This window comes from Neomonachus schauinslandi, chromosome 7 (assembly GCF_002201575.2).
Source record: "Neomonachus schauinslandi chromosome 7, ASM220157v2, whole genome shotgun sequence".
NCBI classification, from domain to species: Eukaryota; Metazoa; Chordata; class Mammalia; order Carnivora; family Phocidae; genus Neomonachus; species Neomonachus schauinslandi.
This window is the reverse complement of record NC_058409.1, coordinates 91,289,657-91,361,745: the sequence shown is the minus strand read 5'-3', so window position 1 is coordinate 91,361,745 and position 72,089 is coordinate 91,289,657. Positions and strand designations below refer to the sequence as shown.

At 45.6% G+C, this 72,089-nt stretch overlaps 1 protein-coding gene across 2 annotated transcripts; it reads left to right on the top strand.

The window, feature by feature from the left end:
* The first annotated feature begins 31,532 nt into the window (after positions 1 to 31,532).
* Positions 31,533 to 60,644, top strand: LOC110590421 (gamma-aminobutyric acid type A receptor subunit pi). Of its 2 annotated transcripts, none has more exons than XM_021701216.1 (10): positions 31,533 to 31,691; positions 36,218 to 36,314; positions 36,774 to 36,889; positions 40,888 to 40,955; positions 41,766 to 41,983; positions 44,057 to 44,139; positions 54,845 to 54,982; positions 55,356 to 55,508; positions 55,987 to 56,174; positions 58,359 to 60,644. In XM_021701216.1, exons 2-10 carry the CDS (start codon positions 36,262 to 36,264, stop codon positions 58,659 to 58,661), a joined length of 1,320 nt encoding a protein of 439 aa, XP_021556891.1. In that variant the 5' UTR covers positions 31,533 to 31,691; positions 36,218 to 36,261; the 3' UTR covers positions 58,662 to 60,644. The 2 variants fall into 2 exon arrangements, with proteins under 2 accessions (XP_021556891.1, XP_021556897.1); XM_021701222.1 differs by lacking the exon at positions 31,533 to 31,691 and adding an exon at positions 32,575 to 32,642.
* Positions 60,645 to 72,089: the final 11,445 nt, after the last annotated feature.

Below are 72,089 nucleotides of genomic sequence, written 5' to 3'. Positions count from 1 at the left end.
TCCCTCCACATCAAAATAAAGCCCAATCTAAGTCTCAGACCTCCACAAGCTCTGCACTCCAGTCCAGGGACTGCCTGGAGACCAAAAAATCCAGATCTTGAAGATCGGGGGAAAACCCTAGGGGCAGCCAGTCCCACTGAGTGGACTTTTGAGGACCCATGAGACTGGAGGAGCTGATTGCACTCTCAGTTCTAGAATGGAACACTTGACCTATACTAAGCCAGTCATTTTTTCCCATGCCTCTGGGCACAGTGACTGGTTCAGGGGTAGCTTAAGGCCTAAGCCAATGCAAACAGCATGAATTTTAGAGTCATTACTGAAAACAATGAAACAAAGTCACTCTTCCCTGCTGGACACAAATGAATAAGCACGTAGCCCTGGGACATACAGGCAATCATTTTGTAACCTGCAGAGAAGCCAATCTATAGATGAACATCATACCACAGAAGTCAAGGCAGAGAGATGAAACAAATGGACTCCATAATTTCATTGAACTGCTGGATCAAGCTTCTCCTGAAGCTACATGTCCCACAAGTGGTTTGTGTTGCATACAGCAATAAATTAATTTTTTATTATTTAAGGCAGATGGAATTGAACTTTCTGCCACTTGCAACTTGACACATGCTAACTGATCTCCCACTATTTCATACAATAGATGGGTCAACCAAAGCCCACAGCTACATAGCTGGTTGGTAGCAGAGCTTGGACGAGAAATCTAGTCTAGTGCCATATCCACTGTACTGTTCTGCCATCTACTCTGCGACCATAATATAACAAGAATATTAAATATCATTTACTGAGCACTTATTGCATGCTAAATAGTTCATATGTATTCAATTCTCACTACCCTGAGGTTGTTTCTGTTATTAATCCCATTTACTAATGAGGAAATTGGAGCTCAGAGAGTTTAAGTAACTTGGCCATGATCCAATAGCTAGTAAGTGACAGAGCAATTTGAACCCAGGACTTTCTGACTGCTGAGCTTAATCGCTAAGCCAGAAACTGCCAGGTTCAAAGAGTATATGGAGCCAGGCGATTAAAGAAATTAGTGGCAACCCAGAGAATACATGCCCAGGGTAAAGGAGGCAATTATGCCACCGCTCTAGGGATTGCTGTCATGTCGCTGGAATGTGGACCCAGTTATCAGACCTAAAAATTCTTCCAGTAAAGTTGAAAATCTGGACTTGCATGTGAAATCCCCCAACTTTTGTAGTCTGGCAACTAGTTCCATGACAGCAGACAGACCCAACCAAACAAGTGTAGCAGATGCATTTGGCACAGGGGTGGCACAGAGCATTCCAGAATTTGCAACCTCTGCACTAAATTCTATTACCACACTTTCCCCTGGTAATATATCAGGCTAATGCCAACTGTCCTTCAACAAGGAAATGGATAAACAAACTGTGGTATATCCCTACAATGGAATACAACTCAGCAGTAAAGAAAAATAAATTCTTGACACACACAACAACATGAATGAATCCCAAAATAATTACGCTGATGAAAGAAGCTAGACCAAAAAAAAGGTACACACTGGATGTTTCCATTAATATAAAGTTCTAGAAAATGCAAACTATAGTGACAGGAAGGAGATCAGTGGTTGTCTGGGGATGGGGAGGGTCAGTGCAGAGAGAAGCGGCAAGAGAAATTACCGAGGGGGCAAGAAGAGACTTTTGAGAGTGATGGTTGTGTTTATTATCTTGATTGTGTGATGGTTTCACGAGTGTATACATGTATCAGGTATGTGTAGTTGATTTCATGTCAACTTAAAATTGTTAAAAAAAATTTGATCTGTGGTCCCAGAGCACACCACCACCTTTCATGGCCTATCTACCAATCTGGGATGCCCGACTTCCATAAGAAGTACTTTGCATTAATAAGCCTCATCATCCTACCTTCCCTGGTGTTTCTTCTGGCCAGTTCATTCCCAGCCAAGTTCCTCCAGCTACATCACATCACTCCCATTCCCACCAGGAAAGCTGCGAAATCCAGTCCCTTCTCTCCTGCTCTCCTCCCAAAGCCCAGTCAAGGCCCCTATCCAAACTAGAATGCCTGATGAGGGGCAAGGATTTTGTGGCAGGGGATTGTGAACTAAGAGTATCCAATCCTTCTATCTCTTAACCCCCAACTCCCTGTGCAGTCTAAGGGGCCAAAGCCCCTCACTGTTAATGCCAACACAGAATAGGTATATGCTTGGGGAGAGATGGAGAAAGACAGACTATCATGGATTCTATTAAGGAGAAAGTCCTTATGTGATAAATATTAGCCCACTGTGATGATTAACGTTATGTGTTAACTTAGCTAGGCCATGATACCATGGTCAAATTCCATTCTAGTTGTTGTTGTAAAGGTATTTGGTAGATGTGATTAACATTTAACTCAGTAGCCTTTGAGTAAAGCAGATAATTTCCCACTGTGTGGTGAGCCTCATCCAATCAGTTGAAGACTTTAAGAGAAAAGACTAAAGTGCCCTGGGAAGAAATTCAGCCTCCAGAGCATTCCACAATTAAATCATTTGGGATCATGAAGAAGGAACTATGAAAAGGGACTATTTGTTGAGCATCGAGGGCGTGGTGTGAAGGGAGAGGACCACCTCTCTCAATCACCTGCTACATCTCTACCTAGCACCCTCTGTGCGGCACCTCATTTAGTATGGTAACAATCATCTGGGATAAGAATATAAATAATATCCCCATTTTCCTGATGGGAAGAGGTCCACCAGGTGAAATCACATGACCAAGGTCATTAATAATTAATGATACAGAATTTATAATAATAATGATAGTGACAACATTTACTATGCTTATAATGAGCTAGACACCATTCTGAATGCCTAATATAAGTCATGTCATTTCATCTTCACAAAACCACTCCATAGGCACTTCTGACCTGGCCACTTCTGACTCTGAAGATTCCTGTGCTCTGCTGTGGGCACCCTGAGGATTTAGCAGTCCTGGAAGGCATTCATTCAGAGGTGGGACCTGGAGAGACCGACAGGCAGGACACGAGAGGACCCCAAGTCGGGGAGGGGTGTCAGGAAACGACGGTGTGTTTGCAGGATAACGGCAGGCCCGAGGACCCAGGGTGGACGGCCTTGGATGCCAGGCTAAGGAAATGGGCTTTCCCTGGAGGTGGCAGAGAGCCACAGCAGGGCTCTGAGGAGCTGTTGAGGGAAGATGAAGTGCAGGCTGGAATGGACGGAGGGGGGAGGGGTGCCTCCAGAGGCCGGAGGGGGAACAGCTCCCGGAGGGAGGGGGAGGACCCTAATAGAGTGAGCGGGCGGGTGAGTGGACCCAGGAGCTAACGACGGGGTGGGACAAGGTGAGAGACCTGGAGGACGATGCAGAGGACGTGGTGATGGGCCGGAGCTAAGGGATGGAAACGCAGGCGACACGTGGGACCCCGAGGCGCCCGCCCGCGGGGTGACTGAGCCTGGGAGGCCAGCGGGCTGGGTGCGCGCGGCGGGTGCCGCGCGTCCTGGCGCCGCTAGATGGCGTAGGCGCCCCGCCGAACGTGCCGCGGGACCCTCCGCCCGAGCCTCGCTTCGGGATGGGCGGCACGGGTGGGCCGCTGCAGGGAGGAGGACGCACCCCACTTCTCCTAACCCCCCAGCGGCCGGCTTCAGGAAGCTCCATCTGCGCGGGCACAGGGCCCCGCGCTTCCAAGGGCCCGGCGCCTGGTGTCATGCTCTGCTACCACCGCCTTGAAATTCTTCACCATGTGTGAACAGGAACATCAGCATTTTCTTCATTTGTGCACCAGGCCCTGCAAATTATGCAGCAGGTCCTACCGGGAACTTTCTGCTTTGAGCACTTTCACATCCTGACCCATTTATCCGTCCCAGGCTGCAGTGAGGTGAGGATATGGTTCCATTTTATAGACCAACAAACTGAGGCTCGGAGAGGGGATGAGACCTGTCCAGGATCACATACTGGTTGTTGATGTGCCACCTGGAGGTGGCTTCCGTGACCCCAGGTGCAGCGTCCTTTACTGCCCACACTGGAAGCTGCCCACGGCAGTCAGGGCCCCGCATAGGCCCAGACAAAGGCCTCTGCCCACTGCCCCCAGGCAGCTTCCTTCAGGCCCACCTGGTGCTCAGAGGCTGAAATAAGGCTGGGATGAAGGATGGTTCTGCAGAACTGTCCCCAGAGTCTCCATTTCTTCTGGTGATGGAGAAATCCTGGGCAGCCTGGAGGAAGAGGCAGCCCTCCCAGCCCAAGTCGTTACTCCTGGCTTCTGCCTCCTGCACAGACAGTTGCAGACATGGCCCTTGGCCACCAGAAGGACTGTGCCCATCAGCGGACTGTGCATCATGATAGGGAGGAACGGGTCTGTCTTCCCAGTGAATGAGACAGCCCAGAGCTGGAATCCTGGCTCCCCCTCTCTCCAGCTGCGTGCCCCTAAGCATGAGCCTCGCTCATCAAAAGTAAACAGGAAAAAATTCTCAGGGTTGCTGCAGAGGATTAAACACTTGAAGCGCCTGTCAAGTTGCAGGTACTCAGTAAATATTCCTTTATTTGCTGTTGGTTTCTGTCAAGGAGGCAGCTGGATTATCTGCTCTGGAATCTCCCCCTCAGGGAATGAAGTACTCTGCTGGGTAGGAGGCCAAGGGTTGGAGGACTGGAGGGCAGAGGGCGGGAGAACTGTGAGAAATGGGGTCTGACAGGCCAGGCCAGGCCAGGCACCTGAGGGGTGCTGACCAACTGTAGGTCTAGAAGGAGGCCTGCCCAGTGCCTTCCCTGCTGGTGGCGGCTTCAGGGAAGCCAGAGGGCAGAAGGTAGGAAGAAAATCACAAAATAATAATAACACTCCTACTGCCCAGGTGATCATACAACCCTAGGCTGGTTTCAGAGTCTTTTCTGGTCCTTCATGTTGCTGGATTCTCCTCCCAGCTCCCCTGAGAAACCAACAGGGCGCTCATCACCCCACTTTACAATGAGTGACTGGCCCACGGTCAAGAGGATGGTGCAAGGGCTTGACCCAGTCTCCTGGGTTTTGATTCAGGGTTCACGCTGGTACTGCAGAGTCAGGGCCACCAGGCCATGGGATGCAGGAACAAAAAAGGCAGAATGACCCTCCTCTTTTCTCCATCCCCCAGACCCACAAAGCAAGGAGTGGGTGCTGAGATTGCAGACGGGGGACTGGAGAACAAAAGATTTTCCTAAATCTAGGACGTGTGCCCTCCTGAGAGTCCAGGCTAACCCAGAACAAAAGGTTGTCCCGGAGCGTTTGGAGTCACACAGGGCTGGACTCCAACTCCACTGCTGCCATGTACTTGCTGTGTGACCTTAGGTAAGTGACTCCACCTCTCTGAGCCTCTGTTTTCTCATTTATAAAGCAAGGATGATAATAACTTACCTTACAAGACTAGCATGGTGTGGGGGAAAATGAGTGGGTTTTATAGTGGGTCAGACTGGGTTCAGATTCCAGCTCTGCTATTTATTAGCTTTGTGATCTTGGGCAAGAGTCTTCACCTCCATCAGACTCAGTTTCCTCATCTGAAAAATGAGGATGTTGAGACCTCCTGCCTAAGGTTGTTTTAGAGATTAGAGATAAAGCTGTGGACTACCAGACACTTTGCCTGGCCTCTAGTCAAGTCAATGACGTTAATCTCCCCAGGATGGAAGGAGGCCCAGGGTGGCTGCCGCAGCATTTCAGTGGGGAGGACACCCCAAGACCAGGCCTGGCGCCTGCCCCAGCATCCATCCGTTCCAAGGCCCCAGGCAGATCTGGGGCCCGCAGAGCAGTCAGCTCAGAAGCATCCTTTGGGGAGTCAGAGTTGACATGAAGAGAGAGTGGGACAGTAAGCAGGCAACATCAACAATGGAAAGACTGTGAGTCTTTCCACCCCTAGGAGACAGAATGAGAGCAGGAACACCTACAATGTGTTAGCCACTGTACCAGGCACTTTACACACGCCAGTCTCAGCTTTCCCACAGCTAGCGCGTGCTCGAGGGAGAAGGGACAGGCAGGTCTGCCGGATTGCAAAGTTTACACGACAGTACTTTCCCCTACACACCAGCAAATAATCCTGCAGCCCATGGTGTGGCCTGGTGCCACTTATTAACCGTGGGACCATGGACAAGAAACTTAACCTCTCTGTGCCTCAGTTTCCTCATCTGTAAAACGGCAGTGTGGCGGCCATGGAGACGTGCTTGCTCGGACCTCCTGCAAGAGAACTCGCCCGGCCATCTCATGGGTAAGGGCTCAGAGTCGGGCCATAGTGATAATGTGACCGTCCCGCTCCACCCCAAGGGAGAAGCCTCCGGGCATGGCTGCTGTGGGTCCATGCTGTGCTCAGCCGGTGACGGAGCATGGAGGGTGTATTAGTTCCAGCCCATTCCTACAGGACACCTAACCCTTCTAAGGAGCAACTTTTACACAGAGGCTCCCACCAGCCTTGGCGAGTGCTTCTCGGAACCGCACTGCTGTGTAAGGCTCTTGCTACCCAGCCTGTCCTGCCCACTCTCCTTTTCCACGGCGACCCTCCCCCGCCCCCCACCCTTCACAGACCTCCTGCCCTATGAGTCTCTGGCACATCTAACCGCATCTCGCCTGTGCTTCTTGAAGGACCGTAACTAGCACAAAAAGTAACGACAGTACCTGGCTCACAGAGCTGCTGTGAGGAGGGAATGCATGACCTCGGGCCAACTGCTCGGGAGTGTCACCATTACTGTGGCTTCAAATGCCGGCCGTTCACAGATCCGCCTCACGCAGCGATCTCGGTGGTGTTCCCCTACAAACCCAGAGAAAGTAACGGAATCTTAGTCAGAGACGGCGTTTCTCGTTCCTCGTCAGCCTGTGTCAGCCCGGCTACCAGAATCGCCTCCCTCAGACGCACATATTTGCAGGAAATCGGAGGGAATCTACTCAAGGAGTAGTTCACACTTTTGACCAGAGACATTGGCTCTACGGTTGAATTAACAAGTCGGACAACCCAGCCTGAGGCCGACCGTTTTCCCTCCCCGGATTTTGGGCAATGGGGATTGGTGAAGGCGATCTCTGGGGTCCCACCCAAGCATAGTGTTCCAGAGTAAGGACATCTGTCTGCCTGTGTCGCCACAGACAGAGTCCCCTCTCATCAGCCATGTCTTTCCTTGTCACCCACACTGTTCTGAGAGAGCTGGCGTCTAGGTGTGGTGAAGGCCCCAAGGCCAGTCAGGGCTGGGCCCAGCCATCGTTCTTGTCATCTGGGGAAAACAGAAAGAGGAGTGAGGGTCATATGACCGTAAAGAGAGGATGAGGCGAGCCACTTCGACTCACTGTGGCCTTGTCATTTATATAATAAGTGCTGGGAGAGCTTCCCTGTTTCCACGGAAGGTCCTCCCACCTTTTCCTCTTCTCTCCAGGATGAAGGGACGCTAAGATGGGACCAAACACAGAAGTTTTCTTTCCAGTGGCATTCCCTGACGTCAGCATTCCCCAGGGGGGCTCCCCAAGAGAAAGGCCTGGGTCTCTGCCTTCCTCTGAACCCCTGTGCTCCCCAAGCATGGATTCCCCACTCACAGGAACAGCTTGCTCCAGACAACTGCGCTGTCCACCCCCAACCACTCCTCTCTTCAAGCCTCACAGGCCTGACAGAGCAGGTAAGCAGAGAGGGTGGGAGTCTAAGAGACAAGTAGCAGATTGGAAGCTGGCTTTCCTCACTTAAGGAAGGGACATGCAGCTCACAGCCTTTAGGGAAAAGAGTCACACAACAGGAAGGCCTTACTTCCCAGGCAAAGGACAGAGAGTTAAAGCCTCGGGTCCCCTCCTGAGTCAGACAGAGGCCAAAACCAGGAGCACTGATCAGATAACCATCCCAGAAAAGGCTGAGGCAGGCCGAGGGCTCTCCCTGACATAGGGGGCCCTGAGCAAATCCACCTTTATTTTAGGATGTGTTAATGCTAAATGAAAGGGTCAAACTCTAAAATAACTAGACTCTAATAAACTGATATTTATTGCCCATCAACTGGGAACTTCACGTGCATTCTCTCGCGAAGCCTCACAACAACTCAATAAAGTAGGTATTACCCCTTTCACGAATGAGGGAGCGAAGGCTCGCTGAGGCAAAGGGGTTTGTGGGAGTTCACACAGCCACGCGTGCTGGGTGAGCCCAAGTCCGTTCTGCCTCCATGCCAGCTCCCCAAGCAAGAATAGGGTACTCACCCCCGGGGTCCATCTTGCCTGACAGCCAGATGTCTCCTGTGCCTACCCTGCCCCCCTCGTTCCCACTTGCCCCGGCCAGGCGCCGTGGGGTCATCAGCCCAACACCAAGGAGCAGGCTCGCCCATGGAGACAGGTTGCTGTTGGAAATTCCTTCTAGAGAGGTGTGGTGTGAGGAAGGCTGACAGACGGACATCTGTGGGGTCACATTCACAGACAGCCAGATCATTGCCAGGAGGAAGCCACATGCCTTACCTCCCAGCTCATCTGACTGGACTCAGACACAGCCAGATGCTGTCACAGTCGTGTCCCGAAGGCCCTGCAGGGCTGGCAGAGGCCCTTCACACCAGCTGTCACGGCACAGCCCATCTGGAAGGGCTCTTTTTGCTGAACACTTAACCCTTCTGAGGACCTTCAGGGCCAAAGGATGCCGTACCCCCATGAGAGAGATATTTAAGAGAAGAGGGTCCCCTCCACCGAGGATGAGTCAGGGCACCCTAGAGGAACCCCACTTTCCCCCACCCCCTTCTATTTCCCAGGGAGACAGAGTGGGGCGGGCAGCACTGGGAAGGGGAGAGGCCAACATTTCCCAAAGGGAGAGACCATGAGCCTCTCTGGTTTCAGGAATTAAGGAAGGAACACACCGAAACACCTATCATATCCAGCAAAGCAAGAAAAAGGGCTCCTGAATCCAACAGGCTTGAGGGAAGGCCCGGAAAATGACCCCATGTGGCTGAAGGAGGAGGCAAAAGCCGCAGGGTCCAGGCTGCCCTGGGCATGCAGCGCCCTGACCCAGCTTCTCCTGGGTTCCCAGGAAATGAACAAAAGGCTCACACAGTGATTTGGGAGGCGTCAGTTGGTAGCTGCCTCTGACTGGAGGCCATTCATGAACTCCCGCTCAGTCTCTCAGCCCCCCAGACAGCCTGGGGGTGTTGGCCGCTGACAGAGAGGCTTTTGCCCAAAGACAGGTCTGGGTTTCCCTGGAGAAAAAGAAACTTGAGTCAGCTGACTTCCTGGGGCCTTGTCTTGGTGGTCTCACCCTAATGAACAAAGCTGTTAGGTCTGAAGCATGGGGGCCACAGCCGGCTTTGCTGGAAGCTCCCCCAGAATCAGGAGCGCCTCCCCTGCTCCAGACACCACCTTTGCAAGAGAGAGCCTCCCGCTGCAGGGGCCCTGGCCCCACTGGCTGACTGGCTACCCCATGTCAACACCTTGGACCCTTTCTCGACCTGGAGGGCCTCTCCTTCCTGCCCCCCTCCTGATTAAGGCCTGGTGCACTGGATTCCTGCTCCCCCCACTCTGCCCTCCTCCACACCCTGCCACGCTAACAGGGGGCCACACTCCTGAGGGACATGTGAGTGACCTTTCTCCTTTTCCGGGGGAGCTCAGTAGAGAACCCATCACACCCATCACCTATCAGATCTGTGACCTTAGACGAGATATGAACTTCTCTGAGCTATGGGTTCCTCATCTATAAAATGGGAATAACAATATTTCTATCAAATGATTATTAGGAATATATAGCATAGGCAAATCCATAGAGGCAGAAAGCAGATTGGTGGTTGCCGGAGGCTAGGGGGAGGAATGGGGAGTGACTGCTTTCATGGATCTGGGGGTTTCTGTTTGGGGCGATGAAAATGTTCCGGAACTAGGTAGTGGTGATGGTGGCACAAACTTGTGAAGAATTTAATGCCACGGAATTGTACACTTTTAAGTGGTTACAGTGGTAAATTTTATGTGATATGTATGTATTTTACCACAGTAAAAAAGAAAAAGAAAGGTTATTATGAGGTTAGATGAAATGAAGGGTGTAGAAATGTTGGTCACAGAACCTGGTAAGGTCTTGAACATATTTTAATTTCCTTCCTTCAGATCATCACATTGATTATACACAACACACTTCCTCATGCCTACCCGGGGCTGATTGCCTTTCTCCTTAGATACCTGCTCTGAGATGCTAATAGAATGAATACACATGTTTTCCACAAAGCAAAGCCTTTATCACTGTCCGAAGAGAGGGTCACCTCCCCCACTCCTGCTGCTCACCTCTTTTATCTGTTTCACCTTGATCCGACCTCAGGACTGAGTCCTGCTAGAGGAGGGTAAAAGGCTTTGGTATCAGAGCCTCAGTACCTCCTTCTCAGTCTCCACAAAAACTATCATCCTAAAGAAATAAAGCTGATCGTTACTGGGACACAGTTTTCCAAGAGTCTGTCGTGTTTCTGTACATCTTGTGAGCAGGGACATCATCTTAGTCATGGACTTTCTTTTCAAAAGCAAGTTTGTATAGCAAATGGCCTCAGAAGAGAGATACAGTCCCGCTCAGAAGCAAAGGGCAGGTAGGCTTACTATCCACTAAAAAAGATTCAGGTTCCCCAAGCTCAGGTTTCCTCTCCTATAATGCAGCCCCCAGAGTGGGGGCGGGGAGGATACCCAGCCCTCTTTCTGTCACCCTGAGGAAAGGAGGGGTTGGCACAAAAAGGTACTGTACAGAGCAAGGCCTGGTTAGTATCTCTAATCATTATGCCTGACCTTCCTTTCTCCCCCATGAGGCTCTAAGCATCTTGAGGCCAGGCGGCATGTTTCATTTATCCTTGTGTGTCACAGAGCAGGTACTGATCAATGTGAGCTGAGTGAGTAAAGGAGTGAATGAATGAATAAGTGGAGGGATGGAGGGATGTTTCTCTTCTGTCCTGACGGTCTGACTGGACCCTGCCCCTCCCATTCCCATGGCTTCCCTGTATCCAAGATGTCATCTACAAATACTCTGTCTTGGGGCCTGGGATATGAGTGTTGGGAGGGATCCTGGATCCTTGCCCAGGTCCAGATATCTCTCAGATCAGCCCTACCCTGCCCTCCCCACCCAGCTTTGTCCTATGTTCAGCTCCATTCCCATCTCCATGACCTAGTGGTGACCTGTAGTTTTAATGTGCCCAACAAGACATAGGCTCAGGCCACCAAACCACACAATGCCGGTCACCACTGAACCGGCAAACAAAATGTTTGTTTTCAGGTTCATTCCTGTGAGTCTGAAAGGGGATTATAGCACTGGGTGTTCTGTTAGTATTTATGTAAGGAATGCATGAGCCTTCCTTTAAACTAAGTGAATTGCCTCCTTCTTATCTTGTTGAAGCAATAGAACTGAGCCATTGAACTCAAAAATATAACCGAAAGGAGAGGAACCTGAAATGTCACTGCGGACATTCCTTTTGGCTCATGGTCAGCATGGCAAACACAATCTCCAGGAAGGAAAACAATGGCATTTAATGTGACAGCCAGTCCTCAGTGACCATAAGAGCCCCTGCCTCTGTGTAGAGCTTCATCACACACTATATCCGATGTATAAGAGATGATTACAAAAGTGCACCTGCTCTCTGTGCACTTGAAATTGGAAACAGCTACTCACCTTTTCTAGAGCAAGGCAGAAAGGATAGCCAGTTGGCATCTTGCCAAGGGAAGCAGTAGCGAATAGTTACTTAATGTGAAGGCTTTGGGGCCCATTTTTCAGGGGTCTTGGATTCTTTACTCCCAGGGACACTGCATTCTACACTACATCAGCTTCCCCCACCTTAGGTCACCTGAAGAAGACTAGCCTTTTTTTTAAAGACTAGTCTTTAACTGGATATTTTCCACTCCATGCCTAATAACCAAATCGTGCATTTCTTTTCTTTTTTAATTTTATTATGTTATGTTAGTCACCATACAGTACATCATTAGTTTTTGATGTAGTGATCCATGATTCATTGTTTGCATATAAAACCCAGTGCTCCATGCAATACATGCCCTCCTTAATACCCATCACCGGGCTAACTCATCCCCCCAACCGCCTCCCCTCTGAAACCCTCAGTTTGTTTCCCGTAGTCCATCATCTCTCATGGTTCGTCTCCCCCTCCGATTTCCCCTCTTTCATTTTTCCCTTCCTTCTCCTAATGTCCTCCATGCTATTCCTTATGTTCCACATATAGGTGAAACCATATGATAATTGTCTTTCTCTGCTTGACTTATTTCACTTAGCATAATCCCCTCCAGTTCTATCCATGTCGATGCAAGTCGTGGGTATTCATCCTTTCTGATGGCTGAGTAATATTCCATTGTATATATGGACCACATCTTCTTTATCCATTCGTCTGTTGAAGGGCATCTCAGCTCCTTCCACAGTTTGGCTATTGTGGACATTGCTGCTATGAATTTGGGGTCATGTGGCCCATCTTTTCACTCTATCTGTATCTTTGGGATAAATACCCAGTAGTGCAATTGCTGGGTCATAGGGTAGCTCTATTTTTAACTTTTTGAGGAACCTCCACACTGTTTTCCAGCGTGGCTGTACCAACTTGCATTCCACCAACAGTGTAAGAGGGTTCCCCTTTCTCCGCATCCTCTCTAACATTTGTTGTTTCTTGCCTTGTCAGTTTTTGCCATTCTAACTGGTGCGAGGTGGTATCTCAAGGTGGTTTTGATTTTAATTTCCCTGATGGCTAATGATGTTGAACACTTTTTCATGTGTCTGTTAGCCATTCATATGTCTTCTTTGGAGAAGTGTCTGTTCATGTCTTCTGCCCATTTTTTGACTTGATTATTTGTTTTTCGGGTGTTGAGTTTGAGAAGTTCTTTATAGATCTTGGATACCAGCCTTTATCTGTAGTGTCATTTGCAAATATCTTCTCCCATTCCATGGTTGCCTCTTTGTTTTGTTGACTGTTTCCTTTGCTGTGCAGAAGCTTTTAATCTTAATGAAGTCCCAAAAGTTCATTTTCGCTTTTGTTTCCCTTGCTTTTGGAGACATGTCTTGAAAGAAGTTGCTGTGGCCGATGTCAAAGAGGTTACTGCCTATGTTCTCCTCTAGGATTTTGATGGTTTCCTATCTCACATTGAGGTCTTTCATCCATTTTGAGTTTATCTTTGTGAATGGTGTAAGAGAATGGTCGAGTTTCATTCTTCTGTATATAGCTGTACTATTTTCCCAGCACCATTTTTCGAAGAGACTGTCTTTTTTCCATTGGATATTTTTTCCTGCTTTGTCAAAGATTAGTTGACCATAGAGGTGAGGGTCCATATCTGGGTTCTCTATTCTGTTCCATTGATCTATGTGTCTGTTTTTGTGCCAGTACCATGCTGTCTTGGTGATCACAGCTTTGTAATAGAGCTTGAAATCAGGAAACGTGATGCCTCTAGCTTTGTTTTTCTTTTTCAACATTTCCTTGGTGATTCGGGGTCTTTTCTAAACCATGCATTTCTTTACTCATACCTCCCTACACTCCAGAAGAGAGCTGTGTCTGTCTATAAGAATGCAGACAATAAGATTAAAAGGCTCTGGGAAAATGCAGGCAGTATTTACAGAAATAAAATGGAACCAAGATTGGTTATAAACCACCAAACTGACTGCATATTTGCTCAAGGATGTTGCAGTTCAAAAAAGCTCAGCGACGCTGCCAGGCAGGCTGCTGAGCTGGGCCAAGGGGCAGAGGCCATAGTGTGGTGGCCGTGGTGTGGCGGCCTCATTCCAGGGCCTGGCTCCAGCATTCCAAGTCTGGCAACTCGACTCCACAGAGGCTCTGAGGGAACCAGCTTGTACTACCCACGCTCACAAGAGGCTCATGGACCAACTGGGATTCACTCCACTTTATGAATTTATTTTGAGAAATAGATCTACAAGAAAAACAAGAACAAGGAGAACAAGACAGGGAGGGGAGGAGGAAGCACGGGAGAGGAAGAAGAAGACGAAAATGAGGAGGAAAGGAAGGAAGGCAGAAAAGGAAGGAAGGCGGGGAAGAAACCAGGATAGGTTTGCTACATGGTCAGTGCTGGTATCTCTGTAAACAAATGCAAAAGGGAAACCAAATTATAAACAGAACATCACTTCTTGGGTTGAAATCAAAGCCAAGAGAAATAAGCTAGCAGAGTGGGAGGTGCAGGGGGTGCCCAGAACTGTGCCGAGGCCTCATGAACTATCCTTTTCCAGCATGAGACAAACCTTTCCAGTGACCTGAAAACACGTCTGGCAGATTCCAGCCTCTTTCCCTTGGCAAGTCCTGGATAAACATGGCCGAGTTCTTGTTTTGTGAGCTCTGCTTTTCAAGGTTCCAGACTGACCCTCCCCTCTGGATAACTTCCACGTTCCTACTTGAAGACCTGTTAGCCTCCTTAGTCACAACTCCGCAGTGGGACCTGTTCCATGAGACATTACCCAGATCCCCTCAATTGGAGTCTGAGCTTTTGAAACACAGTCTGTCATCCTCTTGGATAATAGATGGTCTATAGATGATGTCCTTCATTTTGTGTGAATATGATTCTGTAACTCTCAAAGGGCTACTTTAGTTCTAAATTACTGGGGGGGGGGGGGGGGGGGGGGAGCAGCCCCTCCGGCAGGTATGGACAGTTTATCTGCTCAGTCAGTAAAGATACCGTTCACAGAGCGTTATAATGTAATGTGATAAATGTGGTAATGGAGATGAATCCAACGTACTATGCTGGTACAACAGAAGACAGGTAGAGTCAGGGGAGCTTCCACAGAAGAGGAGCTGGAGCTTAGAGGGTGAGTAACTTCACCAGGTGGCTTAGGACAAACCCAAGGGGGCTGCCTGGGCTCACACACTCTCTGGGAAGCGATTATCAATGCGGGCTTCAGTGCCAGGAATTAGGTAGTGACTGGGGCCAATTCCAGGAGAGGGAGGGGGGCAGCACACACTGGACTTGGCACAGAATGGCCTGGAACGCTGACTCGGAGCCTCCACTTAGAGCAAAAACACCTCAGCCACATACACCAAAATCATCTGAGCCAGGGCGGTTTATACCAAATGTGCTCCTTCAGTGTTCATCGAATGAACCAGCAGATGGATGAGTGAACATCCCATCTATAACATGGGACTGATAATATTTAGTCCAGCTATCCCATGGAGTTATTGGGGAGGGGAATTGAGATCACAGAGATGGAAAAGCTCCATAAACTGTAAAACGCTATACCGACATGAGGGTTACTATGTGGACTGATAAGGTTGGCCAGAGACAAAAGCCATTGGAGGAAGCAGTTGGTGAAGTTGGTGACTTATCCCGACTGCAGGAGGCAGCTCTAATGGAAGCTCTTAAGAAACTCACTTCTCTCCATCAGTGTGTTACCAGGACTACCAGGACAATTATGACAGCAATCTTTTCTATCGGCAGAACATTGAACAGACAGAACTATAAGTGATAAGAAACAGCAGCAGGATTGGGTATATAAATAGGGTGGGGACAAAGACCTAAAGACCTATCCCATCTTAGCATTCCACTAGAGAGTTACTGATGACCAAGTCTCAGCCCCTATTTGAGAAAAAGGGAAACTGAGGCCCAGAGAGGGTACAGGGCTCGCCGGGACCAAATAATAATCCTAAGAGCTCACATTACTGAATGCAGCCCTATGATGGAGCGCCTACATGCATTAGGTCAGTTAATCCATACAACCCTATGAGGTAGACACTATAATTAGCTCCATTTTACAGATAAGAAAACAGACTCAAATGAGCCACGCAGCTTGTCTAGCTTCATACAGTTAGTAAGCAAGGGTTATGACTTGTGTTCCCCTGTTGCCAGGGCAACCAGAAGTCCCACAAAGATACCAGGTAAAGGTACAGAAATACATTGTTTAATGAATTTATTATTTGTTTTGGGAGGGATTTGACTAAAATGGAGAACATCACTCACTGTTGGACATAGAATGTGGGAAAATCTGTAATGATCTGTTACTTGGGAGTGAAAACATGTGCAAGGACCCTCTTAGGGCCTGGGAACTGCTTAGCCGTCGCTCAGCTCCAGCTAGGTCCTCATGAAAGGAGTTCTGTTAGAGGCGCCCTAATGCCTGAGCCGTCCTGCTCCCGATCTCTCATTAGCTGACACCAGCAATTCAAGGTTAATGCAGGCCAGGATTGGGAGCTAATTATTCCACCATTACGGACACAAATCTCTCCTGGAGAACAGCCAGAGAAGGGAGCCGGACAGAAGAGGAAGGGGGTTAGGAAGGAAAGAGACTGCCTGGTTCTCACAGATGTGAAAATAACATGGCATCAGCTGGAGTGGGTTTCCCCAACCACTGGAACCTGTTCTCCAAGAAATCTCAGTGTTGTCCCTGGGTGAGCCCCAGCTGACCACTCTGCCATGCTCCATTTACATAGCTGAGAGTTACCAGCCGTCACAGAGCCCCTACCTCCATCTGTCAGCATCAGTGGTTCCTACAAGAGTTTGTAGAAAACCCTTCAACTCCACAGTTGATTTAATTCCTAGTCTGGGTCAAGCACTTGGATGCAGGGAAGTGGGGCGGGGAGGGGGGGGAGTTTAGCACAACTATTTTTTTTTTTAAAGATTTTATTTATTTATTTGACAGAGAGAGTGAGAGAGCACAGGCAGGGGGAGCAGTAGAAGGAGAGGGAGAAGCAGGTTCCTCCCAAGCAGGAAGCCTGATGCAGGGCTCGATCCCAGGACCCTGGGATCATGACCTTAGCTGACGGCAGACGCTCAACCATCTGAGCCACCCAGGCGCCCCTAGCCACAACTATTAATAACACATAGTTCCTGACTTCAAGGAGCTTTCAATACTGTGGAAGATAAACGTGCATCCAATCAACCCTTGCACTTTGCCAGATTACAGGGGCAAAGTGCTATGGGACAGAGATTCACTCCAACTAGGAGGTTCTTGGAGAGAAGAGGCATTTGAAGTCTTAAAGGATAAGTTAGCTTTCAAGAGGGGGGACATGGGCAAGGAAGGGTATCCCAGGTGAAGGAAGGAGCAGAAGAATTGTGGAGTGGAGAAAAGGCAGAACAAGTTTAGTGTGACTGGGACACAGGGTGCATCCTATTGAAAGTGAGCTTGTAGTGCGAGTAAGGCTAGGGAAGTCATTTGGGAGAGATGACAGAGGGCCTGAAATGGCATAATATGGAATTTAGAACTTTCTACTAGAGGCAATAGGGAGCCATTAATAGCTTTTGAGGCAGAGAGTGACATGACCAGATCTGCATTTCAGAAAGAGGGCTGGGGCAGTGTGTGGTAGATGGGAGAAAAATGGAGGCATGAGGATAAAGGGGAAGTTCTTGAAAGACTCCAACAGGAAGAAGTAGGGATTTGAATTAGTGAGCGTGTTGGCAACCTCATAAAGATGACCTTGGAGGATAAGAGATGCTTTCACCCATTGAGCCAAATTCATTTAGTGTTCCTTTTGCCTGAGGACAGGTTGAGCCAGAATATTTCTGATAAATAGTTTTGCCTGGGCATTTCTGGTTTTGCCATAAAGAATCCTCTGAAGCGGCCTTCCCACTGGCCAGACAGAGCTCTTGGTTGAGAAGTGAGGAAGAGGAAATGAACAGCCACAGCCCAGGATGGGATGCTACAGAGCATGGAGAAGGGGTGGCTAGCTGCTGTGTGTGTCAGGGGAGAGCGTAGAGGGCACTGTGAGAGTATGAATGTGTGTGGGAAAGGTGGGGCAGTGGGGTATATTTGTGTATGTGAGTGGGGGTATTTGGAAGGGAATAGGGGTATGTATATATTTAGGGGAAGGAAATTATGGATATCTATGTATCTATTAAGTGTGTAGATGTACGTGTCTATGTGTGAATAGGGTGTGTGGTGTATGTACATGTGTATCTTTGTGTGTGCATATGGAAGGTGTGTGTGTACGCATCCGTGTACAGTGTGTGTGTGTGTGTGTGTGTGTAGAGGGTCAGCAAGTAGGAAGACCTCCCATAGAGGCCAGCACTGAGTCTGGCCCTGGAAGAATGAGGAGCAGTTCAGTGGGTGGGGAGAGCAGGGCAGGTGATCCAGGAAGAGAGAATGCGCTGTGGAACAACAGGGAGGCATGAATGAATGTGGTATGTTTGGGGCATGGTGGCTGCAGAGCTGAGAAGGGAAGAAGGTAAAAAGATGAGGAGTCTATTTGGTGCCACATCAGAGGGTCCTTCCTCGAGAACTTGGCACTCATTAGCATTCTAGGTGAGTGCCCCGGCCTTTGGGGGAGATGGCAGTAGCAACAGGGCATTTCTCGGGTGGCCCTGGAAGAGGACTGGCAAGGCCATGGCCAGACCATGGCCACACCTGACCTGGCTGCATGAATGTTTACAAAATGAATGCATGTTAGAGGGATTAAAAAACCACATTACGTTCTAAGCATGTGAAGTGACACATCTATCATATTCAAGGAAAGAGGGGACGGGAGCAAGCCAGAGCCTGTGGCAAAAATGGGCTGGGTTGATTCTCTAACCTCATAGGACTGGTCTTTGAGGCAGGCATCTCCAGAATTAGCTGTTCCACGTAAGCCTCACCTCTCTGCCAAATTACATCTCTGCCTTCCACCTGCCTCCACTCCCCCCACCCTAAGCCAAGTGTTTCTGACGTCTATATCCTTGAGCGTGAGAAAATTCAGCACAACCCACTACCACAGCCCAAAAGCATCTTCTTGTTCCAGGCTCTAGCTAGGGCAAATCTCCTTAGCAAAGGGGTATCCTCCTTTAATCTGGAGGACTGGGGTGTTGAGAGTTGGAGGCAGAACTTGGCAGTTGCCCATGGGGCTGAGGGAGCTCAATCAAGGGAAGGGGCAGTGGGATCCCAGAGATGAGACCACATCACACGGCCCACTTCAGCTCGGGGCTCAGCTAGGCCTGGTAGAGGGGACACAGACTTGGCAGTCAGCCACTTGCTGGCTGTGTCCTTGGGCAAGGCATTCCAGCTCTTTAGCTGTTGCCTAAGACAGGAATCCTAAAGTGCCAATCGCACTGAGTCACTGTGGTTCATTCAGCAAATCCATCTTCCTACTATGTGCCAGGCATTGGAATACATCGGGGAACAAGACAGATGAAGCCTCCTGCCTACATGGAGCTTTCATTCTGTAGCAAAGAGACCAATAGATAATAAGCAATCAACATAGTAAGTGACTGAATTCTGGAGGGTGGTGGAAAGAGCTTAAGATATGAAGAAGAGAAAGCAGCAGGGCAGGGGGGATGGAGAGCTGGGGAGGCGAACATTGTGATATGAATACGGCTGCCACGGTGGAAGAAGTTGGCAGAACTTGGCATAGACCAGGCAGGGGATGGCGTGGCTGAGCTGGAGTGGGCATCTGATGATGCCACGGGGTGGCTGTGCCCGCCGCTCAGAAGGTATGGATCGTTCAGCATGGTGATCAGGCTCCCAGCGTGGCTCAGTGTCTCAGGAACAGGAGGTGAGTCTCGCGGGCCTCATTCTGCCCCCTGGGACCTGTTCGGCGTCTCCAGCCACCCTGGAACCCTCCTGGAGACGGACCATTGTCCCAGCACATTTGCACTTGTCTGTGTTGCCCACCAGAAACACGGTGCTCCTCTACCCTAGCCCGACTGCACATTGTGTCCTCCCTGGTATCTTGAGAACCCCGTCCCCCATTCCGGGGAAGATGAACCCTCCCTGGAAACCTGGGCAAAGCAAATAAGCTTTAGAGATCATCTAATTTAAGCCCCTTCCTTTTACATGTGAGGGACAGCTGGGGAAGTGACCAGCCCAGGCCAAACCCCTCATTCAGTTCAGGCCCACATCAGTGTGTGCCAGGAACAATGCTCTGATTTCTGAGCTGAGCCCCTTGCCTTTAGTTTCTCCAACTGCAACCTTTCCCCCAAACAGCTGCCAGAGTAATCTTTCTGCAATACAAATTCGATTGTGTTGCTTCACTGTTCCCATAAAAGGAAGTCCAAACCCCTGAGCATGGCATTCCAAGATGGGCACAAGGCACCCTGCCAACTTCCCCACCGTACCCATGCCACACTGAGCTACTGTGTCAGCCCCTGTACTTCACTCAGGCTGTTCCCTCCACTTGGAATGCCCTTCCTGCCTCTGACACCTACTCACCTTTCAAGATTCAGCTGGGGTGTCACCTCTTTTATAACCTTCCCTGAACCCCACTTCTCATCTCAGATAGATCCAGCGACACTTTTCTCATGTCCCATTACCTTCACTTCTACCACTCAAACCTCCCACATCCATTTTGGCTGAACTGGATGCCATTTTAGTTTTCATTCATCAAGTATACTTTCCTAAGGTTTCATGTTACTTCATTTTGTTAAGGATTCAGGCATTTCTCAGTTCTCATGTGCTGGTGTTTCACAGAATCACAATCTTTAGACAGCACAGGGATGAAACGGTAAAAAACAGTCATGGCTGGCCTAATCCTGCCCACTGCCTCATTTTTGTAAATAGTTTTATTGGAACACAGCCACGAGCATGTGTTTATGTATTGTCTGAGACTTCTTTTGAATTACTACAGCAGAATTGAGTAGTTGCGAGAGACCACGAGGCCCACAAAGTTGAACATGTTTATTCTTTGTCTCTTTTCAGAAAGCATTTGCTGACCTGGAAGCTCATAAGGGCAAGGACCATGTTTATTTTGCACCTGGAACATAAGAGGCACCTGATTGAGACTTTTGAGTAGGTATTGAAGGATGGCTACTGAGTGATGAGCAATGCACACATTCCATAGCAACGGTGGAAGCAAAGCAGAGCGCTGGGTGTGGGTTTTCAGAAAGGAGGATTTGGAGGTACCTCTCATGGGAGGTGGGGACCATAGATTAACCCGGTGCTATCTTCCGCCTCTCTAATGAGAGAAGAGTAGTTGCCTGGCCTCAAAAAGGCATCTGGGTGGCTCAGTCAGTTAAGTGTCTGACTCTTGATTTTGGCTTAGGTCACGATCTCAGGGTCATGAGATGGATCCCTATTGGGCTCCATGCTCAGTGGGGAGTCTGCTTGAGATTCTCATTTTCCCTCTCCCTCTCCCTCTGCCCCTTCCAACCCCTCTCTTTCTCTCTCTCTCAAATAAATAAATCTTTAAAATTAAAAGGGCACTGGAATCTATGGCCTGTGTAGAAGGGAACAACTTACCCCTACTCAGGCTGGTTTGGGTTTGCAATGGACCTTGAGTGGGCCAGCTTTGAGAGCCTAGGGGTGAAGTCCCACTGCCCATGGTTAGGACCCCACTGCTGCAGTAACTCCAGCAGGAAGTCCTGAGGACCCCAGTGAGGAGTCCTCCATGGAATAGAGAAGTGATAACCCTGAGACTGTATCCTCAAGGAGGCAAGGGGGCTGTAAAGGAAAGAAATAAGGAAAGTTGATTGGAAGACCTCGAGGAACAAGTCTAATGGAACTTTATATTAAAAAAAAAAGTTAGAACGAGGGAACAGGTGTTGATTTGGTGGGGGGAATTCTAGAAATGAATTCGGTTTTCAAAATGTTTCATTAAAAGGGGCCCAATCAGGGGTGCCTGGGTGGCTTAGTGGGTTGAGCATCAGACTCTTAGTTTCAGCCCAGGTCATGATCTCAGGGTCATGGGATCAAACCCCCAGTCAGGCTCTGGGCTCAGCATGGAGTCTGCTTCTCTCCCTCTGCCCCTCCCCCATCTTGCACACACACATTCTCTCTCTCTCTCTCTGTCTCTCTATCTAATATAAATAAATACATCTTTTAAAAAATGGGGGAGGGGGCCCAATCACCGCACATGAGCAGCACTCTTGGCTCATGCTCCAGTTCATGACTCATCAACAGTCTAAAGCAGAGGTCAGCAAACCCCAGGTCGTGGGCCAACCCTGCCCAGTGCCTGTTTTCATAAATAGGTTTTCACTGGAACATCACCCATTCAGTTATGTATTACCTGTGGCTACCTCTACTCCACAGCATCAAGACTGAGCAGGTGCAGTGTGGCCGGAGAGCCTTCAACATGCACCATCTGGCCCTTTACAGAACACCTCTGCTGACTCTGATCTAGAGCCTAGCAAAGGGCCCAAACCAATAAATACGTGTTAAATGGCTGAAAGCATGCATGAATATGTGGTCTCTCATTGAGAGAGTGACCAGTCAGTCTGGTCACCAGGCTCGAGGAAAAGTAGTGAATTAAGCAAACTTTAGGTCAGAGTATTTAAATGCCTAAAGCTCAAGCTAGTAGAAGGTAAAGCAGGGCCATGTATTTAAGGTGGTGGCCAAGGGATCCCCAAAGCCAAGTGTGGTCTCTAGTCAGTGTGGTCAATGCAGATGACCCTTTAGGATCTGGGGGCCACAGTGACGTAGACAGCTCCATTGTCACCTTTGTCCTCTGGCCTGGGGTGGACTCCAGGTTGGGTTCGCCTGGTTCAGCAAACGCCTCCTAGCTAAAAATGGCTTCAGTTCTAGCCAACCAAGACCCACAGCCCATCTCAAACTGGGGATCCGAGAGGAGATCTAGGTGATCGGAAAAAAGGTCTGCGCCAGCTGGGAGGAGTTGCAGTAGGTCTACAGATGTGCAGCCCACGCCCCAGACTCACAACTGCAGATGCAGGCCTGCAGAGGAGAGTCAAGAGAGGAGACAGACAGCATGAAGAACAAGGGGACTGGGCGCCTGGGTGGCTCAGATGGTTAAGCGTCTGCCTTCGGCTCAGGTCATGATCCCAGAGTCCTGGGATCGAGTCCCGCATCGGGCTCCCTGCTCAGCGGGGAGCCTGCTTCTCCCTCTGCCTCTCTCTGTCTCTCATGAATAAATAAATAAAATCTTTAAAAAAAAAAAAAAAGAACAAGGGGACAACAGTGGAAAGGACTCCTGCAGACAGTGGGGAGAAAAAGGACACTGCTTGGGAGAAAGAGACTGGATCTAGTTCTCTTGCTAAATAAAATGTGCCAAGCTGGAAAGGGCTCACTAAGGTGACAGAGAATGAATAGAATGGATTCTTTTCCCTATTCATTAATTCATTCAATGCCTACAAAGTATCCAGTTCTATGCTGGGCATTAAGGATGGATGCACATAATTTCCCTAGGAGCTCATCATCTGGTGTGGGGGCAAGCAAGAAACAAACCGTGTACTCTGTGGTCTGTGGTGTAGGGGATTCTGGGAGAATCAATGCGGTGCTATGGTGTAGTGGTCAGCATAGAGGAAGGGGAGAAAGCCTGGTTGGGACAGGAGGGACTCGGAGGGACCTGCTGGGGTTGGCCTGATGGATACTAAGAAGAGGACAAAGGATGTTCCCGGCAGGGAACAGCATGTGCAAAGCCGGGTCAGGGAGGAGGAGAGAGAGGGAGATTTGGAGAACTGTGGACAGTTTGGGATGAATTGATAATTTCTGAGTGAAGGAGAGATGGTAGGTGAGTACCTTTATGGCCAGACCCTGAAGGCTTTTGAATGCCATGCCAAAAAGGCTTTCTTTAGAAAAAAAATCCACTGAAGGATCTTCAAGCAGGGAAGTCACCTGATGGTAGCAGAATTTCAGACGAGAATTGACAGGGAATGGGACTGGAGGAGGGAAGCCAGGCTGGGGCAGCATCCCTTCCTTTGGGCCCCCTTCTAATGCCACCTCCTCAGAGAGGCCTTCCATGACCACCCCATCTAACATAGACCCCCTACCATTCCCTGTCCCTTTCGCTTTGTAGTTCTTCATAGCACTTATCTCTACCTGATTCTGCATCTACGTGCATATGCATTTATTTATTTTGTCTCTCCTCACTAGAACGTATGGGTTCTGGAAAGCAGAAACTCTGCCTGTTATGTTCACAACTAGAAGAACATCCGACACCCGGCAGGCTCTCAGATTGTATCCTGACTCTCTGAGAAATAGAAGACTTAGCTGTGGGCCTGTTTTTATGGGAAGCAGTAGGCAGCTCAGACTTGGGGTGGCCCTGAGGGTGGCGAGGAGCTGCTCTGAAGGTCGGTGAAGTGAGCCCCACACCTGTGATATCTGTACTCCAAGGCTCCAAAGCTACCTGACAGGCTGGTGGCCCTGCAGAACTCCGCCGACGGGTACCTGCAGAGATCCCTTCTGTATCAGCTGCTCCTAGGGCCTCGGGGCTGGTAGGTTTCTGGTGCCAGGTGCCACGTCAGCATCATCCAACACAAAATGCTGCCAGGGAGGGTGCATCTGGCTCCTGAGGGCCCTGGCTCTGAAATCCCAGATAAAGAGTATTAAGCACACATCTGTGTGCCAGGCCGAGTGCAAGGTACACTACCCATGCTAATGCCACGGAGTCGGTATTATTATCCCCATTTTACAGATGAAAAGCTGATGTTCAAGATGATTAGGTGACTTCCCAAGAGCACGGAGTAGGAATTGTCAGAGCCAAGGTACTGGAACCCACTTTTGACTCCAATACTTGTGCTCCGTTCTACTTGGCCACGTAAATTGAACTTGCTAATCCCACACGAGACCCAGCGCCCTGAATTCTGATAGCCTCACCACAGAGTCTTCTCATCTCCTTATGATCAACAGACGCTCAGCCCTTCTCATCCAGAGAGACTCCTGGTGACTCCTGAGGAAGGTGCCAAGGATCCTGGGAGGGCAGGGGCAAGTTGGTGAATGAAATGGAGCTTGTTGGGGAGAAAAAACTTTTCCTGTATCCTCTTGTGAAGGTGTGGGGAGGCCTATGAATTAAACAGACAAAAGACAGATTTAACAAGAGAAAAGACAGATTTTTATTTGCATACATATGGGAGTTCACAAAGAAATGTGGCTCAAAGAGGCAGTTAGAATTGCCGCTTCTACGCCATCTTAATACGGGAAGTGTTGGGCAGAAGGACACTTGGAGAAAACCAGTGACCTCTTAGAAGTGGGGGGCAGGAAAGAGAGAGCACTTACAAGAAAACAAATGACTTTCAGGAAAGATAAATGGGCCCTGAGGAGAACAGTTGGGAGATATGACCCTTCTTGTGACAATGCCTATTTAGGTGTGAAGTGGAAACTTCTTATCTGGGGTGATAAGAATCAATGTATCCTGGTTGTTCTGGGGGAGGAGCTTTGTGACAATTTTGAGTTCTTTTATGAAGCAATGCTTTCAGGCAGATAAGAGATTTCAGGAGCTCAAATGCTTTCTGTTCAAGATAATTTTTATTCCACTGGACCTCTTCAGAACAGTGAGAGGCCCCACTGGCCTCAAAAGCAGAGGCAACATCCGAGGATCCCTGAACTCAAGGATCCTTGGAAACTGACCCATGAAACAGTTTGACAAATAAAGGTAATGTATATAGCCTGACCCTCTGGCAATGGCATACGGGCTTGGTTTGGGTTTGGTTTTGTTTTTCTGAGCACAGGGAATATGGTAAGGCATGATCTCTTACAGTAAAGTGGTGGCAGAGGTTTGGTGAGAGAGCTTGCCCTCTTCTGGCAAATCTGTCCTACAACTGCTCTCCTGGGAATGGCTTCGCAGGGCACACAGTAAGGGGCGGGGATGGTCTGCCCTCATTAAACACGGCTTCCCTGCAGTCCAGCCCACCTTTCTCCACCTGCCCGATGGCCAACAGTGCCAGTAATTGTGTTTGTGGCTTGGGAGTGAGCTCTGAGGTCTTTAATACTTTAATACAGCTTCTGGCAGTCTTCTAAAGGTGCCAGGGACTTAGCAGCTCAAAAGAAGAGGTTGAGAGAAAAAGAACAAAGCAGTCAGGGTTGGAGAGAATGAGTGAAACCTCCCTGGCTTCTGGAATTCTCAGACTGTGGGAGTCTGGCTGAACCCCAGGGGACGTGAAGGGTCAAAGTCTATGCCAGGGTTTATGTTACTGTAGACATTATAGCTTCTAAGAGTTTGAGAGGGGGAAGCTCCTGAGTAGGCATGAGGCCAGCCCTCAGCTTCTCCCCTCATCAGGACTCATTTCCCTAAACCAGGGGGCACACCCACAGGTGTCCCCCAGCCCCCATCCTACCTCCCTGGCCCTCCTGACACATGGCCAACTCCTTGCCATCCTCTGGGGATCAGCTTCAATGTCACGTCTCAAAGGGACATTCCAGGGTCAGTCTGTCTAAGTTGGCAAGCCCCCTGTTAGACCCAAGAAGGAGTACCTGGGGAGCTGATGAGAATTCAGATTTCCTAAGCCACGCTTCTTGAGATTCCGATGCAGTAGGTCAAGAGAGGGGCCCAGGAGTGTGCATTTGTACGAAGTACTCGTGCTGAAGCTGACACAGACACGTCTGGGCAGACCACACTTTGGGACCCACTGCCCTGGCTGCATGGTCTTGCCTCCACTGCAGAGACATGGCCAAGAAAGACACATTCACCACTTGCCATTTCTTTTCCTTCCTGGTCCTTTAAGCACATAAAGTCCAAAAGTTTATGCATTGGCGTTGAGGGAGTTGTGGAGAAAGGGCGAAGGGGTGAAGGTGTGTACTTATGATTATTAGAAATTAGAAGCAAATACTAAAGTTAATAATACACTGCTGTTACCCAGCGTGCAGGTGCTGTTGTTTGCAGGCATTTGGTGGCTCAGCCGACTCACCCACTACGTGGCTAAGGTGCTGAGCTTGGTATCGGGGATGCACCGATTAATAATAGCTCAGGTTGCAGCCAGCTCAGTGGTGGAGGCAGGCAGGTCAGTGATGTGTTGAGAACAGTAAAACCCAACAAGAGCAACGTGTGAGGGCAGCTCCGGGGTGGAGAAGTCGAGTTGCCCCACAGAGGAGGCAGCATCAGAACCAGGCTTGTTCAGCTGGGGCTTACTTGGCCAGGAAGAGGGACTGGTAGAGGGCCAAGATCAGCACCAGTTAGCAATGACCACAGTGTAGAATCCATTTGGGAGCAAGCAGCAAGAGACCTGTCTGGAGAGGTGGACAGCATATTCCAAGGTTGGCCTTGACCTGCTCAGGGATTACAAATGCCAGCCCACAAGTTCCATCCAGGCCACGGCAGGGTTTTCTCTTGCCTGTCCGGGGTTTACGATTTTTAAATTGGAATGTTTTTAGGCAAAGAACTCTCCTGCTTGCCGTGGTCCCCACCATGCCTTACATCCAACCCTCTTCTTACATCACCGTCAGCTGCCCAGCCCCAAAAGGCAGTTAGGGCTGCCGCTCTTTCTAGGAGAAGGGGTTCGAAAGAGAGCAGGAATCAGAGTAGGAATTGGATCCCCTCTGGGTTTTTATGAAGATCAGCCTGGTGATACGTGGTAGACAAAATATAATTGCAAACTGAAAGAATAGCCAGGATCTTCCTCACTGGCCTGGCCCAACTGTTCCCATACTTCCTTGACTCTACACCCTCAAAATACATGTATTTATGTACTTAGAAATCACAGACATGTCTCATGTCCTAATACAGTATGGGTGTAAGTAATGACTCTGAACCCAACTCCGATGTGTGGGTTTTTTCCCCACACCAGCAAGCAATCTTCCAACACCAGCTGGGTGTCATATAATTCAACTCAATTCTGACACTATCTACTCGGAGAGAGCATCAGGTCCCACAGGTTAAGGGCTCAGTCCTCAGCCCCCGCCCCCAATTCAGATGCCAATCACAACTGCAGCTTGACACCTGTGCTTCTGACCAACTGGCTGTAGATCAGAGGTTCCAAAGACCCCCTCCTGGGGTTTGATTAATTTGCTAGAACAGCTCACAGAGCTCAGAAATATTTTACTTACTCGATGCCCGGTCTGTTATAAGGGATAGAGCTCAGGAATAGGCAGATAGAAGAGAGGCACAGGGCAAGGGATGGGGAAGGGCGCAGAGCTGCCACGCCCTCTCCATGCCCACCTCTCTCCTGCCAGCCCCACGTACGTGTTCACCAACGCAGAAGTTCTCCGAACCCCGTCCTTTTAGGATTTTATGGAGGCTTCCTTACTTAAATGCGACTGATTGAGTCATTAGCCCTCCGAGGTTGATTCAACCTCCAGCCCCTCTGCCCTCCCTAGAAATAGGGGGTGGGACTGAAAGTTCCAATCACCTGGTGGTCTTCTTTGGCCACTAGCCCCCATCCTTAGGTGACCCGGGGCATTCCAAAAGTTGCTGCATTAACATAACAAAAGATATTATCTCAAGCTCCTCACCTGGAAGATCCCCAGGGTTTCAGCTCTGTGCCAGTCATAAGGACAAAGGCCAACTACAGATTTCATATTATAAATCACAATACCACAGTTAAGACCTAGACAGAAAGAAGAATTTAAATGGATGAAATGAGGATAAAATAACACTACTTTTAATGATTTTATTTTGTTAATCATACAAAAACACCTTTTCACTGAATTATTGTGAATGCTAATGTTTTTAGTGAGTGCAATGTGGTTGATATGCTTTATTATGTGTGTGCTATCTGCATATTAACATTTTGCAGTTCAATATTTAGAAGATCTGGTTTTAAGTGCAAATTATTTTGATAGTTGATTCTTACAGCTTTCAGAGCTGAAAAAAGATACCTCAGTTAAGGTGCAGGCATCCGAATGAAAAAAGTGCTTCATTGGCTGCGCTTACTAAAATATTAATGTTTCAGTCTTTCTCACCAGTTATACGAAGGCTTTTGTTTAAATTCAGCTGGTAAATTTCCATCTTCTCTGATGTCCATCAATTGTTCTTGCAAACGTATCAATTGTGTTTTTTATAGTTTTCACCAGAAGGTTTGAAAACCACTCAAACTCTTCATTTGGAAGATGTTTAATGATGTTGGGCATTAGGTAGGCCAAGTGCTGCTGGCCTCTGCATTATTAATGCTGGAAGTAGTTTCTTCTGACGGGACTCATTTTTAAGCCATGCGTCCATTTCTTCAGGGTTTATTTAGTGAAATCAAATAATAAATCCATTTAACCTGGCCCACCTGCCCTGCAGAAAGTCAAGTTACACGGAAAGCAAAGGAGTGAGTGCCAAGCCCTCCAAGTTTAGAGCCCCTGCTTCGTCTCAGACCAGTGTGGCCGGGCTATTTGGTATGTGACCTTGGTATGTGACCTCAGATGGTCTGACTGACAGAGTAGTGAGTGGTCAGTGCCCATCCCATAGTAAATACTAGAAGATACAGTTATCTTTCCCATGTTTGAAGCCCTAGAAATTCTAATATTTTCTCCCCATACTTCAGTGGGCTCATCTTGCACACGGCCTGGTGTTTGCAGGCCTTGTTTTGGAAACCCCAGTCTCCAAGGTGAGGAGATGCAGAGGAGACAAATGAGAAGGTGTCTGGGATGGGGATCAGTCAGGTGTTGATGGGGGGCAGGGAATAAGGAGATCCAGGTGGTCTAGAGTTTCCAGCGGGGACGGCAGGTTGGGGGGCTATCAAGTCTGATGGGCAGCGTCTCCTGGGAAGCCCAGGTGCAAGGTAGTCTCGTCCCACCTTGGCCTCCCAGGCCAGAGGAAGATCCAAAGGCTGGCTCTGTCCCCTGCTTCACTTGGACTCTGTTCCTCTGTTCTGCCCCACCCCCACCCCAAATCACTGAATGGACCTGTGAGGTAAGCAGCTAACTCAAAATCCTAAGACCTGGGTTCCAGTCCATACATGGTAGCTGTGTGACTCTGGGCACAGCTTTCTCATCTGGAAAATGAGAATAAAGAAACAAACCCTGCTTGCTTCCCAGGATTATAATGCAGCTCAAATAAGACAAGACACAGGCAAATGGAAAGGCTCTGAAAACTGTAGAGCACCATATACACGTATGGCGTTATTATGATTTATTAGTATCTCGTGTGCATGGTGATCGATGCACCAAGCAAGGTGTAGTCCCTCACTCCGGCCTTTGTTTTTCTGGGACACATTCTAGGAGGGTGTGTAGCCATGTGGTGTAGGAGGTGGACACCAGGATGAGTAACCCATGGGCAGTATGTCTGCATAGCTGAACATCCTGAAATACCACTGACCTCAGGCGTCCTGAGAGTAAAGGTCACACTTGGAAGCTTGGTGCAGAGACTGTCAGGGGTTCTAGAGCCAAGGAGCAAGGCCAGGACCCCTGGAGCAGGACTTGGCTTCCATAGAAACTCCTCACTTTAAAGATAGAGATGATAAATATGATAAATTAATGATAGATATACTTAGACAGATGGAGGATTGGGCAGAGAAGTACAAACATGAGAAGATACTAACATCAGGATAAAAAGAACAACTTAGTGAGCACTTACAATGTGCCAGGTAGTTTCAGATACACCCGCACGTCTGTCATTGCCGAATTCTTCAGCAACCCTACGAGAAATCATTCCCTCCATTTGTCAGAAAAGGAAACAAGTCCAAAGAGGTTAAAGTAACTTGCCAAAAGCCACCCAGCAGGCCCGTGTTCTTTCATCTAAGTCTCGCTGTGCCTGCGTCAGAGGACACCCCACGCCCACCCCCCTACCCCCAGCTCTGTATTGTCTTTGTTACTTTTGAGCCTTTGTATTCTGTGAGCACATCTTGGAAACTCTGAGAAAAGCCACAAAGCGGTTTCCATTCATTGAGAACCTGAAACCAACTCCTCAGCCATTCTTGTTTCAGCCGCCTTCAAGGTTCCCAGGTGAAAGTGAGGAGGCCTCTCAGGAGAAATCAAAGAGCTTTCTCTTCAGGTGCACAGAAATGCTTGCAAGGCGGGCCAGGCTCTGGGGCACACTAAGGAAACTGGTTTGGAGCCTGAGGCTTCTGTGGGACACCACACGCCGACGCCCACCCGCTCCATCCTACCTCCTTTTGTTCCTTGCAGCTTCATTCCTCTCTGTCCTACCTCTCCCCTGTCTCACCACCGTCTCCCCTCCAAGACTGGCGGGGGTCTGGGCAGGGGCTTGGCCATGATGTCAGGAGGGTCAGAGTTTCCTAAGGGCTTCTTGCCACAGCCTCCACTCTCTCCTAGGCCCCTCCATCAGACTCCCTGCTCCTGGCTCTCTCAGGGTGCAAAGCCAAGTCTCCAGGAAACTCCTTGTGCCTTCCCGTGGGGCTGGAGCCAGGAGTGAGTTTCGGGGCCACTGGCTATGGTGACAGGGAGAACTTAGGGGTCTGCACACACAGTTGAAGCCCTTCTGTTAGGAAGTTCGACTGGCTATGGAGGACGGATGCCCCTAAAGGGACTTCACAGGGAGTTAAAGAACCCTCTGTGTGAGGGACAGGGATGGTGAAGGAGAAGAGATGGAGAAGTCTAGCCAGATTTTTCCCCAAGTCCCTCCCACTTCTTTCTGGGCTGGCCTCCTCAGCCTCCAGCCTCCACTCCCTTGGCCCCTGTATCTCTTTTGAAAACTTCCCAGTCTGGAAAGCATGATGGCCTCAGATCTACAAGTCTCCTTTTACATTGACTAGGCTTTCTGTTGATTCCAAAGGTGCTCTTAAAATGCCCAAGGAATCAGAATTTTAGAAATGGTCAAGTTCTAGCTTCAGGATGGGAAGCTGAAGACTAGAGAGGTAAAGTGGCTTTGCCCAAGGTCTTACATGCTGCTAAGTCCTGTTCCATGACACCAGGATAGAGGTGTCCTCGACATTCAGAGCCCTGGACTCCTCTTCCAGGCATGGTGTGGGAGGGGGCGGGGGAGTCACCCACTGTATTTGACTTTCATGGGTCTTTGACCTCAAGATTCTTCTCTGGCTGTGGTCCAGGAGTTCAGTGAGACACCAACTCACAATCAAAGCCCTGGCAACCAGTAGTCATAGCAGGAGCTGGGCGATTCCCACAGACACCCAGGACCAGGTCAGAGCTCCACCCGAGGGAGGAGCTGTGAGAGGTTCTACCTACTCGTCTGCCTAGCCGGTTTTGCAGCTCTGTCTTCCCCATGAGGAGAGCCACTCCATCAGAGAGTGGCCGTGTGTCTGCATCCAGGGGGGCAGGACTGAGGATGAGGAGATGCTCAGGGACCCAGAAGACCATGTTCTGCCCAAATGCCCAGCCTGAAGGCCTGAAGGACATGCCGTAACAGAGCGTCGGCGGCATCCTGGTAAGAAAACTGCCAGCCCCTCCAGTACTTGGAGGGAAGAAAAGGAAGGAAATGCAGACACAAACCCTGCTGGGAGTGAGGGGGAGGTGGCTGGGGCTAGAATTTGCTGAGCACCTACCTTGTACCAGGTCTCACCACGGTCTGAAGAACTATTGATTACCATCCCGTTTTATAGTGGAGGAAACTAAAGCTCAGGGAGAAAGAACGCTATTTCAGAATCAGAGGCAGAGTCGAGATTAGAGCTCCTCCTGTCTAACCTAGAGCTGCAGGTGCTCCTTCCTCTCGGCACTGCCCGCCAGGGCCCCCACACCCCACAACTTCACCTGCTGTGATTTTCGTAAGGAGGTCCCCATGGCAATAATGCTTTTCCTCACCTCGACCTAACTTGGGCTCCACTCCTGCTTCCCAACAAATGATTCTGTCTATGTGGAAGTGACAGAAGCCTGGGGAACTCTGCCTGAGTGGGAAGGAGGCTAGAGCATGACATGCTTGGGGTTCACTGTCTATGTGAGGAGATTCTGGGAATGGGAGCGGAAATGTGCACATATTGGAATTACCTCTGCTTCTCAGACCCAAACCAGAAAAGGCTGCCATCTGCCACCTGGGTGACCCTGAAGTCCTGTGCCTTGACCCTGTCCTTCCTGAGGTGATGCCAAAATGAGTTCCCTCAAAAGGACATATAGTCAGTTCCTACCCTGGGTGGCTGTGTAGGGGTATAGGAAGAGCTTGAGCTTTGGGCTCTCATGGTCAGAGTGGGATCACTGAAGTTCCCATAGAAGACGTCAAAGGGAGAGGAGAATGAAAATTAATATTTATTGAGTGCTTTCTGTTCCCATTTCCAGATAGGAAAGCCCAGACCCGAAAGGTTACCTGACTCAGATGTGTCAACCCAAACCTCATGCTTTTCTACTGGTAGAGGTGGGATCTTGGCAGAGAACCCCTCAGAGTAGGGTAAGAGTTCCTAGGCTGCCCCTACTCAGGAGCCTCTCGAGACCTTCTAAGTGCCGTGTTTCCTGCAGGTGGGAAGGGCTAGGTGCAGCTGGAATCTCCAGGTCCCCTAGAGCTGTGGGGCAACCCTCAGGGCACTCCCCTCTGGTGGCTCAGTGCATGTCTCTGCTAAATGCCATTCCCAGTGTCTGTATCAGCATTGGTGGCCGGAGCCTTCATTCAGGCAGGCAGATAACACAAGTCATCACTTGATGGTTGGTTTCTCTGCCGTGCGGGGTGAAGACCTCAGTGCAGTTGCCACTTGGGACATAGTGTGGATGCAGCACTCTATCCCAGAGGTGGGTTTGGTGTAAGAGGGACCAGAGTCAAGTGGAATCCCATTCACTTTGGGAGCTGGGGCCCTCTTCCTAGATGCAATGCAAAGAACAGGGACCTGGAAGACCTGGATTCAAATCATGGCACTTAATTGCTATGTGGCTGTGGCCAAATCCCTTCACCAATCTGAGATTCTAGAAATTCACACCTACTGAGCCCAATGGTCATGAGAATTAAATGCGATTAAGCACAAAGCACAGCACCAAGGGGGCACCCAGGGGGCTCCCTCTTCTTCTCTTTTCTTCCTTATTAAAATGAGACATGCTCAACAACCTGACCAGAGAGAGCAGGGCCACGTGCGGTCATTTTTCCAGGTCTAGTGTGGGCAAAGCTTTTCAGACACGAGATTCCTTGGAGCAGATTCAGAAGCCCAGGCCCCTAACACAGGGAAACATGATTCAATAAGGCCCTAACACAGGGAAACGTGATTTGACAGGAGTCTTGGAGCTGAAGCTAGATTGTTCTCCAACTTGCCTGATAAAATTCAATTTCCTATAGGAGGAGGAAGAATTTAGAAATATCCCAAAATGAGAATGAAGCTAATTCAGGACAGACTAGGAAGAAGTCACAGATGGCCATGGGCTAGAGGGGAGAGACAGAGAATAAGTGGGTAGGAGAGTGTTGGTGGGCAAGTCTCCCTATCTTTGCCCAGCATCCTGAGGGCCCAACCTTCCTTTGTTCACCTGGCAAATGCAAACACTGTCTTCAAGAATCTAATGAACTTCTCTATGACTTCCATCCTGGCACTGTCCCACCCTTCCCCCATGGAGTTGACCACTTGCTTCCTTTGCCCACCATGTATCCCTTTGCCTCAGCCCCTGTCATAGGACAGTCACAGAGAATGCTGTCACTTCACTGCTTACACTCCTCTCCCTCCCTAGACGGGAGCTCTGGTGTTGCCTCATACATGTCTGATTCCCAGAAGGAGCTTGTGAAGCCTTTGGAAAATTGAATGAAGGGATGGGGGGGCATGGGAGCCGCTCCCTGGACCCTGTTAAACTTGATGCCGGGGACAGGGGAATGGACAGAGACTGGGAAGATGAACTGGGAAGAAGGTTGGAATATGATCACTGGCGGATTGACAATGTTGACTTATCAAAAGATGAGAAGGACAGGGCTAAGGAAGAGAAATAGGACAGAGCGCAGAGTTCCAGGAGCTTACACATGTGCAAAGATGGTCATTACTGATTTTGTAACAGTAAAAAATGTAGAAATAACTTAGTACCATACGCAGGACGTGTGTTGTATATACTGATCTGATGAAATACCTTGAGCCATTAGAAAGAATGAGGCAGATCCGTAGGAACTAAAAACCTGGCATTGAAGAAGAGTGTGTGTCATGGGGCAGGGGTTAGAAGTGATGGGGTGAGCTTGCCTGGATTCACCTGCTCTACAACCTTGGGACTGTTTCTTATCCTCTCGAAGCCTCAGGTTTTCCATTTGTAAGTTGAGGAGAACGGTAGTAATTACCTCAATGAGCTGTTGTAAGGGTTTCTGAGGTTCTCAGCAGAGTGCAAGCATGCATTAAGTATTTAAGAAATGTTGGCTATCGTTATTAAGCAAAAAAGTAAATATCAAAAAATGCATTACTATCACCCCAACTTCACTTTTTAATTTTTTTCTTCATGCAGATATACATGCATATAAATATACAATAATATATGCATAGAAGACCCAACTGTTAAGAGACAACTGATTGAGGCATCAGACTAGAGAAAAGTGAGGGAGAGGCGCTCTTTTTACACTTTATATTTTTAGGGATATTTGGGGCTCACAGCAAAATTGAGCCTCCCCACCCCACCCCATGCACAGCCTTCCCCACTATCATATCCCCCACAGAGTGGTACATTTGTTGAATTGATGAACCTACACTGACACATCATTGGGACTTACACTTTTAATTATACATTTCTATCTTGCTTTCGTTTCTACAATGAGCGTGTATTTGTTTTCTAAGTAAAATTAATATTAGTTGATTAATGGCTAAATGGCACCTTAAGCCCCAGAATAGCTAGACTCTTGAAAGTGGCCTGGTTTGGGGCGCCTGGGTGGCTCAGTCGTTAAGCGTCTGCCTTCGGCTCAGGTCGTGATCCCAGGGTCCTGGGATCGAGCCCCGCATCGGGCTCCCTGCTCAGCAGGAGGCCTGCTTCTCCCTCTCCCACTCCCCCTGCTTGTGTTTCCTCTCTCACTGTGTCTCTCTCTGTCAAATAAATAAAATCTTTAAAAAAAAAAAAAGAAGAAAGTGGCCTGGTTCACAGAGGTTGCCACAGAGGAGGGTTGACCCACCCTGAGACTGCCTGCCTCGGCACAGGGCCTGAGCCACACCCAAGAACCCCCACTCTGCTGTCACCAGCATGATAGGTCACAGGCTCACCTGCCTGGCTGCCGGCTACTCTCTCAGGAGGACCATCTGACAGGAGCTCCCAAGCCCGAGGAGACCAGGCCCCTGGGCCATGTCTCCCTGACCATCCTCACGCATACGCGTCGCTCACTCACCCAACCGGCTGAACGGCTTCAGAGCACCCAGGGAGCAGGTCTGGGAGGCTGGGAGAACGGCCAATATCACGGGTGCAAGGCTGCCAGCCCTGGGCTCAAAGTCTCCTCTGATATTCACTAGCACAGTGACCTTTCTGTGAGCCTCTGTTTCCTCATCGCAATACGGGATTAACCCACCCGCCTCACAAAGGCACGGTGACAATGGAGTGAGGAGATCTGTGAGAAAGTATCTAATGTATTCTTTGGCACATGGAAGGTTCTTAGGATATTTGTTTGTTTATTACTGGGAAGTTTTCATTTCCTGTCTACATGACCTACTTAGGTCATGACAGGCCTAGACCCTTGGATAAATGGCATTATCAGGGTGAGTGCATAGTTGGGGGTGTCCTATCTGGCAAAGTCAGGATAAGGACAGGGAAAGGACAGTCTTGGGGCTTTCCAAATGCACAGCCCAGCATGAACTGGCTGCACTTCCGGTGCTGGTGAGCCACTCTCTAAACAAGGTGTCAGCCTTTATTTGGGTTGGATTTAAAATGTGATCCTCCAAAATGAAGTCATGCAGGCAATAGGAGCTATAACCAAATGGTGTGGAAAGACACTGCTCCCCACACATTCTGAGAAAGTACTGCGGCTGATGACCCACAGGATGGAGATGGGCTTGGAGGAGGTGAGCCCTTTGGGTCACCTCTCCCACCTTGTTTCCCCAGGCGATTTCTACTTTGGTCCCTCTCTGCGTGAGCACCTCATCAACATGAAATACAGTCTCCACTTGACCTTCATGTGTCTGAGTCTCTTCACTCCAAGGTGAGTTTGCTGCCTCACAATGACCTTGGTCCGAATTGCTTTGCATATATGCATGAAGTAGGAAGAGGGGGCAGGTCCTCCTACTTGCCAATGGCAAGATAAAGCCTATCCATCCACCTCCCTCATACACCCTGACAACACAACTTCCTGCCATATATTCTATCCGGAGACCTCAAGCTTCCAAAATGGTCATAGATGGATGAGCCCCTTGTGTTTTTTCTAAAGACACTTGAAGGGTTTCCCAAATTACCTCAACATTCTGATGTATGGCAAATGGGTAACAAAATGGAGTGGGATAGGGACATATTAACTCAGCAGCTGAAAATTAGAGATTTCCCTCTAGAAAAGTCACTGCTGGTACATGGGCACAACACATACACATACGTGCAAAGTTTATGTGTATACATGCTTATTGACACCTAAATAAGCACATGCACCAATACCCATTTTCTTTTCCAGGATATGTATCCAGGGGAATCAGTTCAACATCGAGGTCAGAAGTAACAAGCTCTCCCTGCCTGGCTTTGAGAATCTCACAGCAGGATATAACAAATTTCTCAGGCCCAATTTTGGCGGTAGGTCATCCTTTTTGTCCAGGACATCAATTCAAAAGGACAAGAACAGAGGCAATATGCAGAGGAGAGTTGCAGGAGATTTTAGTTGATTCCATTTTCTGGTCTGCAACCAGTTAAGGATGAGCAATGATGGACGAGGACAGCCAGTGGTTTTCACACTGCTTTGAAGAACATGCTTTGCCTCTCAACCTGCAGGATAAACCAATCTTCTTCCCCTCTGAGGAGGTGACCAGAGCCTCTAACAACCTCTCACACACTGTCTTCCTTCTGCCCCCACTTCCAGTGTCATTATTTAAGGAACTCACCAGGACCACACCATCTAGCCTTCCAGCTTTCAGCCTGGTCACTCAAGGCTAACCCCCAATTGTGCCACCTGGATGACCTGCCTGGGCCCTTTGCCTGCTCAGAATACCTGCCTATGTCCCAGCATCCTCAGCATAGAGTCCAGAGCCCCTTGGCACACCAGGCCTTCCCAGCCCAGCCTCTGTCTGTCTGCCAGTCTTGCCAGCCCCAACTCCTCCCACTCTGCCCTGCCAGGAGTGTGCCCCAAACACTCCCTGACCCCCTTGGCTTCCCTGGTCTCCATGCCTTTGCTGAGACAGTTTATCTGCTGAGAATGGCTTCCTTCAACTTGACTCCCTGGCAAAATGCCAATTTTTCAAGTCTGAAATCAAAGGCTTCCTCCTCTGAGAAGTCAGCCCTGATTCATTGTAGGCCCCGTCCCCATTCTTCATACTTACACTTCCAAATCATAGCCATTACAAGGCAATACCATCATTGCTGTCTCAGCTTTAGCCTGTAGCCCCGTGAGGGAGTCTTGCTTTATTTACCTCACTAACCCCAGCAGCAGCTCAGCACTTGGCATGTAACAAGCTGTCAATTGGTATTTGGTGACAGAATGAGGCAAGGAGGGAGGGAATGAGACCAATCCCATACCTCCTCATAGGGTCTCAGTCTCAAATGTAAGATTGACCAAAGTGGATTCTAGCGTTTCCTTACATAGAGCAGAAAGTGGTATCTCTACTTCTTGCCAAGTACCTTAGCTTTCTAAGCCCCCTTTCTGTGAAATGGAGATATATCTTCCACCTTATAGAGGGGACTGATTGAGATGAACTGTGTGAACATGAAGCATGGCACCTGCCACATCATCAGGGTGCATGGGTCTATTTTAATCCCCTTTCCTTCCTTCCTGCTCCTCCCCTCACATGATAAAATTCTCTGGTCAAATCTAGTATTAGTGGGTTAGTCCAGGTCCTCTGAGGAGCAGACACCAGAAGGTGATTATCCATGCAAGATATTTATTGGGGCAATATCTATGACAGAACGTGGGGTGGGAAGATAGGAAAGCTGACCATGGGGGAAGGAGAGAGGGAGGACGGGAAGGTTGGGCACAGGTGTCTTCGACTATGGTGCAGTTCTATGTGTGTTTGGAAAGGCCCTCAGGGAGACCTTGAGCCCAAGTTCCCATCAGAGGAGTCTCCCATCTCCGTGCCTTCCAGGCACAGTGTGCCTAAGTATCCCCGCCACACTCAGTCATTGGTGGGGTGCAGCCTGTGGGAAGCATGGCCTCAGAGCAAGTGTGGTAAAGGATTTCAGAGCACAGCAGCTGGGCCAATTACACCCACTTCAGTTGGAGATCAGCAAGACCATTTTCATGGCCACACAATAAAGATTTGAGGTCCTTAAGTTAACAAACCTAGGAAGGCTTCAAGCTCCCCTGGTCTTCCCAGGCCCAGCTGAACACTAATGACAAGCATATGAGTCTGTACACCCTGGTTAGGTCCAATTTCTCTGCCTCCCAAACCCCAAACAATTAGGCCAGGATACTGTCCTTCTTGTTGCCTGCTCACGGGTCGACAAGAGGCAAGGTTCTTGGGCAAAGTGCCCATTCCGAACCTGGGGTGGACCCAAGGAGTGTGAAGCCCAGATCCACCTGGGCTGAAAAGGGGGCAAGGGGTGCTTTGTCAAAAAGAGGGGAAGGCACAGGCCCCAATACCTTGGCAATCTGTCTCCTAAAGGAAGCTACATGTATGTGGCAGCCTGGAGTTCCGTGGAGGGGCCATGTTCTCTGTAATGTCTGTCCACCTGGGTTCTAGGTCCCTGAAGTTCTTAAGAGACAAGACCTCCATAAGGTTTTTCAGGGAATGAGGTAGCCAGAGCACAGGTTTGTAAGCAGGCCCTAGGAACACTGTCCAGGAACTAGTGTTGACCTCTTTCCCAGGAGGAAGCTGCCCTCTGGTGGCACAGCTCACTCTTCTAACTCAAGGGGAAGAAAGCAAGTTCTGGTCCATAAAGAAGCCAACTGAAGCAAGGCCAGGACTGGACTAGCTGGAAACAAAGGAAACAGAAAGCACAGTGGAGTGGAACTTTCGTGCGTGTTCTGTTCTCCGTGTTCCTCAGGGAGCAAATAACACTGAGCCACTGCCCACCGTGCTCCAGACATTTAAAAAGAGATCCTGTAACCTTCCCAACCCAATCCTCAAGAGTAGGCACGAGTAGCTCTCTTTCGCAGGTGAGAAACTGTAGCACAGAAAACTTTAGCAATTTGCTTAAGGTCACACAGCTACGAAGTGGTGGACATGGGATTCAAACACTCTGACTCCAAGCTCCTTTTCTTAATTTCTGCCTTGAGAGGCAGAAAGCCACTTACCACCATGCTCCTTCAGCACCTTCCAGGGTCCGTCCTCAAAGATCTCCCATTCTTCCATCAGATATTAACACCAAGTATTAGCTGAACTATTTTTAATTGCATTGGTTCTAAAGCTCCATTTCCAAATTCCCACCTATATTCTATGGCTTGTTTCCTTCAGTTAATAATTAGGTTGCTTTGTCTGATTCCTACCAAGTAGATGGTTTTAAGCTTCCTTTGAATTCCACCTCTCCTCTTCCTGGTTAATGCATTGTCACAGTCCCCTGAGGCACCCCTACTTATTTATTGCAAGTGAAAGCTATTGCAGCTATTAACCTGGTGAGTAAATTTGTTCCTTTTCCAGATTTAGCTAGGATTACGGAGGTGATAGGGAAGGGAAGGCAAATGCCATTTACTGAATCTCTATTATTACGTGACAGACACAGTCCTGGGACTTGGTACATATAATTATTTTTGAGCACCTTCTTTACATGTATTTCCTCCTGCCACCACCCTGCAAAGAAGCTGCCACTTGCTAATCTCATTTACCCTCTCCATGACACTATGATGTTGTTAGTATTATCTCTACTCACAGGTGAGAAAAAAGGTAGTTCTGAAAGATTCAGTAACTTTTCCCAGCTGTGAACTCACCTGTTTCTCACCCCTGGGCTTTTCTTTCACATCTCCAGTCTGAGGAGAAGCAGACTGCCTTGGCCTGGCTTCTGAGAATGGGCTCCAAGACCTCTGTCTCAAGAGCTAAGACCGGCACTCTCAGGAGTTTGGCCTGAGGCCCAGTATCTGTATACCAGATCACAGGGGGAAGGTTCTGGAATTCTAAATAGTTTAGGCTTTCTGGAGAGTAAAGGAAGAGGAGGAAAGTGTCAGGAGGTGAACAAGAGCTCAACCATGAGCACTCTTGAATGCCATCTTGTGGTAAATTTACTTAGTTGAGGGGAGGAAAAAAAGATCTCTGTGCACAAATTTCCAAATCTCATACTACATCTCTAAATAATTTGTCTCTTGCAAGTACCAATGGAAAAATCCTCCAAGTAAGAAGTAACAAATACCACTATATCCTTTAAAATATGCACTCATGAACACAGCGTGGTCTCTCTTACATATTAAGCTATTTATATATTTGTGCATTTTTTATACAAAAATTTTTCATACTTTTTTTTCATTCTACACAGTGGTTCCTCCTGACAAGGGGAGGATAGAAATTTACCTTTCACTTTATGTACTTCTAGAGTGGCTAAAATTTTCCAATAGGCCAGTGTTACTTTTGTGTTTTCTAATTTTTAAAACATTGTGCTAATGTAGTGTGGTTGTGTTTCTATATAAGTCCTTCTGGTGTTTTCTTCATTCTTAGGAGAACCAGTTCTGATAGCACTGACTCTGGACATTGCAAGTATTTCTAGTATTTCAGAGAGTAACATGGTAAGTGTGGCCCCTTCATCTTCCACCTGAGGTGTCCTTCTTGTGTTTTATGGGGATGCACTTTCTAGCTACTCAAAAACAGAACAGAGACCCACAGCCCCTATGCCCTTGGAATGGCAGAAGCTGGAGACCTATCCCAAAACTCAAGGCAGTGGAAGATTCTTGTAAAACAGATCTTCTGAGTATCAGGAGGAAAGTGGATTCAAGGGCCAGGAGGGAAAAGATGAGGGAGTGGAGTGGGTGCATTTGGTGGGGATAAAAACCTGGGGGAGAAAGAAAGTGCAGTGGGGAAGCCTGAACATCATGTGGATCCTCCCAGAGCAGAAGAGAAGCTAAGCTGATGAAAACTGACAATCACATAGCTGCTTTCCACCATCCTCTCACTTAAGAGAACTCATTAAAGATGAAGTGATATTAAAGGCAGGTTGCCAAGAGGGCCAGCTGTGCATTCCGGGTAAATGCTGGACAACCTAAGCACTCGGCTCTCACCAAAACCTTCGACAACTCGGTGGGGCCTTTGGGACGGAGGACAAGCAAGTTAAGGCCCTGAACATGCTCCTGTGGGCCTCCCTTTTGGCAGTGAGAGTTATTGTCTAGAATAAATAAGGTGCTGTGTGCTCTTATTGCTACAGGCCCCTCACCCAAGAATAAGACTTTGTTCACCAATGTCTATTATAGTCTGTACTCTTGACCTAAGTAGAGGTGGGAAGGGGAATAAGACTTCACCCCTTTCCTTCCATTTTCAAACTCTTTCTCCCCTGCCCCCCGCTCCCCCTTCCATCCATTTCCACTACCTGGCTTCCCCCTCAGGACTACACAGCCACCATATACCTCAGACAGCGCTGGACGGACCAGCGGCTGGTTTTTGAAGGCAACAAGAGCTTCACTCTGGATGCGCGCCTCGTGGAGTTCCTCTGGGTGCCAGACACTTACATTGTGGAATCCAAGAAGTCTTTCCTCCACGAAGTCACTGTGGGAAACAGGCTCATCCGCCTCTTCTCCAATGGCACAGTCCTGTATGCTCTCAGGTGATTGGGTCCGTACCACCTCAGGGCTGAATGGGGAAATGGCTGGAAGGAAAGGCATAAAATACATCCTGGGTAGTTCTGACCAGCACTCAAATAAGCGCCCTGAGGTCCCGCCCTTCTCATGCTCCTGCCTTCCTAGATTCTTGTCTCGGTAGTAGAAGGGCCCTCCTTCGGTTCAGTTTGGCTCAACAAGCAGCTACTGAATGTCTGCTCTGTGCCAGGCCCCACAATGGACACTTAGAATACAGAGCCGAATGAGACATTGTCCTGATGCAGATGGATAAGCAAAGAAAGTCCAGAATCCCGGGGGGCTCTGAGTTGGGGAGTAAGTTAGCGGTTTGTGGTGATGCTAGAGGAAGCTTTCATAGAACTCTGAGCTGAGTCTTAAAGAGTTAAAAAAGAAAAAAAAAGCTAGCAAGGGAATAAGGGGAATAGCAAGAGTGACAGAGAGGTAGGTCCACGTCAGGAATTTTCTTTTCATGGGGCTCAGTGGAGGTAGGGTTGTCCCAGAATGCATCTCTATTTGTCTGAGGCATTTTTCTACAGAGAAGCCAAGTGCAGTGCCCCCAAGGCCTCTGCCATCTGGAGCCATGGGCTCCCCTTTGTCCCTTTCCCAAATCCCTGAGGCCAAAAGTTCCTTCCACCCAGTTGTGCATCAAAGGGCTGGTTGCCTAGAATAGGCAAGGTGCTCCCTAGATGCTGTAGGAAGCAGCCCACAGGCAAAGGCTCATCGCTGCCTGTACAAGGGATGTGCAAGGACCAAGCAAACCTTATGCTCCCACAGTCCTTGGGGAGAAAGCCAGGAACCAAATACTCATGGGACTTATCTTAGATCCCAAGTAGGAGGCTGACATTATGCAACAAAGACTGAGCTATCCAATAAACTGAATTTTTGAATTGTTCATCTGGCATTCCTCAGCTACACTGAATTTTGCAAAAACCAGCCAAAGCCCCAACCCTTCCTTCAAGAAGCCAAACTAGACCTCTCCCTTGACCCCCAACTCCAATCAACATTAATGTCCCCCTTCCTATGCATGTATATGTCTGTCTTCTGTCTGTATTATGCACATAATACAATCTGTCCTGTGCAAGGATTATGGATGATGACTGTTAATAGCCTGGCTCTAGAATCAGACATTTTTAGGGGCAAGTCCCTGTTCTGTGACCTTATGGAAGTTGCTGGACTCTCTGAACCTCAGTTTCCTCAGCAGCAAAAGGAGAATAATATTTCCTACCTCATAAAGTTGTTGTAAAAATTCAAAGGGATGATGCATGAGATGCACTTCGGCCTGGGACTGGCTTGGGGTAAGCACTCAGTATAGTAGCTGTTGTCATTCTCTGTCTTCCTGAAACAAATGTGAGCTTCCTCAAGGTGGGCACCATGCATGCATCATTTCACTTTCCCCAAGAACCCAGCACAGTGCTTAATAAATAAGGGTGCTTAATAAAAATATGTGACACTGAAAAAGAAGATAAAGTTCGGCCAATTAAAATCTCCACAGTGAGGGCTTTACTGATGTTTAAGTGAATGTCTCTGGGTGTTGGTCCCCAAAAGCCACAGTGCCCCCCAACATCCTCTACTTCCTCCGAGAATGCTGATCCCCTCCAGGAGACAGGGTCCTTGAGAACTGCCCAGCCAGGAGACGTGGGCTCCAGCCCCAGCTCTGCCACTAAGAGCTGTGTGAGCTGAGGCAAGCTCCTGAGTCTGTTGTCAAATGAGGACAGAAGTGACAGTGCTCTCTGTTCTAGCTCCTTGTGGGTTTGTCATGGAGATTAAATTTTAAAACTGATGCAAGAGCATCTCAAGCCAATGAGTGATTTTCTTCTGCAATGTTGCTGCAAGTTTGCCTCTTCATTGCCCACATTCCAGCTTCCTCCATTCTGGACCCCAGCTTTGACCACATCTCAAAGGTGTTTCTTAGCACAGAAAACCTCAGGAATGTTTTGAGTGTAGGCTCCAAGTCACACGTTCACTGTAAGAGTCAAGGTGAAAGTCCTGTTGGAGTGGCCCTTAAAAGGGAATGTATCCTTTCCCCCATATCACTCCTTTTGAACCCATTTTTCCTTTCTTAGAATCACAACGACTGTTGCATGTAACATGGACCTGTCAAAATACCCCATGGACACACAGACATGCAAGTTGCAACTGGAAAGCTGTGAGTATATATTCTGCAGGCCCCTGAGATGATTTTCCTGAGTGACTTGACTTAGATCGGTGTATTCATGAAGAAAGACATAGCAGTCTTTCTTTTCTTGGTGTTGATTCCAATTGATTCAGCCCTTCTGAGTGTTTATCCAGAGAGATTTGGAGACCTCTTAAAGACAACCCTTCCAACATTACATCTTTTGGGAGAGGACCACTGTGCATCGGCACTAAATATTCTACATAAGAGTAGACAGGACAGCCAAGGAAATGGGGGTCTATAGGACAAGGAGTGGGACTCAGAGTCTGAGAAGGCATGGAAGCCAGAAGGAACACAGCAGAGGTCAAAAATGGTAAATATTCAAAGCAATCATTGACATTTATTGCACAACTGCTTCCAACTTTGAAAAGAAGTTGTTTGGGGGCGCCTGGGTGGCTCAGTTGGTTAAGCGACTGCCTTCGGCTCAGGTCATGATCCTGGAGTCCCGGGATCGAGTCCCGCATCGGGCTCCCTGCTCGGCAGGGAGTCTGCTTCTCCCTCTGACCCTCCTCCCTCTCATGCTCTCTGTCTCTCATTCTCTCTCTCGCAAATAAATACAATCTTAAAAAAAAAAAGAAAAGAAAAGAAAAGAAGTTGTTTGGTATATATATAGCTTAACACAATGATGCCAGGAGTGGGCATCTAAACTGCAGTCTGAGGATTTATGATGAGGAATGAGCATTTTATTCTAAGTTGATGTGTGTCAAATGGCATTGTTGAGTAATCTCCATTGTTCTGAAATGCCCACCAAACTTGGGAAAGTGCTACCTGTGACAGGTGTCCTGGGGAAACGATGCCTCAGATAGGAGTCACTAAGGCATCAAGGGATGGTTTGTACGAGGAGGAAAAACCACAGTCAAGCCCTGGAGATCAACTACTGACATGAGGACACGAGTGGTCAATGTCCAAGAAGCACAACCATTATGAGGCGGCAGTCATTTTTCAGAGGTAGACATTTAATTAAAGACTCAGGGGGGGCGGAGCAAGATGGCAGAGGAGTAGGAGACCTGGATTTCGTCTCCTCTCAGGAATTCAGCTGGGTAGGGATCAAACCATTCTGAACACCTACAAACTCAACAGGAGATCGAAGAAAAGAAGAGCAACAACTCTCTCATCAGAAAAGCGACCACTTTCTGGAAGGTAGGACGTGCGGAGAAGTGAATCCGAGGCGATATTTGGGAGGATAGACGGCGGGGGAGGGGCCTCCGTCGGCCGTTTCTGGCAAGTGATAGAACCACGGAGCACAAAATCGGAACTTTTAAAAGTCTGCTCCGCCGAGGGACGTCACTCTGGTGGCTAAGCGGGGGGTGGAACCCTCCGGGACAGTGTGGTCTCAGGACCCTCGGGGTCACAGAAAGACCAGGAGTGCCTGAGTGCGGCAGAGCTCCCAGGTAATGGAGCAGGGAAGCCGGCTGCAGAGGCGGAGCCCAGGCGCGGGCTCTCAGCTTGGGGTTGCCATAAACCACGATCCGCGGCACAGTCGGGCCACTGCTCCTCCAGCAGGGACCCAACAAGCGGCAGATCCGGGGAGACTCACCTTCCTCCCCCGGGAGGAGCCGCACGGGAGTGCACCGCAGGGATCTGCTGGGTTTGGAGACTCCACCCGGGGTCAGGTGCCAGAGATAGAAACGCGCGGTCACAGGCCGGGTGAGCACGGAGTGCGGCCGGAGACCGGGGAGACGGGAGTGACTGACGGCTTTTCTCTGGGGGCTCACTGCGAAGCGGGGCCCCGAGTTCTCGGCTCCTCCAGGGCGGAGATTGGGAGGCCGCCATTTTGACTCTCCGCCTCCAAAGCTGTACGGAAAGCTCGCAGGGAACAAAAGCCCCGGAGAGCAAACCCGAGCAGATTACTTAGCCGGGAGGGGGCAAGGGCGGGGCAATTCCGCCTCCGGCAGGGACATTTGGAAACCATGGCAACAGGCCCCTCCCCAGAAGATCAGCGAGAACAGCCAGCCAAGACCAAGTTTACCGATCAATGAGAACGGCAGAACTCCAGCACTAGGGGAATACTGCACATAGAATTCATGGCTTTTTTTACGATGATTCTTTAGTCTTTCAAAGTTAATTTTTTTTAACTGTCTTTTTTTCTTTTTTAATTTTTCTTTTTCCCTTTTTCAACCATCTTATCAATCCCTTTTTTTAAAAAAAACATTTTTATTTTTCATTTTTAGAGTCATATTCTATCCCTTCATAGTAGTTACCCGTATTTTTGGCTTATATATATAGCTGTTCTCTCTTTAAAATTTTGAGATAGTTTCTTCTAACAGATTAAAATATACCCTAAATCTCTAGTATATGGTGTTTTCTATTCCCCTGCCTGATCACATCCTCTCCCTTTTTTTTTCTTTTTTCTTTTTTAAATCCTTGTCTTTCTTTTTTCAAACAACTTCTTATCAATTCCTTTTATAAAATTTTTTATAATTTCCATCTTTACAGTCATATTCCATCCCTTCATCATATCAACCCTTATTTTTGTACATATATAAGTTTTTCTTTCTTTAAAATTTTGGGAGGCACTTTCTTCTAAAAGACCAAAATACACCCCCAATCTAGTGTGTGGCACTGATCTATATACCAGCCTGATCATATTTGATCACATTCTGGTTTTTTTTTTTGTTGTTGTTGTTTTGTTTTGTTTGTTTTTGTTTTTATCTTTATCTTTTTCTTTTTCTTTTTTTTCTTTCTCTTTTTTCTCTCTTTCCCTTTCTTTTCCCACTGCTTCAGGTCTTTTCTGATTTGTTTAGAGTATATTTTCTGGGGACGTTGTTACTCTGCTAGCATTTTGTTCTCTCACTAATCTATTCTCCTCTGCACAAAATGACAAGACGGAAAAAATCACCTCAACAAAAAGAACAAGAGGTAATACCGACTGCCAGGGACCTACTCAATACGGACATTAGTATGATGTCAGATCTAGAGTTCAGAATCATCACTTTAAAGATACTAGCTGGGCTTCAAAAAAATATGGAAGTTATTAGAGAAACCCTTTCTGGAGAAGTAAAAGAACTAAAATCCAACCAAGTAGAAATCAAAAAGGCTATTAATGAGGTGCAATCAAAAATGGGGGCGCTAACTGCTAGAATAAATGAGGCAGAAGAAAGAATCAGTAATATAGAAGATGAAATGATGGAAAATAAAGAAGCTGAGAAAAAGAGAGATAAACAACTACTGGATCACGAGGGCAGAATTCGAGAGAAAAGCGATACCATAAGATGAAACAACATTAGAATAATTGGGATCCCAGAAGAAGAAGAAAGAGAGAGAGGGGCAGAAGGTATAATGGAGCAAATTATAGCAGAGAACTTCCCTAATTTGGGGAAGGAAATAGGCATGAAAATCCAGGAAGCACAGAGAACCCCTTTCAAAATCAATAAAAATAGGTCAACACCCCAACATCTAATAGTAAAACTTACGAGTCTCATAGACAAAGAGAAAATCCTGAAAGCAGCTCGGGAGAAGAGATCTGTAACCTACAAGGGTAGAAACATTAGATTGGCAACAGACCTATCCACAGAGACCTGGCAGGCCAGAAAGGACTGGCAGGATATATTCAGAGCACTAAATGAGAAAAATATGCAGCCAAGAATACTATATCCAGCTAGGCTGTCACTGAAAATAGAAGGAGAGATAAAAAGCTTCCAGGACAAACAAAAACTAAAGGAATTTGCAAACACAAAACCAGCCCTACAGGAAATCTTGAAAGGGGTCCTCTAAGCAAAGAGAGAGCCTAAAAGCAACATAGACCAGAAAGGAACACAGACAATATACGGTAACAGTCACCTTACAGGCAATACAATGGCACTAAATTCCTATCTTTCAATAGTTACCCTGAATGTAAATGGGCTAAATGCCCCAATCAAAAGACACAGGCTATCAGACTGGATTAAAAAACAAGACCCATCGATATGCTGTCTGCAAGAGACTCATTTTAGAACCAAAGACACCCCCAGATTGAAAGTGAGGGGGTGGAAAACCATTTACCATGCTAATGGACACCAAAAGAAAGCTGGGGTGGCAATCCTTATATCAGACAAATTAGATTTTAAACCAAAGACTGTAATAAGAGATGAGGAAGGACATTATATCCTACTTAAAGGGTCTATCCAACAAGAAGATCTAACAATTGTACATATCTATGCCCCTAACATGGGAGCAGCCAATTATTTAAGGCAATTAATAACAAAAGCAAAGAAACACATCGACAACAATACAATAATAGTGGGGGACTTTAACACCCCCCTCACTGAAATGGACAGATCGTCTAAGCAAAAGATCAACAAGGAAATAAAGACTTTAAATGACACACTGGACCAAATGGACTTCACAGACATATTCAGAACATTCCACCCCAAAGCAATGGAATACACATTCTTCTCTAGTGCTCATGGAACATTCTCCAGAATAGATCACACCCTAGGTCATAAATCAGGTCTCAACCGGTACCAAAAGACTGGGATCATTCCCTGCCTATTTTCAGACCACAATGCTTTGAAACTAGAACTCAATCACAAGAGGAAAGTCAGAAAGAACTCAAATACATGGAGGCTAAAGAGCATCCTACTGAAGAATGAATGGGTCAACCAAGAAATTAAAGAAGAATTAAAAAAATACATGGAAACCAATGAAAATGAAAACACAACTATTCAAAATCTTTGGGATGCAGCAAAGGCAGTCCTAAGAGGAAAGTATATAGCAATACAAGCCTTTCTCAAGAAACAAGAAAGGTCTCAAGTACACAACCTAACCCTACACCTAAAGGAGCTGGAGAAAGAACAGCAAATAAAGCCTAAACCCAGCAGGAGAAGAGAAATAATAAAGATCAGAGCAGAAATCAATGAACTAGAAACTAAAAGAACAGTAGAACAGATCAACGAAACTAGGAGCTGGTTCTTTGAAAGAATTAACAAGATTGATAAACCCCTGGCCAGACTTATCAAAAAGAGAAGAAAAATGACCCAAATCAACAAAATCATGAATGAAAGAGGAGAGATCACAACCAACACCAAAGAAATACAAACAATTATAAGAACATATTATGAGCAACTCTATGCCAGCAAATTAGATAACCTGGAAGAAATGGAGGCATTCCTAGAGATGTATCAACTACCAAAACTGAACCAGGATGAAATAGAAAACCTGAACAGACCTATAACCACTAAGGAAATTGAAGCAGTCATCAAAAATCTCCCAAAAAACAAAAGCCCAGGGCCAGATGGCTTCCCAGGGCAATTCTACCAAACATTTCAAGAAGAATTAATACCTATTCTTCTGAAACTGTTCCAAAAAATAGAAATGGAAGGAAAACTTCCAAACTCATTTTATGAGGCCACCATTACCTTGATCCCAAAACCAGACAAAGACCCCATCAAAAAGGAGAATTACAGACCAATATCCCTGATGAACATGGATGCAAAAATTCTCACCGAAATACTAGTCAATAGGATCCAACAGTACATTAAAAGGATTATTCACCATGACCAAGTGGGATTTATCCCTGGGCTGCACGGTTGGTTCAACATCTGCAAATCAATCAATGTGATACAATACATTAACAAAAGAAAGAACAAGAATCATATGACCCTCTCAATAGATGCAGAAAAAGCTTTTGACAAAGTACAGCATCCTCTCTTGATCCAAACTCTTCAGAGTATAGGGATCGAGGGTACATACCTCAATATCATAAAAGCCATCTATGAAAAACCTACAGCGAATATCATTCTCAATGGGGAAAAACTGAGAGGTTTCCCCCTAAGGTCAGGAACGCAGCAGGGATGTCCACTATCACCACTGCTATTCAACATAGTATTGGAAGTCCTAGCCACAGCAATCAGACAACAAAAAGAAATCAAAGGCATCCAAATTGGCAAAGAAGTCAAACTCTCACTGTTTGCAGATGATATGATACTTTATGTGGAAAACCCAAAAGACTCCACCCCAAAACTGCTAGAACTCATACAGGAATTCAGTAAAGTGGCAGGATATAAAATCAATGCACAGAAGTCAGTGGCATTCCTATACACCAAGAACAAGACAGAAGAAACAGAAATTAAGGAGTCGATCCCATTTACAATTGCACCCAAAACCATAAGATACCTAGGAATAAGTCTAACCAAAGAGGCAAAGGATCTGTACTCGGAAAACTATAAAATACTCATGAAACAAATTGAGGAAGACACAAAGAAATGGAAAAACATTCCATGCTCATGGATTGGAAGAACAAATATTGTGAAGATGTCAATGCTACCTAGAGCAATCTACACATTCAATGCAATCCCCATCAAAATACCATCCACTTTTTTCAAAGAAATGGAACAAATCATCCTAAAATTTGTATGGAACCAGAAAAGACCCCGCATAGCCAGAGGAATGTTGAAAAAGAAAAGCAAAGCCGGTGGCATCACAATTCCGGACTTCCAGCTCTATTACAAAGCTGTCATCATCAAGACAGCATGATACTGGCACAAAAACAGACACATAGATCAATGGAACAGAATAGAGAGCCCAGAAATGGACCCTCAACTCTATGGTCAACTCATCTTTGACAAAGCAGGAAAGAATGTCCAATGGAACAAAGACAGTCTCTTCAACAAATGGTGTTGGGAAAATTGGATAGCCACATGCAGAAGAATGAAACTGGACCATTTCCTTACACCACACACAAAAATAGACTCAAAATGGTTGAAAGACCTCAATGTGAGACAGGAGTCCATCCAAATCCTAAAGGAGAACACAGGCAGCAACCTCTTTGACCTCAGCCGCAGCAAGTTCTTCCTAGAAACATCGCCAAAGGCAAAGGAAGCAAGGGCAAAAATGAACTATTGGGACTTCATCAAGATAAAAAGCTTTTGCAAAGCAAAGGAAACAGTCAACAAAACCAAAAGACAACTGACAGAATGGGAGAAGATATTTGCAAATGACATATCAGATAAAGGGCTAGTATCCAAAGTCTATAAAGAACTCATCAAACTCAACACCCAAAGAACAAAGAATCCAATCAAGAAATGGGCAGAAGACATGAACAGACATTTTCCCAAAGAAGACATCCAAATGGCCCACAGACACATGAAAAAGTGCTCAATATCGCTCGGCATCAGGGAAATCCAAATCAAAACCTCAATGAGATACCACCTCACACCAGTCAGAATGGCTAAAATTAACAAGTCAGGAAATGACAGATGTTGGCGGGGATGCGGAGAAAGGGGAACCCTCCTACACTGTTGGTGGGAATGCAAGCTGGTGCAGCCACTCTGGAAAACTGTATGGAGGTTCCTCAAAAAGTTGAAAATAGAGCTACCATATGACCCAGCAATTGCACTACTGGGTATTTACCCCAAAGATACAAAAGTAGGGATCCAAAGGGGTACGTGCACCCCGATGTTTATAGCAGCAATGTCCACAATAGCCAAACTGTGGAAAGAGCCAAGATGTCCATTGACAGATGAATGGATAAAGAAGATGTGGTATATATATACAATGGAATATTATGCAGCCATCAAAAGGAATGAGATCTTGCCATTTGCAACGATGTGGATGGAACTGGAGGGTATTATGTTGAGTGAAATAAGTCAAACAGAGAAAGACATGTATCATATGATCTCACTGATATGAGGAATTCTTAATTGTAGGAAACAAACTGAGGGTTGCTGGAGTGGGGGGTGGGGTGGGAGGGATGGGGTGACTGGGTGATAGACACTGGGGAGGGTATGTGCTCTGGTAAGCGCTGTGAATTGTGCAAGACTGTTGAATCTCAGATCTGTACCTCTGAAACAAATAATGCAATATATGTTAAGAAAAAAAAAAAAGAAGAAGGTAGCGGGACGGGAAGAATGAAGCGGGGGAAATCGGAGGGGTAGACGAACCATGAGAGACGATGGACTCTGAAAAACAAACAGGGTTCTAGAGGGGAGGGGGGTGGGAGGATGGGTTAGCCTAGTGGTGGGTATTGAGGAGGGCACATTCTGCATGGAGCACTGGGTGTTATGCACAAACAATGAATCATGGAACACTTCATCTAAAACTAATGATGTAATGTATGGGGATTAACATAAGAATTAAAAAAATTAAAAAAAAATAAAGACTCAGACAGGCAGATTAATTACTCTATTGATTAAATGCATGCAAAACCTCATTAAAGCAATACAGCTATTTGGGGGCAGAATAAAACTTGAGGTTATCAAAAAGAGAACTCATTTTCGGCCCCACATGGAAAGAGTAATAGCCCTCCACGTGTGGCTCTGCTCATCTCAAATCCCGGGAGTGAGATTCTCCTGGAAACTTCAGCACTCGGCTTGCACGAATACCATCCCCAGTGAGCAGAGGAAGTTTTCACTGAGTGTTTATTAGCAGTTATTTGGGTACAGAAACTTCACCAAGGGTTTTTTTTTTCCTGAACACCATCCCTAGGAAAGATTTCCTAGCATCCCTCAAGAGCCATGATAATGTAATGATTGCGAGCATTTAACAGTTCTAAAAGTAAAGTGTCCAAGTAGAAGCTTGTACAACTCACTTATTTAGATATTCTTTTTTTATTTCTTGGGGATCCTAGGCCTATTTGGACAGCTAACTCGGACAGTATATTTTGGGGTACTTCTGAGAGAAAGCCCATAGGCAATTTTTACCTGGAAAGCCTCTAAGAGCTCATGACTACTTCTCTGCCCAGTGGAGGGAAAATAACCTCTGCTAAACAGTGTGTACCATAAGCTAAGACTTGACACTGGGTCCCATCTCCCATAGCCTGGGAGAATGAAGGCAATACAGTTCCATGTTTAAGATCACAGGTTCAGGGATCAGTGGGTTTCCCTGTCACTAGCTTTGGTGGCTTTGGGAGACTAGAACTAACCTCTCCAGACCCCACTTTCCTCATCAGTCAAGAAGGAAAAATAATAGTATCTGACTCAAAGAGTTACTTTTTTAACAGCTTTATTGAGGTAAAATGTATGTGCCATAAAATTCAGCCCTTTCAAGTGTACGATTCAAATATTTTTAGTAAATTTGCCAAGTAGTGCAACCATAGCCACATTTCATGGTTAGAACTTTTCCATCAACCAAAAAGATCCCTTGTGCCCATTTACAGTGTCTCCTGTTGCCACCACCAGCCCCCAGGCAACCATTAATCTACTTTCTGTCTCTATGCGTTTGCTTTTTCTGGATATTTCATATAAAAGGAATCAATACAACATGTGGTCTTTTGCATCTGGCTCCCTTCACTTAGCATGTTTTTGAGGCTCATACACGTTGGAGCCTGTATCAATGCTTTGTTTCTTTTTATTGCCTTATTCCTCATTATTCCATATGAAAGAATACACATCCCTTTGGCTTGTTTCCACCCTGTAGTCATTAAGAATAATGCCACTGTGAACATTTGTGTACAAGTTTTTTGTGAACGTGATTTGATTTCTCTTAGGCAGATACCTGGGAGTGGAATGGTAAATTTGTATTCAAGTTTTCAAGAAACTGCCAACCTGTTTTCCAAAGTAGTTGTACCGTTTTACATCCCCCCTGGCAATGTTCCAGCTTCTCCACATTCTCATCATTGGTTATTGTCTGTCTTTTCATGACAGCCATTCTTACAGGTGTGAAGTAGTACCTTACTGTGATTTTGATTTGCTTATCCCTAATGGTTAATGGTCGGGCATCTTTTCATGTGCTTATTGATCACTCATCTATCTTCTCAAAGAGATATTCTGAGGATTAAATGAGATGATAATGTTATAAAGCACTTAGAAATGTAATTGCTCACTGAATGATAGCTATATTATCATCACCATCATCACCCATGGGTTTTGGGTTTAGACTTTCTGAAGGTACAATCCTGGCTTTGTTTTTAACTTACCTTGCTATCCTGAGAAAGTTATGCAATCTCTCTGAATCTGAGAATTTTCCTGTATAAAATGGGCAAAATATTATGGTTCCTCGATTCTAAGGCACAGCATTTATCGAGTAACATTTTAGGAAAAAATGTAAGCTCTACTTCATATATATGTATATATGTGTGTATGTGTGTATCAACTCTAAGATCCATCCCAATTTCAAAAACTGTAAAGAAAAATTTTTTTAGTGAAGAAATATAGAAATGTCTACCTTGCAAGTTTGTGAGAACATTAGAGATGTAATGTATAAAAGGCCTACCGTAAATGTTTCATAACAGGTAGCTATTATTACTATTATGAACTATATTAGTAAAACTGCTTTGAGATTTATCAAATGCCTAAGTTAACAGACATCAATATAGGGGCTGGCTGCAGGTTTCTTGTTTTCCGCTGTTGTGTTTGCATTTAAGCCATCATGGAAATATGAACAGACCAACTGTAAAGTCGCTAAGAACACTGCCAGAGATGCTGGACTGCCCTGAAAGGCACTATGGAGTGTAGGGCTGTGTGTGTTCACAGATATGAGTTCAATAAATATTTAAATAATGAGGGCGGCTACTTCTGGAGGCCTATCACCTACCAAGTCTATGTGATACTTAGCACAGAACCGCTTTTCGATTGATGGCAAACAGCCCTAGCAGGTCGTCCTGTTCCGAGGAGACACGGCAATTGCATGTGAGAAATATGCCAAGTTTTGCATGGGATCACCATCAAGACAGAGCTCCTGCTGCCCCCACATGGTAGTATTCTCCAGACCAGTTCAATCCGCTACCTTCTTGCACTGACCAGGGCACTGTTTTCCTTGCCAGGGGGCTATGATGGAAACGACGTGGAGTTCAGCTGGCTGAGAGGGAATGACTCTGTACGCGGGCTGGAAGACCTGCGGCTTGCTCAGTACACCATACAACGGTATTTCACCTTAGTCACCAGGTCGCAACAGGAAACAGGTGACTTGTGAGACGCATTGCACAAAGCAAAATAACTGGGTTGCATTCTGAGTCAGAAATACCATCTCTTTTCCATTTTATCTCTTTGGGGCCCAAGAACCCCGCCACAGTGTGCTAGGGCAGGAGGATTTGGGCCTGGCACTGTTACCCACTTCATGCTCAGGATCATGGTGGGGGGTACATGCACCCCTCTACATCTCATTCTATACAACAGCAATTTCTCTCATTGCAACTATAATGACAGCTCATGCTTAACTAGGTTTTGGTGAATAACAGATAACTTAATGTGAATATAGCTAATTAAACGTCCCATAGGGAAAGCACTCTGCTGTGCGAGGAGACATGATTTCCTATCTCTTCTCTACCCTACCAGGAAATTATACACGACTAGTCTTGCAATTTGAGCTTCGGAGGAATGTCCTGTATTTCATTTTGGAAACCTATGTTCCTTCCACTTTTCTGGTGGTGCTGTCTTGGGTTTCATTTTGGATTTCCCTCGATTCAGTTCCTGCAAGAACCTGCATTGGTAAGCAGCTCCAACAGGAGATTTCTAAGAACTGGAGTTACAGGTCCCTTTTTGTTTCTTTTTACCTTCTACCAGTTTTTTTTTTTTTTTCACTGATATTCATAGGGCAGTTCCAGGAGTTGGTGTCTTGAGAGACCTTTACAGAGAGAAAGAGAGAGACAGTGCCTTTTAAAGCATGTTTTACAGTGATAAGAGAGAATCATGATTGGATGGTCTATTACCAGTTATTTTGCATACTGAACACTCCCCTCCAATGGGAAGACAGAAGGTGAAACATTTAGAAAACCGTATCACTCATATCCATTCAAAATGGACAAATCAATCCTGTTCTAGAAGATCACAGATTTTTCAAAAATGAGCTGTTCCATTTCTGAGTTCTGGCCCCCTTTGCCAACTCCTGAATGGTGACAGTCTGCCAGGTAAAGGTGAAAGGTTCACTGGTCACTGATGTGGGAACATTGCCTACCTGTTTTCCCAGGAGTGACCACCGTATTGTCAATGACAACACTGATGATTGGGTCCCGCACTTCTCTTCCCAATACCAACTGTTTCATAAAGGCCATCGATGTGTACCTGGGGATCTGCTTTAGCTTCGTGTTTGGGGCCCTGTTGGAATACGCAGTTGCCCACTACAGCTCCTTACAGCAGATGGCAGCCAAAGATAGGGTAAGAATTTTGAGGGCCCTGTATATGATTCATCACTTGCCATGTGCTGATCTGTAGAGATGAACCAGATTGGTTCCCGTCCCCGAGTGATTCACTTTGCTCCAGCGATTCTCATCCTTGTTCAGGTGGGGGCATCTGGAAGTCATGGCACCTTTTGAAAAAGACTGCTCTTTTTGTCAAGTCCAATGGGATATTAACATGTTTAATCTGCTAGCAGAAAATAACTGTTGCCTGTATGCAACATGAAATCACAACCACAAGAACAAGCATCCATGAAAAACCCAATATCAAACCAAGTGTGATCAGCTGCTTACAAGTTTCAGATTAATATGTATTTACTATTTAAGTCTTTTGTTGCATTCTTATTTTCTTAAATTATACAAGTAATCGTTTGCTGGAAAATGTGTGGAAAAAATTAAATTGCAGCAAATTTCTCAATTAGCGTATTTTTCTGCTAACTGGGAAAGACTGCCATTATCTGAGTTAGCAGCAAAACACTGTGGTCCAGCTCTCAGAATAACAACCGTTATTATCAATTGAATGTTTACATGCTCCAGACTTAGTCACAAGCCCTTTGCAAACATCATTTAAAATACTCATAACAACGCAGTAAGGCTATCCCCATTTTTATAACTGTGGAATCTGAGGCACAAGAAGGGTAAGTGACTTATCCCATGGGATGTAGATAAAGAGGTAGAGCTAAGATCTGAACCTAAATCTGCTTAGCTCCAAAGCCTGACACTTAACTGTTATTCTCACTTGCAGTGGTCAATAGCCATGCTCTTAACTATTGTTCACTACAGGCCCATGGAACCCTGGGAGTCTCTGGAAGCCCAATTTGAGAAACACTGGTATACTAAAGCTCATGTTAACAAGCAAGAAAGTGATAGGGGTCAGCACAGAAGAGATATCCACCTTTAGCAAAGTGCCAGGACCACACAGGGTCTAATGGTGAGGAATACCATTAATACCTACCTTCTTATGAGGTAGGTATTAATATCATCACCATTTTGCAGGCAAGGAAACCGAGTTTTAAAGGAATTAAGGTGACTAAGATTTCACAACAGCAAGAAGCAGAATAGCTCTGGTGGCCTTGTTCCCTTGTGTGAACAATGTTTCATAGAGTCATATTACCCAATGCCAAAGATAAATGATCCTATGTGCTAGCCAAAGAAGAATATGGATTTCATTTTATTCCCTATAGGCTTCCTTAAGGGGACAATGGTTAATTACCAAAAATAAATAAATAAATAAATAAATAAAAATCTGGATTTGGTAGATTGGCAAAAAGGGATTGGAGAACTACTAAAATCCTTCACCTAAGTCACCAGAAAGCCCTTCTTTTGCTGTGTGTAGAATAATAGCTTCACTACAGAGTACTTGCTGTGTGCTAAACATCTCCTTTAGCCCACCCAGCAGCTTATCAGATGGCTACCGCTGTTATTCCAAATTTACTACTGAGGACTCTGCCACTCAGAGAAGTGAGATGGTTCATCTAAGACCTCACAGCTAGTAAGTAGCCTGGCCAAGGATCTAAACTCCGCTCTTTCCAACTTCACTACACTCCTCACATGCTATGTCACTCCAGGCATGTTGGAAAATGACAGCTCCCCGGAATTGTAGGGAGCATCACTATTTCTGTTTGTGTGGCAGAGACTTTTAGACACTGCCGATTTCTAGGATCTCTCACAATCAATTAATTCCTCCTCACTAGGACAGAATGGAATTCATCAAACACCTGTAAATGCTTTACACAATGTATACCGTTTAATCTTCCCATCCTTCTCATGAGGTAGGTATTAATATCATCACCATTTTGCATGCAAGAAATCCGAGTTTTAAAGGAATTAAGGTGACTAAGATTTCACAACAGCAAGAGGCAGAATGGAATTCGAACCCAGACCAGCTAACTTCAAAGCCTGAGCATTTAGCACACAGCTCTGCGTATCAATAGTAGGCAATGGTTATTCTTCACAGTATACAAGCTGATGACCTAGGGATGGGTGCCTATAGGCAGGATAACAGGACTGCCAAGTCTGGCTCACTGGCCTGTATCTGAGACATTCAATGCCACTTTCTATTAAACCTAATTATTCAATACTTAGGCTTCTAAGTATTTAAATATCTAGCTATTTATTTTGCTAAGTCAAGTCTTTCAAGCTAACTGCATTGTCTATGATCTAGGGGATGGCAAAGGAAGTGGAGGAAGTCAATATTACTAACATCATCAACAGTTCCATCTCCAGCTTTAAACGGAAGATCAGCTTTGCCAGCATTGAAATTTCCGGGGATAATGTCGACTATAACGACTTGACAATGAAAACCAGTGACAAGTTCAAGTTTGTCTTCCGAGATAAGATGGGCAGGATTGTTGATTATTTCACAATTCAAAACCCTAGTAATGTTGATCGATATTCCAAATTACTATTTCCTTTGATTTTTATGCTAGCTAATGTATTTTACTGGGCGTACTACATGTACTTTTGAGAGTACGTTGAATTGTTTGCATGGCATGGTTCTTCAACAGAACAAGGAAATGATGTAAATGGTATTCTAAGCCAACTGTGTGCGCAAACCCAATAGTACTACAAGTGACTAAAATAACATTTGAGACTTTCTCCTCAAATAATATTCCCCCAACCATTATTTAAGGTGTGTAGAAGTCCTAGCATTACAGAGTCTTGTAATAGAAACATCAACTCATTCCCTTTTTATCTTTACCAAAGACATCCCCATGGACCCTAAGATTACAAACCTACCCAGACTTGACTATTTGCTCAGTGGCTCCCTGGTCTGCATTTACCTCATATAAAAAATGAAAAGGAAGTTATTATATGTATTGAGTAACCCTCAAGTGTCAGTGGTTGTTTCTAAATTAATCATACATGCTATTTACTAAATCTCTACAGTGCTTGTAAAATGCATTGTTACCTATTTAAGGAGTAACATTTTCTAGTTTTTGTTTTTGATTAAAATGAAATGTGGGCCTAAGTCAATTCACTGGAAGTCACTGCACTAACTCAATACTAAGATGAGTTTTTAATACAGTATTTAATACCACAGCAGAATTGTCCCCAAATTCCAATAAGTTCCACCACGGAAAAATCAAATGTGAATGAACAAAACATTAATGGATCAACACTCTCAAACATAAATTTGTTTCTAAGTTATAATGCATTTCCCTGAATCCAAACTGAAAGGGCTCTGGGGCTTTATTCCCCCATTTGATATGTCTTATCATTTTACTATTATACGTACACCAGTCCTCAACAATGCGAAAGCCCTTTCCCCACATCAGGGATGGAAATGGAAGATTTTTTTAAAAACTAACTCTAAGGAGTCTTACTTTGAACTATTGCCACCAATACTTGCAGAACCGAGTCCATTTCTATCTGCTTCTCTGACACTGAGCACCACTTTCCCAGCAGCAGATCTCCTGCATCTTTCCAAGAGGAGCTCTTATTCCTATGCTCTAGTGACCAGGACTGATGCTTGTTAGATCATGAACTGCATTACCCAGAAACAAGTGGCTTAGAACAAGTAAGCTTGGCTTTGCTCGGAACCCCGATCCTTCTAGCTGGATTACTTGGAGTAGCTTATCCTGCATGAGTAGGAGAATGTTGGCTCTGAGTCCTGAACTTCCTGAGTAACAGCGGGACTTGTTCCAGAACCTACGTGCAGGCTGCAGATGAGCTATCTTTTCCAAGTCCAGCCATTCTCACCTTAACACAAGAAGCACATTATGTGCATCCTTGCTCCTTGGTCAAGCTCAGCCGACAGCACTCTTAAGTGGAGATTTGCCAGTGTGTCATGATAAAGGCTTCAGTTCAGCCCCAATCTTCATTAAAAGAATCTTGCCATCTTTAATTCTTTAGCTTCCTTTTCTAATAAATGCATGCATTTATCTTTTCTTTCAGAAATAAACCATGGCTTCTCCTTTCTATAACCCCCTGTACCATAAGCTCTCATTCTTTTTCTCTTTTTGATAACTCTCACAATTCAATGTGTATGGGTAGAAGCCCTTGAGCTTTTAACAAAATGTTTCTAATGGGAATGAGGGAATTAAAAGAGGTGGAATGTGGTTATATGGTTCAATTATATTTGTGATTTTTAAAAAAAAAGTTTTAAAAGGAAATATCTGCTCTGAAACCCATTCAAGCATTACATATTTTTTAAAAAGCCGTAAATGTGTGAAACTGTGAAATAAACATACCATACTAGCTATCCACCAAATTAAGTGGTCATCTGTAGAATGAACAGTGTAAGATCCCGTTTGGAAAAGGTATGCATCATAGCGCAAACTCAGTGGGCTCACAGTCTAACATCTCTGTATTTCCCCCCGCTGGAGACAGTACACATACACATTCACACACACATACACACACGTACACATTCTCCTATTTCCCGCCGAAGAAGATACACACTGGAGGCATAGTCAATGTCGTTCTTTGAGATCACTGCACCACAACACTTGCCTTGCAGTTAAACAGCTGGGCCCGTTGCTACTGAAAGATCCGATGCTCAGAAAATGTCACAGATTCCCTTCTAAGCCTTCTTCATTGTTTTCGAATTCACTTTTGTTTTTGTTGAATGATATTTTTAAAGTTTGAGAATATACTTTGGGGGAAATTTCTTGCATTTTGTATCACTCTGACATTTATGTAGGCTACAACATCGGAGTTCTCAGTAAAAACTCCTAAAATTTTAGATCTGATCCATGTATCCTACCTACCGAGATCAGTCTCAGAACTCACTTCATTCAAAATATTTCTCGGGTGAAAGTACAAAGACTAACCTCATCAAATTTCCAAAGACATGAAACTATGTAAGGTTGAGAATATTCCAAGTCATGGAAATATGATTTTTAATTACCTTGATGTTGGGAATATCAATATTCTCAATATATGAAACTATATGTATTTATATATATATATATATAAATATATAAATATAGGGCAAAGCACATAGGTCAAAGTCTGTGGGAAAGCAGGCATGAGGGTTATATTCAGTAACAAATGACAAGAGGGTTAATTTCCAGTGAAGGACAAGGAGAAATGGAGAAATGAGCATAGCAGAAAAGAGCTAGAGATTACAATAGACCACATGCTGAAAACAATTAGGGAACACAGGGGGGTACCATTAGGAGAAAAAGTGTAGTAGGGGCTTTCAGTGCCAGGAACATTTAGGGACAAACTGTAGTTAAGGAGAGTTAGGCAACCAGGATCGAGATGTGGTCCTTCCTCAATGCTATACATTACTCTTACACATACAGAGCATTCTTCTCAGCTGCTGACCCATAGTTAATTTTGATCAGTCCATGATATATGTATTGCCAAAGATCCTTGCTTCTTAATATACATTTTTAAAATTGAGTCATAACAGACAGGGAATTATACCTCAATATATGGTCAATGTACTTTATGTGTTACACCAATGACTTTAAAGGAGAGAACATTTGATCAAGTGTTTCATGTTTTTTGAATAATTAAAAATATGCAATATAATTTTCAATAGTTTTTGTAGAGAATTTAGAAATATGTTAGACTGCTGTATATTTGGGTTGAAAAATGTTGAGTCCAACTTTGGCCATCATCCCTTTAAAAAGGATGTAGAGAAATGGGAAGAGTCAAAGAAAAATGGCAGAAGTGATTAAAATCATGAAAAACAAGTCCAAGAAGGAGGAGCTTTTGCACCTTGAAAAGCAATGCTGCATAATGACTGTCACTATTAGGTTCACAAAGGGCTTTGTACAAGGTACATGCCATTCTGCTATTCACCTGAATAAGTGAACCGAATAAAAAGTAAATAGAAACGAACTTAAAGTCTAATCGTCTAGAAGGAAGAAAATGTGCAAGTTAAATAATGAAATGCACTTGAATAATGAAATGTTCAGATAAACTTCTAGTCTCCATCTGGAAGTTTCCCATGAGAATAAACAATCTTCTCTCTCTTTTGATTTTGCCATCAACAGGTCTGAAAGCAGATGACTCTGTTCTGCCAGGTAATCTTGGGAGTTTGTAGATGCAGGGAGACACCTCTAGCTGCAGAAAATAAAAGTGTCATACTACATGTTGCTAACAAAGAACATATGCCTAAGAATATTCCCGGGTGACCCACAAATAATTCCTGGTGGCCCACGAGGCTGAGTTCTAAAATTATAGTTTCTTTTTGGGGATTTGGGGGGGGTCATGAGACTCACAGCTTTCGGTGACTTGGATATGAAAAAGGCTTTTTGATTATCCAGTCTCATTACTTATAATTGTGTCTTTCCAAGAATTAAAGAAACAATCCCTTTTGGAAAAGTAGAAAGGGGAGCAGAACGTAAAAAGTGAGTGAATAGCTAGCTGCATGTTGATCCAATGTCTCTGTGATCTCTTTTTCTCTAAGCCAGACTAGAGCCAAGGGCAAGTGGACTTGGAGAATCTGGTGGTCCATACCCTACATTTATGGCCTGCTTCCCATGGCATGATTTTTTTAAAACCCTCAAGGAGTAGGATTTCATATTTCATCACCTGAATCTCCATTTTCATCTGGAAGTTTCTCCTCTTACCCAATACAGAAATTTGGCTAATGTACTCTGTAGAAAAACGTTAACATAACAGAGCTGAGACTGTTATCTTTAAAAAGGTCTGTTTGCAAAGTTGGGCCTTAGCTGGCATGTGGGGATTTGGATTTGGGGAGAGTTCCCATTATCCCCTGATTGGTAATAGTGGCTCAGTGTGCCTAAACTGTATAAACCATGTGGTTTATGAACACCTGCCTCCCTTCTGGGAGTCTGGAATTTTGGATCGTGCTAAACAGACATTGCCAATGTGACCGGCCCCCAATAAAAATCTTGGACACTGAGTCTCTAATGGCTTCTTGGTAGAGAACATTCCACACATTTGCCACAATTCCATGTCAGAGGAATTGGGCATACCCTGGGTGACTATAGGGGGAGAGGTCTCTGGAAGCTCGTGCCTGCTTTGCCCCAGACTTTGCCCTATGTGCTTTCTCCCTTTGTTGATTGTAATATATTACAGCTATGAGTAGGACTATATGCTGAGTCCCATGAGTCCTTTAAGAGAATCAGTGAATCCATGAGTGGTCTTGGGGGACTCCTGACACACATACTTTGGAACCCAGCAGAGCATAAGATTCACCAGTGGGGCTTTATAGACGACAAGTTCCAGAATCATCCCAGACCTATTGACTCAAGATCTGTGTTTTTCAAAGCTCTCCAGCTGTTTTTGATATGAAGTCGGATGGGAAAAGAGATGCCAAATGCCTTGGTGGAAAAAACAACAGCTGCATGAAAGCTATATTTTCTAGGAAAAAAAATAAAGAGTATGTCTGCCACATGGAAGGAAAGAGTCCAACTCAATATGATTGAGTATGAATAATGTACACTGCAGACAGCAAAATTTTTCCGTTTTTTCAATGAATGTTCTATGTTAGTGTCAAGAAGGAACAGGACAGCTTCTATTTCTGATATGGCCACAACATGACAAAAAGGTACCCAATGATAAACATGTGGTTGAAGGTGGATGAGAATGAGGCAGTTCTTCATTGCAACTCCCAGCTTTTGAGACAGTAAGCCTTAACATTCATGCAAATGAACTAAAAGTCTTCATAGGAAAGCACAAAGTTAGACTACATGCAACCAAAGACTCTGGCCTCTGCAATAGTAGGCGGGGCAGCTGGCTTGAATGACACCTCATAAGTAGCCCTCAGGGAGGTTCAGGATATGACCCCAAAGTTTCACCAAGATCTCTCAGAGTGACAAAGGGAGAAGACTCTTCTACGAAGTAAGAGATCGTCAAAGTTGTGATGTAAAAGGGCATCTGCAAACTCACTTTCCTTTCTCATTCTTAGGCGTCTTTCAGTCTGGCTCGCTGGCTTATTCTGCATCTGCACCAAGGGCCTTGCAAGTGTAGCCAGAATCCAAATTACATTGTGCTTATTATTATGTCATGGATGAAGACACGTGTTTAATTTCTAAACTTTAGAAGTAGTCTTGAAGCTGGCTCTTCAGCTTGAATACTTCTACGGCCATATTTAACAGATAAAAAATGTAGATATGTCCTCATAACATACAGAAATGGGCCATGACTGGCGAATAAACAGTTGACTCAACGAGAGAGATTTCTTTTTAGGGGAAGTAGGCAAATATGTCCCCGATGGATTTGCTTTTCAATAACAAGTTATTGAACCAATTCAACAAAATACATCTTGAAGAATCAAAATGCTCTCATTCATCAATCAAATCGTATCTATGGAAGAAAACAAAAGAAATGGGAGAGGATGACAGCAGAAAGTGATAACCACAAATATCACCAATACAAGTTAGACTCAGATGCTGTGGCATTTAAAGCCACAAACCTTAGAATGCAATAATAAAGTGAATTTTCAGAATGTGAAGAAGTCCCAGGAGAAATTATCCATTTAAAAGAACATGAGATGTACCTTTTCTAGGTTTGTATATTTCTTAAATCCTAACAAAACATTCTAATCCATTTCACAGAGGGAATCAAAGGCAAATTCTCAACAAGGGAAATAGAACCTCATTTTATCCACTCCTATAGTAATTTAAATAACTTATTCATTTATCTTTTTTCCACAAAGAATCCAATTGTGTACCCTTTCACGCATATCCCAAAAGACTAATCTGGTTTAATTTAATGTAGGAGTCCAGGAATGAGAGTCAAGAGATCTGGGCCCTGCCATTAACTTAATCTCTATTTGCCTAAGTTACTAATATGTTAAATGAAACACAAATATTTGTCTTTCCTACTTCACAGGTTTGTGATAGAGTTAAACATGAGATTATAAATATAGAAGTATTTTGGAAATGTGTAATAGAAGCAGGTCCTAATTAATCTGAGACATGATTGCGCACGTATTATGTATCCCTAGAAAATTAGAACTGGGATGTAGCCAGGACATCGTGATGTCCAACCAGCTTATATGACATATTAGTAGATAAGGGTCAAAGGCATGACAGGATGCATCTGACACCAAACACCGGGGGACATTGCCAGAACTAGAAGCCAAGTCTCGTAAGCCTGGCCTTCTTTTCACAGATTCCGTTACCTCCTCAAATGATTCTGTGCACCCAGCCTCATGCTCCGTCGGCACAGAAGCAGCACTGAAAGAAGACAACATCTACAGCATAACAAAAAGTCACAACCCCATCAAACTTTAATGGCATTATCTGTGGCCTAAGTCTTGAAGATCTCTTTCAATTTGCCGGGGCTGTTCTACCCTCAGAATTTTTTGAGACAAAGGTATCCCTAGAATCTTTGCTACCCAATCAGATCCCCATGAACGACTTCTGAAAGTCATTTTTTTTTTTTTTAGCTTACAGGCCCACTTTCCCCCCTGCCTTCTAAAAGCCACTGCAGAGGAGATCCCCAAAACTGGCCTCCTGTCCACAAAACATACTTCCGACCTGGCTAGCTGCTCCTGGAATGCAGTTAGCAAGAAAATCCTATTTCATTTCTGCAAAGGTGAAAGATCTCAGATCATGAGCCCTCTCTGCACTGTGAATTGTTTTACAAATGCATTTGTACGTATAAGCAATGCCTTCCATTGCAATGAATCTGTTGCATTTTTAAAGGTAAGCTGTATGTTCTGACACTATAAATGGTAGTAAAGGTATTTCAAATTATCTACCATTTGCTTACTGTATTAACCAAGAGAGTACATAAAGGGCAATAAAGTTATATCTTTATCAGAAAAGCATCCAGAGCCTTGGTAAGCACTGTGCTATCACAGCACTGTATCTGCTCCAAGTTGTATAATGTTTCCCAAATAGAACATAGGCATAAAATAACTTTTATTCTGTCTTCTGGGGGGAAATATTAAGAATAATCACCACAATGTAATCCATCAGGGGTTTTTTCATTTTGCTTCTTCTCGGGTAGTTTAGACAGACTTGCTGCTGTGAGTTACATAAAAGGATAGGAGTACATGGTGTGTAAATGCAAGTCAATAGGTATAATTTATTAAGTGTCAATCATGTACTATGCACTTAACCCTACTCTGGCTCTCATCCTGCCAATAGTCCTATAAGGTAAATGCTTATTAACCCATTTTGCAGGTAAGAACAGTAATAATAAGATTGACTGGCTGGCTCAAGGTTACACAGTTGGTCAGAGCCAAGGTGTGAACTTAGGTCTATTTGGTCTCAAGACCCAAAGTTCATCCACTATACCATACCGCCTCGCTCTAATAGCAAGTTGTTAGAAGTCTCCAGAATCTGGATCTGAGTTAGACTGTAATAAAAATGAAACAAATGCAAATGTAATGAGAGCACGTCTCCTTCACCACCCTACCTTAGAAATATCCACTGAACTTTCCATCTCCAAAGGCAGTAACTCACAGGGGTGATAAGAAGAAGCAAATAGACTCTGGAAAGGTTAGCAGCTTACCTGAGTCAGCTTGGGTTTGTGCCCTGGCTCTGCCTGGTACTAGTTAGTTGTGTGGCCCCACTTAACCTCTTTGAACCTTATTTCCTTCTCTGTAAAAGAGGAAAAACATCCTTATAGTCTTGAATAATACGAGGGGTACGATATACTTAACACAGCACCTGGCAGATTGCTGCATGCTCATTAATGCTATCTATTTTTTACTGGAACTTTTGCTGTTAGGTTGCTGTATAAAAATAAAAGACACGTTATTGGTTAAAAAGAAATTCACAGTCTCTGGTTTAACTGGTTTGTGTTGGCACCTAATAGCTTGACACGTCTTGATTTAAAAGAGCCTAAAAAACAAAGAATGGATGTCAAGCATTGGGTTTCTACTTTCAAGAACAGATGCTTTTGTTTGGGCTCAGCTAACATTGAAGTCTAGTCGGCAGCCCAAAATAGAACCCATTTGATTTCTCCTGCCAGTTTAAGTAGGAAATTGGTGCTGCTAAGATTTTGAAACTTGAGTCTTTAGAATTTCTAATTAATATGTCAGTCCCTGAAATGCACATCCCATCCTTTCTTATTTTTACATAATGAAGTTTTAGCTCTCATCCCCACCATTCCCGAACTCTTAGTTTAAAAAAGAAAATTCTAAATAGGATTACTGAAAATAAAGCAGCAGCCTGGCTACATGCAGAGCTGAAACGGGGACAATCTCTTGACAGGTCTTCTGTCCAAGGAAACCTTTTCTATTAGACCTTCAGTTTTTTTGTCTATAGCTTAATCTAAGAAAAAAAGGTAGATGTCCCTTTGGAAAGATAACACTTTAAGACATGTACCTCAGTATGAATGAAGAACGGGAGGCCTTTGGACAGGGAAGCGGGAAAGGAGAATGAGGCTGCTGGGAGATTTAGGATTTGGAAGTGACAATTTGACCAAGGGCAGGCACCACATAAAATTTCACATTAAAGAATTAAACCCCATAGTTCCAGATAAGCAAAACTAAAACACGTCTTTATGGGAGTTTTCACTAAATACCACCTGCAGGGCTGGGTCCTTAACAGAGTAGTAACTCTTTAGGCTTAATTTTTATTTCCTAGGAAAGACTTCCCTCTCTCTGAACAGCTCACATCCCCATATTTTCTAGACTGTAGCAGTGTATGTCTTTCATTAAAAGCCCCATAACTGTAGTTTTATACCTATTTGAATAATTTGTTGGTTACTGTCTGTCTTTCTGTGAGATTTACACTTTCTAAGGGCAAGAACTCTGTTTTTATATACTGAGTATCCCGCAGTACCTAGCAGGGTAGCTCTCACATAAAAAATGCCCTGTGAGAGGTGCCTGGGTGACTCAGTCAGTCATCTGCCTTTGGTTCAGGTCATGACCCCAGGGTCCTGGGATGGAGCCCCTAGTAGGGCTCCCTGCTCAGCAGGAAGTCTACCTGTCCTTCTCCCTCTGCCCCTCCCTTTGCTCATGCTCTCTCTTTCTCTCTCTCTCTCAAATAAATAAGTAAAATCTTTTTTAAAAAGTGCTCAGTGAATGTTGTTGAGTAAATGAATGCATTCATTGAATCCAGAAATATTGAACCAAATTCTGTCTCTGGAGACTAGAACAGTATTTCCCCAAGCATCACTCTCTGGAGCCAAAATGCCTGGGCTTGAATCTTGGCTATAACATTTACTGGCTGTGTGATTCTAGTCACATTAATCCCCCTCTCTGTGCTTCATCTGTCAACTGAGGATAATAATAGTCCTTGCTTTGCTGGGTTGTTATCAAGATAAAATGAATTACAATATATACATTGCTTAAAGCAATGTCCTACATATAACAATGCCTGAGCAAATATAATTATTGTTATTATATTTCTTGAAATACCACTGTGGCTAATGACCTGGGAATTAAAAAAAAAAAAAAAGCACCTTTAGTCAAATAATTTTGGAAGATACAGGATTAAATAAAGTTAAGGACCTTTCTCTGGTGCAGGACTTCTCAGAACTTTTAATATGCTAATGTACATTATAAATGTCTAAGAGGAGAGCATAATATACAGCGTTTCCCAAGTTTATTTGACAACAGAATCCTTTTTTTTTTTAAGGTTTTATTTATTTATTTGAGAGAGAGAATGCAAGTAAGAATGAGAGAGCACAAGTAGGGGAAGCGGCAGAGGGAAAGGGAGAAGCAGGCTTCCCTCTGAGCAGGGAGCCTGAGGTGACTTGATGACTCGCGGCTTGATCCCAGGACTCTGGGATCATGACCTGAGCCAAAGGCAGACACTTAACCAACTGAGCCACTCAGGCACACTGACAACAGAACCCTTTTTGCGAGTAAAATAGAGTATCTCATGGATACTCTATGGAACACACTTTGGGAAATGCTGAATTAGACTCCTTAGTAGCAACATAACAAGAAACAAAATTTGGGACTGGATATTTTTCAATAGTAGAGGTAATGAAGAAATACAAGAATAACAAGAAAGTAACTCGTTCTTAAAATTTAATTAATGAGACATACATGGAAAAAAGATCTAGCCTTAAGCTTTTAGAACATTGCACCTGGACCAAGATAAGAGACCCTTGGAGCACCTGAGAGCAGAGTCTGCAGCTGAAGCCAGATGCAGCTTGAAGAGTTCAAGTACAGGAAAAGGTAGAGCGCCCTACTTAAAGGTTCACGTTTTGAAAAGAAGTACATTGTGCATGGTGCTATGCCGTTAGGAACTAGTATCTGCCCTTCTCTTCCTTTCCCCCCAGATGACTTAAGTAGATGTATTAGTTTGCTAGGGCTGTCTTTCTGCCTGGGCAGATGAAACAACAAAATTTATTTTCTCACAATTCTGGAGGTTAGAAGTCCAAGACCAAGGTGATCTCAGGGTTGATTTCTTCTGAGATCTCTCTCCTTGTAGGTGGCCGTCTTCTTCCTATGCCTTCACGTGGTCTTCCCTCTGTGTGTGTCGGTGTCCTAATCTCCTCTTCTTATAAAGACACCAGCCATATTGGGTTAGGGACCACCCAAATGCCCTCATTTTAACCTCACTGTCTCTTTAAAGAGCCTATTTCCAAATACAGCCCCCCCTGAGGTACTGGAGGTTAGGACCTCAACATATGAATTTAGGGCAGAGATGAGGGGAATGGCACAGTCCATCCCATAACACCAGACCTAACTCCTCTCACTGGCCCCTTTAAGACTCTTTAAGGATGGGCGCCGGGTTACTGTGTGTCCTGCTCAATTTCCTGCACTACAAATACAAAAAAGAAAAAATATTTAAGCTCTCTGCTAAGTTATCTATCACTCTTGTTTCTTACCCAATTTTTCTCCAACTATTTTAGATCTTACTCTGTCTCCCCCAACCCAAGCGTGCCCCTGAGACTCGGGCCCTTTGGTACCATCCAGTGTCCCTTTGAGAAGAACTGTAGTGACATGTGGTTTCCCAGCTGATTCCCAGAGCCCATCCTTAAAGAGTTTTTGTACCACCCTACCCACCCATCTTTTCCAAACCTGATAACTTCCTCAGCTGCCAAGGATCTCCCATCACATTACAAAGATTTAAAACCCACAGACTCTGGAAGATATGCCCAGGTGGTATTCAAATGGGGGTAGTCTTCTTTCCCAACTGAGAAAACACTCATGTTTACATTGACAGTTTACAAGTCTGGCAATAGTCAGCAGAGGGCTCAATACCTAACACAGGAAAGCCCGTTGTCCTGAAATAGTGAAGAATGGACTTCACCAGCTCACCTCGGAGCTGGGACTTGGCTGGAGGGCATGGCAAGGTGTTTGGTTTCTGTAATGGAAAGCAGACTTTTTTTTTCTTTTTAATTACCTTGTTATGTGATAGAAGTCATAAGGTAAAAGAAAAGTATGAAAAGTTGATTTTTTTAATACCCGACCTTCAGATAGCCTATATATTTTAGGGACAAACTTCCTAATGAGACTTTTTATAATAAAGCTTTCATTGCTTTGAAAAATATTAACTTTTCCAGTTCTTCCGGGTAGATCAAACAGACCCTGCAGTTATAGTTAACAATATCCTAAAGATTTAGCTTCTCAGTAATAATGGGTAAGAGCCTTAGCATTGCCACAGGCCAAAACTATATTATTTGAAATGAAACCTCTCATAAATATCCAACTATGAAGTCACTATCTATCAACTGCTGTTATATAAACAGGACAGAGCTAAATCTCCCATCTGCCAATATCGGAACTGCCACAAAGAATAATTTTGTGTCCAGAACTGACAAATTAAACAGGCTCTTGCTCTGTTAGCCAATTCTAGGAAGCCAGGTTTGGTTTTAGGTAGTCACCATGCAGTCCAAGTAAGGAGGCCTGGAAGGTCTGAATTCTTCATGCATTTCCCTTTTGCCAAGAGCTTAGACCCCCCCTCAGACTTAGAAGCTGTCTGTAGTATAAAAGATGTGACAAATTCTTTAGAAAGAACGCTGTAGCTACCAGTGTCCCAATTCTTACCTCTTCTTTTCCACAACTTTCCCCATACCTTTGTGATAAGGTTAAGCCTTAGACTTCTGCACTCACTCTGCTCTGAGCATTTATGTATCTAGTCTACCATAGTTCCAGAAATGCTAATGGAAGGTCTGTGGACCAAGCTTTGAGAAACACTGCTCAGAACAATATGAAGCCACTGGGGCACCTGAGTGGCTCAGATGGTGGAGGGTCTGCCTTCAGCTCATGTCATGATCTCAGGGTCCTGGCATCGAACCCCACATCAGGCTTCTGGCTCAGTGGGGAGTCTGCTATTCCCTCTCCCTCTGCCCCTCCCCCCAGCTCATTCTCTCTCCCTCTCTCTCTTTCTCTCTCTCTCAAATAATAAACAAAATCTTTCAAAAAGCAATATGAAGCCGTCAATAAAATGTGCTTCCACATTTACCTGTTCACATCTTCTGTTCCAGGACCTGGAACTTGCCAGTCACATAATACACATGTGATAATCTAAACTGAAGCCAAGATTCTTTTTTCAAGCCTAAGATTTTTAAGTAGGGAAGTAACACGATTTAGGTTTTAGAGAGTAAATGAGAGCAGCTTAGGAGCTGGAGAAAGAAAACAGAGATCAGAGTCAAGGGGACCAATTGTATATCCTCTAACTAAAATTAAAAAACATATTATAGTAGTAGTAACTAAGATTAACAAAGCTCGTATGCTATGCCAGGCCCTATCATAAAAGCTTTTCTTTTCATTTAATTCTCACAACAACCAAAAAGGTAGAGACTATCATTATCCTCATTTCAAGACAAAGCAAGGGCGATCCACTTACCCAGGGTGACATGGTTAGTTAGTGGCAGAGGCCGGCCACTGAAGCAGACCACCTAGCTTCCAATTTCAAGTTCAGTGTGCAGATCACTTCCACATGCATTGTCTCAAGCAATCCTTACTTCCCACCCACGCACCTAGCCTGCCAGTAATGTAATGGCCAGTGTGTCTGCCCCTCCTGCTGGCCTGTCCTACATAAAACTTCACTAGGTCTGGCCTACACGTCCCTGCTTACCACTATCAAAACTTATCTGACCTTCAGCT

Bases quoted from the DNA above. Each gene is read 5' to 3' on its own strand.
- LOC110590421 (XM_021701216.1), top strand. From the start codon at position 36,262: ATGAAATACAGTCTCCACTTGACCTTCATGTGTCTGAGTCTCTTCACT. The intron at 36,890-40,887 runs GTAGGTCATCCT...CTTCATTCTTAG, and splicing joins TCTCAGGCCCAATTTTGGCG to GAGAACCAGTTCTGATAGCA. The intron at 54,983-55,355 runs GTGACTTGTGAG...CTACCCTACCAG, and splicing joins CAGGTCGCAACAGGAAACAG to GAAATTATACACGACTAGTC.